Raw genomic sequence first — 72089 nt, forward strand, 5'->3', positions numbered from 1 at the left:
AGAACGCTCTGAATTGTTGACAACACATGACTTTAGATTTTTATACATATTTCGGATTACATCAAAAACTTTTCCCTGTATGTTACATCTAGCAACTTTGTTCCATAGCAATGTTCTATCGACAGAGTCAAAAGCTTTCTTATAATCTATAAACGCGCAATATAATCTTTTTCTCTGTGATAAATACAAGTCAATAATTGAATGCAACACAAATATATGATCAACAGTTGAATAAGTCTCTCTGAATCCTGCTTGTTCTTCCCCAATGGCATGATTATCATCGAGAAAATCTGTCAATCTATCATTAATTATTGAAGTAAATAATTTGCCAATGCAACTTAATAACGATATGCCACGATAATTATCAGGGTCATTAACAGAACCTTTATTTTTGTAGATAGGGCGTATCATACCAATCGTCCAATCCGTTGGAATTATTCCGCTATCTAAAACTAAATTAAATAATTTGGTTATTACATTCACTAGGGACGCATTGCTGTTTTTTAAAAATTCATTTAATATCAAATCAAAACCAGGTGCCTTATTATTCTTCAATTGCTTTATATGAGCAGTCACCTCTTCTTCAGATATTCGGTCATTATAATCATGTTCAATATGCATGGTAAGAGGGATATGTGCTGTATTACAAGTATTTGCAAAACTCGTCGGTGTTGATCTCAGCATACCATCATTAATATCATTTAAACTCTTAAAATGTTTCTGGAAAGTTCCAATGTCAATTGAACACTTCTCTGATTTCGTTTTTCTGGAGGGATTTAGTATATTCCAATACTCCTTTGGATTTTCAGACTTAACGTACGTAATTTTTCATGAGTGTCCTTAAAGAACGTGTATTGTGCTGACTCTGCGTACCAGGTACATAACCTTGTACGCGCGCTTACGTTCACTTCCGGGTTCATTTACGCCTTTCGTTAGCCAGACCGGCCTACTCTTCATCACAAGATGGCTGCGACTTGCACAACACGCGTGCGGTAACGTGCTCCATCGAAAATTATCCCCATGGAGAAGACTTCGAGTTTTACTCGAATGGCCGAATTGTCTTCGTCTAAGCTGGAAGCATTGCACATTCAACACAAATTGCCGCGGATTTTAGACTATGATTTGCCGTCTCTTCGTCAGCGCATCTCAGAAATGGACAATCATGATGCAGCTGACAAGACGAGCTCCTCTGCGGAATGTGTTGTGCAGTACGATGATTACGAAACTCTGCCCGAGAGTTCTAGGCTATCCACGCACTTGGTGGCCGGTGCGTTCGCCGGCATGGCCGAGCACTGCGTCATGTATCCAGTCGATAGTGTGAAAGTGAGTAATCTTTGTAAAGACATGTGGAGGAAATGACACAGGGAAGGAATCATTATGTTGATCCATTATCTGTTGGACACTTCCGTCTGCATTTTATTTGCATTCAGTTCTTCTTCCATTGCGAAGAATGAGCTGTATGTATGTTCTTCGATGATCGGAGTGTCGATATGTTTCGTGGTAATGTGGTGGGTATGCAAGCGCGCGTGTGCGCGTGTAGGCAAAGGTCAACTCATTCATATTGCGTGTACGTGTACCGTGTGTGATTGCCAAGCTCAGTGCTAGCCTGCGACTAAACATGACGCGAAGACCACGTTGCTTGCGATAATACAGTACATGCATGCAGCGTTCCTTCCCGAAGGCGAAGCGCTGGCGCCCTGCGCTGGAAGTGTTTACTGCGTATCTGTGAACGTACATTCGATTAATAAGGTATTTGGTTGTAAATTCATTCGTATAGAAAGGATTCTCCTTTTCATTCAGGATGCATAAAAGTTAAAGCAAAGCAATCACTCTTTTGAAATGGCACATGATGCGCACAGCTACATCATCCATGCTGGCCAGGCTAGCTGCTGCATGTCTCTTTCCACCTCCCTGGTTTTGCACTTCTACTCCTGTACTCCGATCCCAGGCAGCTTCAACAGGCATCCATCACTGAACCATGCAGGTAGTCTACTACCCACTGCCCACGCACATGACAAGCACAGTGTTGCTTGATTAGTTTCTTCATCAGCATAACATTGCATTGCATTACCACCAGTGAGTGCATTCAACAGCAACAGCAAAAACCGCCAACAATGACTGAATCAATAATGGATGCCTAAACTCTTGCAACTTGGTGCTGTTATAACTTCTTCCTGTATGGTAGCCCTACTACTGAGTACTAGTACTACATATCGACCACCTTCTTTTAAACCGACCACGTATAATTCGCGCATTGTATGGTTGACGTTGTGGGTTTGTTGGGGAAATTTATTAGGGAAAAAAGTGTCTTCAAAACTTTTTGCTTGCCTAATTCGGGCAAGCATTTGTTCTCATTGTTCAAAAACACTTGCCCGAATTTGATTTTCACTTGCCCTGGGCAATCGGGCAAGTGCTTATGTAGCACCCTGTGAGAATTGTTCTATAATCTCTTTTCAAGAATTATGTAGGTCAATGTTTTTCTACATTGGAAGTTGCATTATTGTACTATTTGTAATATTTTTGCAATTTTATTTTGCAAATAGTCGACTCAAAAACTGCCCCCCCCCCAAAAAAAAAAAAAAGAACACGAGAAACAAGCTGCAAAATATACATGTACCGTAAAGCACATTCGGGCAAGTCCAAGATAACGCGCGCGTTACGTATGGGACATTCAGAGACTTTTATGACCTGAAAAATAGTGTTAATGGCCTTTGATCACATTGAACTTTATCATGGTGATTGATATCTTGGAGAAGTATAATAATGTAAAAAATGGTGAAAAATGACCTTCACAATTATGTTCTAGAAGAGAAAATATGTGCCGTTACGTATGGGACCAGAAAAATTGTTTTTTTTTTTAACATTTTTTTCAACCTCAAAACTCTCTGAAAGTATTTCAGTCTACAACTTGAAACTCACTGTGATGAAAGTCACAACACTCAAGATTATTAGCTAGGTAAGTTTCATGTCATGAGGCAAAAAGCTCTAATTACAGGTTCTAATTAAAGACAGACATGACGTGTTATGTATGGGACAGTTACGTATGGGACACTTCCCCCATTCGTTTAGTGTGTGGAATATCATGTTTATGGGTATTTTACATAGTTATTGAAATAAAATCAGTTAAAGCTACTCAAATACTGACCCAGATTGTCAAGGAAACAATATTCCCCAATATTTATCATCATAAACATATTCAATCATATTTTAATATTTTTATGACCAACCTGATTATGCATCCCCTTTGTCCCCCATTCATTTAGTGTATAAAGAACCATGTTTTTCGTATTTTGCAAAATAATTTTGCAAAATACCCAGAAACAATTTTTTGCATAATTATTTAGGTAGAATCAGTTGAAATTACTCAAATTCTGATCCAGATTGTCAAGGGAACAATATTCCCCAAATATTTACTATCATAATCATATTCAATCATATTCTATATCGACCAACCTGAGTATGTACATTGTAGGATGTCCTGATTTTTATCAGGATTTACTACTAAAAAAATTGAATAGTATTGAAGTGTTATACTTCCACTGATGAAGGGCAGTTTGCCATTCACTTCAATAAAAAACAACTTGACACAAGAAATATTAATTTTGATAAATATGCAATACCTGCTGCATGGAACCCCAATAATTGAGTAGATACACCATATAATATCTGTCTAGCAATCAGGTCATTGATTCGAGTCACACCTCAGTATGTATACCCATGAATTTTGTCGTGGCTCCTACCGCGGGTACTGAAAACTGAATAAAGACAATTTGTTTATCACTTGCAATTTAAAAAAAAATGATACAAAAAACACTAATCTGAAGTAACATCTTCATTATCATCACATGCATGTGTTACACAATGCAGCTACAATGTAGCTAGAGCTCTGCATTGTGTGGTGAACAGTACCCAATATACTAGTAGTTGAACTGCAATTTTTTTTCAATCTGCTTGTGTATTCGGTTTCAGTACCCTTTAAGAGGTCTCTACATCGTATTTAAAGGGATTGTATAGTTCTAGTTTAGATGGGAATTCTGATTTCAACTTTTACAAGATAATTAGCACTTCTTTTATGACATATTTAAATAGCATACAATTCTAAGAGGAATTCAAAGTTAACATGACAAAAATCGGCTTTGAAGTGGCTGAGATATCCAGAAACGTGGTGTCCTAACAAAAGGTGGGTCACATTTTTATTAGGACCACTTCATTGTACTTATGTTTGTTTTTTAATATCTCAGTCATTTCAAATTGGATCTCCAACAAATAAACTTGAATAAACTGAATTCCTCTAGTCTTAGAATTGTATGCTCTTTATTATGATTCATATAATTGATTTCCAATCATCTCGTAAAATGTTGAAATCTGAATCCCCATTTCTATAAAACTATACCATCCCTTTAAAGGGAAGGTAAACCCAAAGAGCAGTGTGGATTGAGTGAAAGCAGCAACATTAGTAGAACACATCAGTGAAAGCTTGAGAAAAATTGGACAATCGATGCAAAAGTTATGAATTTTTAAAGTTTTGGTGTTGGAACCGCTGGATGAGGAGACTACCAGAGGATATGACGTATGAGTGGACAACAATACAAAGAAAATATAAAGGATATTCAACAAAAATTCACTTTTCTAGAATTATGAAAGAGCAGTGGACCAATCGCTTTCAGAAAGCAGGGGGAATAATTGCTACCCTTAACATCTGTCAATATCAAATTGATGGAATTTGTAATTTTCATGAAAAATGGATTTTTGTAGTATTTTCTTTATATTTTCTTGATATTGTAGTCCACTCATACGTCATAACCTCTAGTAGTCTCCTCATCCAGCGGTTCCAACACCAAAACTTTAAAAATTCATAACTTTTGCATCGATTGTCCAATTTTCTTCAAACTTTCACTGATGTGTTCTACTAATGTTGCTGCTTTCACTCAATCCACATTGTTCTTGGGGTTTATCTTCCCTTTAATGCTGATTTTCATTGTGTATTTTGCTATCTCCCCCTTTCTGAAAATTGTTCAGTCAAGTACATGTATTGTTTCGTGTGTCTATAAGTCAAAAGTAGATGCCAAGTTGGAATGCTTTCTTCAGGATGATTGACCATTTGTGTACTGAGAGACCTTCCCAGCTAGCTACATGCATTCACATGCAATATGTATGAGGATGTCCCATACGTAACGCATTTGTCCCATACGTAACATTATTTCATTGCCTAATAAAAAATATTTCTTTTACTATTTTTTCCTCTTTCTATGGTATTTAACTTTTCTGAACAATAAATTAGAACTTTCCAAAAGGGCATTCAAATAACCTTAGAAATTTCAGAAAAAACCTAAAAATGTGACCTTAATTTGTTACGTATGGGACATCTCATGAGCTAATTTGCATAAGCATTTGCATAATCCCTAAATTTTCATACCAAGTTAAACTATTTGAAGAACTTCTTATGTCCACATATTAATCAAATATAATTTGCTTTCCTTTGAATAAATATGAATTTTTATAAATGTCCCATACGTAACGCTGTTTCACATTTATGCAAATGAAGCCCTTGAAATTTGCATAAATTTGCATAATATAATTTTTTCCTCCGTGGAAATCAAAACTTCAACTCATCAGCTTCAAAATGATACCAAACATGTCAATATTGAGCAAAGATGAAATTTTGCCTTCTGAGAGGACCTTATCTTGGACTTGCCCATTCCCGAGCCTTTTCTTAAAGAATGACTGGCAATTACATTGTGAAAGTTTGCAGGTTATTCAGTGTCTTGTATGTCAGTCTACAGTGTAGGCCTACATGTACATGTAACTTCACATGGCGTTGCAAATACAATGTACTGTAAAACCAGAAATGTTTGCTTGCATGAAATTTTAGCAAATTTCGGGAAGAGCCAAAATTTGTGAAAGTTTTGTTTGTTTTGTAGCAAGGCTACAAATTGCAAGTTTCGTGTTGAGAATATTTCTAGATTTGCAGTTTAGCTGGACCCTGCAGAAACTTTGTTGAGGCTACCATTTTGAGTGTGACATGTCCCTTCTGCTGTTAAGTGAATCTATAAAAACATTTCGTGAATTTTTGAATTTTTGAATGTTATTGACTCTTTGGACCCCCTCTCGGGGTATGAGAGTACAAACAAAGAATATAAATAACAATATGACAAACCAGTGAATATAATACTTGAAGATTACACATAACGACACAAAAGATACAGGTGTACAGTATGTATACAATATAATATAGTGTATATGAGAATACAGACATGAGTAAAATGAAAAGATACTTTGGTAACACAGACAATCTACATGTTGTTACGACCAAAATCACTCTGAGAATGATCGCACAAAAGAAACCATCAACTAATGTTCAGGCGATTTATTAACAGTGATATTGTGGGTACAGACTCATAATCGGGTTTTACATCAGTACAATAATGATCAATAGAAACAATCATGAATTGGTAATGAAATCACTTACACGTGTTACATCCACATCCTAAATCACTAGGTCCGTATAGTCCCCTGGTGATGTCCAACTACGATGTTCGATGCACAAATGAATGATCCTTGATGCACCGATGAATGATTCCTCCAACGTAAATCCAGAGGCACTGGTTGCAATAATCCACGTTATAGATCCGGGGAAAAATCCACGATATATGTCCACGGCGAAACGTGCAGAATCCAAACGTTATGACGACCACGTCCAGTTAATGCGTTGAATGATGATTCACTTAATAATGTTCAGCTAGGAATCCAGTCCGTCACAGCTTTGCCGTTACAGTGTCCGTTGACATTAAAATATGGAGTCTATCTCCAATGTAGGCAAATTAATTCTGTGCAGGCAAAATGTCTCCCAGGCCTTATCTCCACAAACATAACAGGTTAGCAGGTAACACAGGACTGACTATAACAAGTCGCTTCAGAGCCAGAAGTGACGTAACTCTCAGAGCAGAGGTGTTGGGTACTCTGCCTACTGCAGAATTTCTCCGGCTTTTATATCCATTCACCCCTTTCTAGTACATTCTGTAATTTTCTCCAACCTGGGGCCACACACTTGAACATACTAGCAAGTCCAAGTTCCAGGAATCCTTGATGACTCACTGCCAACTATGTGCATAACATCATTGCCAAAAATAACTACCAGTCACATTGGGCTACAGGGACAGTGCCTCATTCAGCCAAATATGTTAGCACTTCCTAGAACATTCTGGAATGGGTGAAATAATTCTAGATTGAGTGAGCTATAATGTATTTTCTGTCACATGCATGTACTGTAGCTACATTGTATACCACCTAGAAAATTCTCCACTGATCTGGTCAGCCTGTATGTACATGTACTATATCTATACCAAATAGAATGTTCTCCATTAATCTGGTCCACCTGTGTACATACACATTAAAACAACCGTGTACATTTGTGACAATGTAAATAGCAGAATATTACAAATTTAACAAAGAAGGTTGCTTCACTAATCTACCGCTACGTGTCCGTGTAGGACAAAAAAAAAAAAAAAAACCCACAAAAAAAAAACATTTATTTTACTGCAACATCTTGCTACAAGTAATACTACCATGCAAAATATGAGTTGAATGAAATAGAGTCTTCCGCAAGAGGGCTTTGTCAGAGTACCGTAGCTGATTTACAAGTTGCAATTTCACCTCCTCACAAAGATATTCTGCTTCAAAGGATAAATTGCGATGTTGAATGCATCAGGGCTCCAAATCTGAGTCGTACATGGTTGTGCATTTGGGATTATTAAATTCAGTCACATTTTGTTAAAATTACATGTGTAGGCATTGAATGTTATGTGTAAAGTAGGTATTTGTTTCTTGCAACTGAAAGTGAAAGCTCATCTATCATGGACATACAATGTATGGCAAACTCAAGTCATGCTTGCCATGGCTTTACAGAAGGGCAATAGAGCAGAATGCATGTGAAACATTGTAACGACCCTTCACTAAGACTTGGGTATAGAGGTTCCTCAGATTTGGTAATTTAATGCTCTCAGAATATTTTTGTGACATTCATGTATATGATAACAATTTTTACATGATTTAAGCAGTCACAGTGAAAATAACCCAGCACAAAAAAGAAAAAAAAATGGATGCTGCAAATTAGTGATCCACCTGAAATGATAGTGTTCTGAACAAATTGAGTAAAGATACAATGTACCGGTACTGAAAGTACAGTTCTCTTGCTTGGGTTTACTCAGAGTAGGAGGTAAGCCTATAGAGATGATGAATTCGATGATTTAACTCAAATTTTGTGTTCTGTCATATAATTTCTGATAGTACAAAACAGTGGAAGGAATGTTTCCAGTTCACAGAAAGAAAACATACACACACACACACACACAAGAACTTGCTGGCAAAGCTGAAGTTCATGAACATAATAGGAATCGCATGTTAAATCTGCACATCTTGAACCTGAGTTCAAAGCTGCTGGCTGCATCATCATCTCTCTGACTTCATGCAAACTGAAACCTTTTCCTTGGCAATGATGCTTTTACCACTATTCAAAGAAAATGAATTTGATTACTTTATGAAAATGCCTGGCATTTAATAGTCCACTTAACTGTCCAATAAGCACTATATAACAAATGAAAGAACTACCAAAAAGGAAACAGAAAAGAAGGCTTTGTGAGGTGTACTTCAAATGCTTATAATGCAGCTGTCATTTGTATGACGCACCTCTTGACCCCCGGGATAGGTGTGTCAAAGTACCAATGTGCGTCATACCTTTTAGGTACCATAGCGTACCCTCCGTCACAAAAAGTGACACACCTCTATTAGACATTGACGAATTAACCATGCAAAATGGTGACGCACCTCTTTGTGAAAATGACTGACCCTTGACGCACATGTTATTCGCGGTACGTACCAGACCTGGAATGCTGCAGAGCTCTGAATGATCATGTCCCAGTGCAGTGGCTAGTTTTCGTTTGGTACGTGAGCGCTGTAGCCTGGCGCGCTTCCCGACGGCTAGTTTTCGTTTTGCATGCGAGCGCTATATATTATTAACCCTAGGGTATGGCGCGTTTCCCGATGGCTAGTTTTCATTTTGCACCCTAGCCTAGACTACATGGCTCGCTCACGGCGCGTACGTTTGCGGGTTTTTTGTTTGTTGATGTGTGTTTATTTGTTTACTTTTGTTTGTTTCTGTTGCCTGTAGGCGTGGATTAAAGATTGAAATTTGATTTCATTCGTATTTATTCATATTTATTTAAGCACGATAAAAGCCCATTTTAGATACGTGGCTGAATTACAATGGGGCCGCGTGTATGCATATTAAAAAAAGCAATTAAATAGAATATACGTATATGAATACAAAATAGTATCAAAGAATAAAATGCAAAACATGGGAAATAAAATGCATAAAGTATTAAGAATATTAAAGATACAAGGTAATTGTAAATATTTAAATATCCAAACAGTTGGCCTAGGCGCCTAGGCGTACTTTCTGAATATATTCAGAAATTTCTTTCAACATTTTAAGTATATTACAAGATTCCCAAATACTAGTTGAAAAAATTCAGAAATCAAATTTTTGAGATATGAACAACAAAAATAAAAATGCATCTTTGTAGGAAAAAACCACGTCAACTTTGAATGACTTCGAATTTCTCAAAACCGTTCCCTAGTTCATGGACATCCCATAGAAACGCGTGTTTTGATATACACGTTGCTATGGCATGTCCTCGAACTATCTAGTTTCGCGAAACTACGGCCTGGCCACAGTAATCAGTGTATCGTTTGACAGTAGTATGGCCTGCTGTGGAGTGCGGTGCATGCCATAGCAGCATCCGCCGCAGCCCCGGCCCGGCGATTGAAGGATAGCGAGCTTCACGATGCCGCGGGCGTGTATGTGATGATTTTAATCACAAATCGTGTTTGGTAGTGTGGTTTTGGAGCAAATTTGTGCTCAAACTTTCTGAAAAGACCTTTAGTCTGACATCAGATAGAAAAAGAAGACATACGAGAATGAAGTGAGTATCAGTATGTTATAATAAAACTGAATGAAAATTGTGTCATTTTCGCGTTTTCAGGAGCCAGTGAATCCGGCCGGCTCACGATCGCGAGTTTGTTTTATTCTGTTACGGAGGGATACCATGCAAGAAGCCTCGCAAAATTACATGACGGTCCTATTAACGAACCTTTTGACACACTCTGGTTAAATGACCGACTATGAAGCACATATGGGTCAGTATTGTGATAAACATTTTGCTCCCATGACGGTACCACGCGTCATCAAATTGGTATACAAATGATGCACAGGATAGAGTGCGTTAGTGGAGGCGTAGCGCACTCGAGGGTATTTACAATTGTGAAACATGCACGAGGCGAAGCCGAGTGCATGTTGCACTACATTGTAAATACCCGAGAGTGAGCTGCGTCTCCACTAACGCCACGAAATAATCCTGTGCATTATTTGTTTTATAAAATGGGTCGAAAACTAACAACATTTTTCACGTACCTTTGTGGATCAAGATGTCCGAAGATGTTCGTCCCAAACACGTCGCACTCGGAAAGTACTGTACGTATAAGAGTATACATACGTCGGGCCACACATGTTATGCACACAAGAAAGGCCAGCCGGCAGCCCGAACTAGAAGTTGTTTACAGGATTGACAGCGCGAAAGTAGCGCGCGACGCACTTGTAACAACTGATTGAGTGCGCACTGCTAGTGCAAACATTGTGACGTCGGCCGTGGATGTTAGTGAGAAATAAATACAAGCACACGTGATTCATTTCAGCGCTTCCAATTGGCTACATTCTTGAACCAATTTTATAAAGGTACTTGACGCGACCATGACGCACCTATCCCGGGGGTCAAGAGGTGCGTCATACAAATGACAGCTGCATAAATGTACAACTGTAATTTGTTGAAATGCTAATTTTGAGACTACAGTTGTAAGTTTGGTGGTTATCTTGAGAAGAGTCTTGACTGAACATGCATGTCTATAATATATTGTCATGTTGACGCATAGGGTGTGTTTATCAACTCACTTCTGGCACAGAATTAAAGTTTTCATACAACATTCAGGGAGTTTTTTGGCAGTTAAAAAACGCAAAGCTGTTTTGAATGTGGGGTTAGAAATGTGTTTCTGAAACGTCCCACCCCCCCCCCTAAAAAAAAAAAAGTGTGATCGCAAACGCATTTGAGCTCGAAACTGGTTTCTGTGGAGTTGATAAATGCAAAGTTGTTTTGAAGTACACATTTATGGCTTGGATCTGCCCATGCCAACCACTGTCAACTACATAGTGTACATATCACTGCTCCTCAGGTCAAACTGCACAATGGAGCAGCACAGTGACAAAGCCTCCCAATCAACTGACGACAGAGTTAATAAGTGCACCAACATGAGAAACGCAAACCCATATTTATGTGGGTACTGAAATGTGTTTCAAACATTGGGAGGTTGATAAATGTAGCCCTTGTTTATGTAAACTATGTAAGAATTCCCTTTAGATGGACAGTATTTGGGGAAAAACCCTTCTTGTCTTATTTATCAAACATTGAATAGAAATGTTAATAAAGTGAATTGTAAGTGTACAATAAATCTACTGATAACAGCTTAGATATCAAATTCATCATAGTGGGCAATTTCCTTGGTCCTGAGGGTCTTTTGAGTCCAGAAAATACCATAGTTATTGTCTGTATCTTGTGTTGTAACAAGTGCATTGTGGAAGAGTTGTCAAAGGAATAGGAGTTGACTTGCATTCTGTCTTTGCACTGCACGTCTAAATCTGTTTTTGAACTGAGATACAGTATGTATATTTTTTCTGAAATTTTAGTTAGTATCTGTGTAATTTTCATATTTTGAATCCAAGATAATTATGGCTTCTGTCTTTAAAATATGCCTTTGCTGTGAATCAGTAGCCTTGCTATAGCCGTTTCCTGTCTGAAAGCCATATTTTAATTTGGACTATGAAAATATGTGCTACAAAATCTGAATGATATTCCAGCCCATTCTTGAAAGGGTCAACTACATTGTTGAAAAGGTATTATTGAAGAACATAATGAGGTTACCCCTTTTTGGAATACAGGCAGCTATGCCATTGTACACTGTATCTCACGAGATGGATTGGAGAGAAGTTTTCAAACATGTGTTTTTGAAGTGACACTATCTGATGGGAAAGTGTACACAGTTGTTATAGTTGTTAAAAAAAACCCAGCACCGAGTAGTTGAACTTAAAGAAAATATTAGCTTTTGCTTAGATCGCATTAATGTTAATGAGCACTACAAGTATATATATCCAGGAGATGAGTTAGGGCACGTGTGTATTTATTTACAAGGGATACAGGTACTTCTTTGCTAGCGAGCAACTCATCTGTTTATTTACAATTTATTTTTATGATAAACATGTGTTTCTTGCAAATCTGCTCACTGCTATTTTCTCAGAAACCATTGTTTTGAAAGTAACATGTAAATGTTACCCTCTGAGTGACATGAGTGTAGATGACAAAGATGATAACTGCACATACATATGTATATATTTTAACCCGTTGAGGATGAGTCCCGAGTATACTAGGGCAGGTGTCTATGGGAAATGCGTGTTGTAGCAAAATCAGTCCGTCCTCAACGGGTAAAGTACAATGTATGAATTACTGTATACTCAGTGTGAGGTACCAGCACCCACACACGAGCACACACAAAAAAGGAAATGATATTTTACACAACCTTGTGCTCACTGAGAGCATGTCCACATGGTTTGTGTTGCGCAATCATGACTCTGCAGTTTACGTTGCTGGAATGCACTGATCCAGTACTGTACGTTTTGTTGGATCAAAGGGGCAAAGACAAATAGAGATTTTTTGTACCTTACTCGTGCCCTCTGGTGCACAGGTACAAGTACAGTGTATATATGCTGAAAGATCCTGTGTAGTTTTGTTCACATGGACATGCACACATGTACACATACACAAAGTATTTTGAGAGTTGCACATGTATTTGTAATTTTACTCAAATTTATTGGTTGTACATTGCATTCAAATTACATTTTTTTTTTATTGTTGGTTTCACAAACAATGAAAGATTAGGGATATATTGTGCTGCCTATAATCTATTTTTGTCTTGCATTTTACTGATTTCTGCTCAGTCTGTAATTGATCTTTACCACACAGCCTTTATAGGAGACTGGCTGGGACTGTAAGTGTATAAATTCCATGCACAACTTTCATCATTCGGATAGTTTACTTAAATATGCATTATAAGTTTAATGTATTTTTGCCTCATAATTATTGAGTTCATTGTTTAGAAAAAAGGAAAGCATCACTAGCACCCATGCATATGTGCAGTGGGTTTAGACCAGCTCCTGAAAAAAATGTTATTTTTTAGGTATGGATATTTTCATGAATAAGGAAATCACGGACAGTTTTGTAAATAAGAAACAAGATTTTCACTTGTCGTTTGAAGCTGGCAGATCTTCACATACTTACAAAATGCTTGCCATGAGATCGTTAAACATATTTCACTTGTCCCAGGTTGTGCTGGGGTTTAAAAACACAGAACTTGACAAGCACAGCAAGATTCAAACAGTGTGTATTTGTGGAGGTACCAGCAATTGTTAATACAATCAGTGGATGAAACACCCATAGCTGTTGGGCAGTTTTTAGAATGTAGTTTTGTATCAGATGCCACACGGTCAGAGACATACAAGGAAACCTAGCTTCTGTTGATGTTATTGCCTAATTCTAGGAAGGAATTTCAAAAATATTTCAATGAAAATGTTAGAGATAGAACTGGCTTTTTAACATATTAGTGTGTCAGTAGTATATCATTAATTTATGAATTTTTGAAGGAAGATGCATGATAATGATAATGATCAGATGTAATAATGATTATAAATACAATGTACAGTATAACTACCTTGTATGTACATTTCTGAAACATCAACAGCAATGCAGATATGTTCTCTTCTGCAAGAGCTACAATTTGTAGGAATGTACTAGATACATGACAAATGTTGAACCTAATCGATGAGATACACATAGTTTGAATCAATGTGTCTAGGAATGTTACATTTCTTATCTGTAGAGGTAGGCCTACATGTATTTCATTCTATAGATTTGGTGAGTATTACACATGCAAATGTACAGTCTCCTAATGTCTTTGAATGTGATGAAGTTTGAAATACTGACAATTTGGGATGTACATGGGTTATGAGTAATAGGGTAAAAAAGAATAGACAAATGTTATCAATATATAATATATCTTGCATTGGTAGAACATTCTTGATAAAGAATTGTCGGTATGAAGTCTCAGAGCCCGAATCTAACACTTCTACAACCCACGTTGTGCATCTCAATAACAAATTTATAAATGTTTATCGAGTGTCATTGAATGAAGACAAAATAGACTCATGAAGGCTGCAGGTATGTTTTAACAAGGAGTTGTTAATTCATCATGATACTGTGTACACCATATATTTAGCAAGTTTAATCTTTAGGGAATAGGGACTTCCTGACAATTTTACGAGTGGTTTAATTGGCGATCATGGAGTACAGTACTGAACAGAGAAATGTATGCATGAATATCGCTTATATGCCAGGATCAGAAATGTTGTTTTTGTGTGTTGTTCAATTCATGAATAGCACCTGATTGACTCGCCTAATTTGGGAAAATAAACATCCTTTTAGATATATGACATATATGCAGTATTTCATAGACAAGAATTGTTCGTTTCTTTTTTTTTTTTCTTTTGAGTGGCACACACGCCTCCTTGTGGAAGGACTGAAGCTGCATCGTAATTCATGGCAGGATTATGATTCGTCCATGTACATGTATTTTTATATGATCTTAAAAATCCAAAGCCACAATAGAAACGTCTATAAAGAACAAAATATTTACTCATAAACTGATACATACTTGTGTGAAATGTTTATGGTGCAAAGTTTTGCTTATAAAGAAAGAATTGTTGACAAAGACCCCACATATCACTTTAGATAATAAAAGAAGCAAGATCAAGGAGCAAGGTGTTGTTATAAATGGTACAGTTCAGAGGTTCTGCAAAAAATCATATTATTTTAAGATTTCTGCTGACAGTCCTTGTTTTCGTAAGTAATTTAGTGAGCAGAATTTATAGTGGGGTTGGAACATGCAATGTACCATATGCAACATATTTTGGAGAGGATATCTCCGACAGTCTTTACCATGATAATCCATTATGCATTACAAACAAATGTGCAAATTGTACGTACATCAGCTCATATTACACATCAGAAAGTTTAAGTTTTGATCTACAGCCCCTGTCATCTGAAAGCATCGTACTGTAAGCATGCACTGATTGGCATTTTATTATGGATTTTTTATGTTAATTCAGATATTTATTATAAGCCATGATACAGATGCAGGTGTTTTCAATGTTTTGAGGCGATATTTCTAACATGACAGGTGTGCAATTCAGTGCATTTGCTGAAAGGAAGACCCATTTAGCCAAATTATTTGATGTAATGTGGTAATACAACATATGATAATATGTGGAAAATATCAAGAAAATTATGCAAAATTTCATTAAAAAAAAATGAAAAGTACACTTTCCCTCGAAGGGTGACCTCATTTCCCCTGCTTTCTGCAAGAGGTAAGTCAGATGTTCTTGCATTATGCTAGATAAGTGAAAAGGTGTTGAATTTTTCTTTATATTGTCAGTATTTGTCCATACATTGTACATGACATCACAAAGTGTTGTAGTCTTCTCATTTAGTGATTGCTGCACCAAAACTTTTGAACAGATTGTCCTATTTTTCCTGATGTGTTGTACGAATATTGCTGCATTCCCTCAATTCTCATATTTGGCTTTCATTCTCTTTTATGGACCTTTCAGTGACTGCCACCAAAATTTGTGTGACCAGGCAGTGCAGTCATACTGCTTGGTTTGCATTCATTTTGGGTGCTGCTGCCTGTTTTTTTTTTTGTTTTTTTTTTTTCTTTTCAACTTCACTGGACGCTATTATTGACTGTATTGTGTACAGTGAAATATGTCGGGTCACACTATGACCTTCACAAAAATAGCAATTACAGAAGGCCCACCCTCATGTCACCATGGTAACAAGAGGCTATGAGATAGCATTTTCCATGTTTCACTTTGTCAGTGCAGTGAGGTTTTGATCTACAGCCCAGTGTGTGATATTGTATTTGCATTGTAATTATTACTGGTCCTCAATTCATATCAAAGTTATCTTCTGCTTATTATTGTATTGTTTATCAAAAGAAAAAAACACACAAAACAAACAGAGTCTCTTTCCTTTTGAATGGCCAAAAATTTAACCTTGATCAATTTTGAGTTGATTGCCTCCATGTACATGTATGTACTGGATGATGTCCAGATCAAAACTATTGTGAAAGGAAAGAAATTTTGCCACGTTTTCCCTGCAGCTTTAAAGGACAAGTTCACCTTCATATACATTTGTACATGTGGATTGAGTGAATGCAACAATACAGTGCACTCCCGTTATAACGAAATGCTCGGGACCGGCAGTTTTCTTTCGTTATAATGAAATTTCGTTATATCCGAACAAATACAATATGTAACGAAAACAAGGAAACCATGCATATATCATATTCTGTTTGTTGAATACTCATCATACACTGGGAAGCTATATGAAATGGGATGGTACCTTTTTAATTTCGTTTAAACATTACATTTAAAAGAGGGCATAAAACTGTTTGTATATTGTCACACATGTATATAGGAAATGATGGTTTAGGATTCAGTTACAGTTCGCTATTCCAAAGGTTCGCTTCTTACTAAAGTTCGTTACACCGAAGGCTCCTTATTCCGAAGTTTTGCCATTCCCGGGACTCTGAAGGTTTGTTCATCTGAAGCTTCGCTCTTCCGAAGATTCCTTATTCTGAAAGTTCATGATTTAGATAGAAATATGTTGTTCGTTTTCTGAAGGTTCGTTGATCGGAAAATGAAATGAGGTTCGGCATTCCGAAGATTTGTTATTCCAAAGAAGGTTTGTTAATCAAAAAATGAGAAAGGTTAGCTTTTTCGAAGGTTCGGTTAAGATTATTACAAGGTCTGTAATTCCTAAGATTTGTTAGTGGACTCACCTTTTTCACTTTTGGATTAACGAAACTTTTTTTTTTTAATGTTCCGATTAATGAACATTTGGAATTTCTATAATTTTCGGACTAACGAACCGTCGTAATAAGAACCATATTTCATTGTCGGATTAACGAACCATATTGATAACGAACCTTTGGAATAACGCCAAAATGTTCGTAATAACAAACCTTATTTCATTTCCAAACTAACAGACTTTTTAGGTGTATCAGAATCTGTGTGTTTTGTAATAAAGAACCTTCTGAACAATAAAATTAATAGTTATTTAATTTTAGATTATTGTATTACAATAATGCAAGTTCCCCTCGGAAATTGTGCGTGACACACGGAGCGAACACACAGTGATGTGAAGCGTTCGCCCATGCAAGAGCCGCTATAAATGCTTGTTCCACTACGTATTTTCGAAAGCGATCCGCATTTCGTTATAACGGAGCACATTTCTTTTGTTTTCCTTTGTCAGTGGCGCTCAGAAAAGACTTTCGCTATAACCGTGTTCGTTATAAGCGAATTTTGTACGTTAGACTTTAATGGCGATAATTTTGGGACCAGAAGTTTAACTTCGTTATAACGAAATTTCGTTATAACCGTGTTCGTTGTAATGGGAGTGCACTGTATTAGTAGAACACATCAGTGAAAATTTGGGGAAAATCGGACCATCCGTTCAAAAGTTATGAATTTTTAAAGTATCTGCGCAGTCACTGCTGGATGAGAAGACTACTACAGTGTATGATGTCACATTATACAACGATATAAGGAAAATAAAAAGAGAATTTCACAAAACTTTACTGTTTTTAGTAAAGTGCACATTTCTTTGACTTGTTACTGATGTATGTTAAGGGTAATATTATTCCCCATGCCTTCTGAAAGAGAGAAGACGGGTATTCTTTTGTTACGCGAGAAAAGTGAAAATATATTGATTTTTCTTTATTCTTTCTTTATATTGTTTTACACATGTGACATCACAAGCTATAGTAGTCTTCTCCTCCAGCCGTGGCTGAGCAGAAACTTCAAGAATTCATAACTTTTGGACGGATTGTCCGATTTTCCTCAAACTCTCACTGATGTGTTCTACTAATATTGCTGCATTCACTCAACCCACATGTCTATGAAGGTGAACTTGTCCTTTAACAGCATGTGTAGGTAGTGATTAAAGCACACAGCATAACAATGCCTAAATATGAATTGGTTTTTTCTATCCCGTACAAATTAGATGCCAGCACTTAACAGTGACATTAGAATGGGAATGTATTCTTAGATATTCCATAGACTTACACTTGTAAGTGTGCCACTGCATTTCCTGCCTGTCACTGGTGTGAGGGAAAATTCTAATTTGCTGTCTTATTTGAGAGGGTCAAAGGTAGTATGTGGGCAAGGTTGATTGGGAGTGGGTGTGTGCTCTCTTTGTCAAATGTTTTCTCTGAGTTTGCTAAGTTCTTGAGCACTTAGACAGAAGCTTTTGTTTGTGGTAAACATATACTGTGTGTACTGTACAAGTGTTTATATGTATATGTTGTGTGTGTTTATAGTGTGTGTAAGTGTGTGAGTATGTGTAATAGGCAACGCCACATTATGATCCAGTGACAATGATCAAGTTTACCCAAGCACTTCGGTAAGATAATTTTCTAATTTATTATACGTGTGTATTCTTGAAGTGGTCCTTGTCATCGTGTGTACTGTATGATTGAAGTGTTTCTTGTTGAATATGCATGCTGTCTAAACTCAAGCTAATCAGGGTCAAGAAACTTTTTCATTGTTCATGAGCACTGTTTTGGCAAATGTGCAGCATCTAATACATGTAGGTGAAGATAAAACAAATACTACAATGTTTACAGGTGTTTTTAGTGGTATTTGTATCCCTTTATGTGTGCATTAGTGTATATTGAGACGAATTATGAATGTATAAAAAGTTCAATAACAGGAAAATACACCTTGTATTTTTCTGTTACAGTGAGTACAGGGAGTTTGGTCCTTTCTCTGCATTTAGCAAGAACTCAAATATATAAGGAAAATGAAAACTAATTGGAATAAATAAGATCTTGGCCATATGCCTCCTTACCCCCTCCCCCCCCCCCCAAAAAAAAAAAAAGAGAGAATAAAACAAATGTACAAACACACAACAAAATGTGAAGAGAGGGTCGTGAAAATTCTTTGAACACATTCATGAATGACACCCAAATATATGGATTTAGTGAATGTACATTGTAGCAGAGTTCCAATATTAGTAGAGCAAAAGTCTTTGACTTTTGCTTTTCTTCTTTTCTCGTTCTCCTCACTCCAATTTCTTCTCTGTGGATAGGTACACTGTACAGCTATTTTATGCTGATTTTGATTTTCGTTCTTTGTTTTGCTCTTCTTCAAGTAGATGGAGCTAAAAGCAAATCAAGCAAACAATCAAGGAAACAGTATTTAAAGCTGCACCTCTACTGTTTAGTTCACTCTCTCTGTCTTGTAGTTGTAAGAGGAAACTACAGTACATTTGTATATTGTCAGTGTGTTGCAGGAGAAGCTATTGATCCATGTTTCGATAGACACAGACATGATGTTGTCCGTGGGCAATTGAAATGATGAACAATACATCACAGCAACATACTTTCTGTATTGTATGAGAAACTGTAAAATGAGGAATGTTAGTGTGCATTTTGATTCCGCAAATTTTGCGAGAGCCAAGATTTGTGAAATTAAAATGCACGCAAAGGCTCTTGTCTACACTACATGCATTGAATGTCAGAGGCACTTGGCTAAAAATTTCATGCCGTGAAAAAGGCTGTCGGCTCCTATTCGCAAAAATTTCATGCCTCTAAAATATCTTGTTTTACAGTTTGCTTACAGAATGCAAGACATTGGCACCCTGCAAAAAGGTCAGTGTTTTGAGATTCATAAAGCATGACGATAATGGCCTTATTGCAGGAATCAGCAAATGTATAATATGTACTGTAAAGCAAGATGTTTTCGCGGCATGAAATTTTCGCAAATTGGAGGTGACGCCCTTTTTTGTGGCATGAAGTTTTCATGAATTGCTATTGGCATTCAATGCATGTAGTGTAGACGAGAACTTTTTATGTGCGTTTTAATTTTGCAAATCTTGGCTCTCACAAAATTTGTGAAAGTAGAATGCAAGCCAACACTTCTGGTTTTATGGTATTCCTTTTTCTCACTGGCAGTTAGAAACTTGTATGAATAAGATTGCACAATACTGCACCAGTTGAGTTGATTTCCACTCTCAGCATGATGTGTCAATTATGTCACTTTTGATAGTAGGAGAATTACAACTATGTGGCACCTATGCAGCTTGCATTGTTGTAGGCAGGTGCAGGAGAAATCAATAAGTGTGGCTATGGCCCCATTTACACTTATGGTGAAATATTTTGTAACGTGAACACCTCACAAAATACCGCCTGTAATACCATGGTACATGGGATGGTAATTCAAACTTTGTGCAAAGTGTGCATGCAAGCTTTGAGTGTGAATCGTGTCATGAAATACTAACCACCTCACTGTGGGGTATTTTTCTTGTGACCTGACACATTTCCTGTCTTCTCCCAGTAGGAGATAAGGACACATGTATAATTATACAGTACTTACCTCCGAGAGGTGTACTTGTGGGCCAGAAATACGATGGTACACCTCTATTTTGTGAATGAGAACGATACCAGCTGAAATACTGTGATGTTTATTACTGTGGTATTGTATTTCACCAATGAGAATAGTGACAACAAATTACCCATGGTGCAATATTAAGTACCAAGGTAATTCTAAAGTGAATGCACCTACTGTGATTCACATTGTTAAAATCTTAGAAGTCTGATGAAGAAGGGAGAAAGAAATTCAGTTTCCCAATGTCTAGTTTTATTGACATTGTTAGCATAGTCTAATGAATACTGGTATATTTTCCCTGTCTGCTTAATGGCAATACATAAACCAGGAGTTGTTCTCTATCTGATATTTGAGGCACATAATGATTTCAAGTACAGCCACCACAGTTAAATTCCTACACACAGAGACCATATAAAGAGATAGAAAGAGATCAGTCTACTATGTTGTAAGTCTGAATTTAAAAAAAAAAAATGTAATGACTTGAAGGATCATTTAAGTACATTTACATCAGTTAGCAATGTGGACATAGTTTAGCAAAGCAATTTGGCAAATAGAGTTAGAGCAAAGTTTGGTGAAAATGGTGGGCTTAATGTGATCAGAAAAATGCTTGAAATGTAATTTTAAAATTTAAAAAGTGTTGTATAAAGTACATTGAAGTTACACACTTTTGTCAAGCTTTGTATGTAGATGATGATTGCCCAAAGTCTCATTAAATATAATTAGGAGTACTTCTGGATGCTATATGGTTTCGAAACAACTCTATATATACGAATGTATCACATATGCAGGATATATTTTGTAGGCTCATTTGTGAGTTTGTTCTATTTCAGTTTAATCTTGGGATAAGCAAACAAAATGTCATTATATATTTTGTTTTGTTACGACTGTAGTGGTGCTTAGTAGAAGGAAAAGAGTTTGAGAAAGCTCAAATTCAAGTGGGCATAGAAATTATAGAAGCATTTGTGAAGCTGTCATCTGCTATCAATAATGGAATTTCTCCTAGATGTGGTTTAAGCTCTAGAGTTCTCCATTTTTTTTCTGCATATTTTTGTTGTGCAGTGTTTGAAGGGTTATCCTCACTGAGATGTAATTCCCTTTGCACTCCAAAAGATTAGGTCAAATACAGAAATCCCTAGCTGAATGAGATGTGTTTGAGGATGTGATAATGGACAAAGGAATTTTGTTGAGTGTCTGTCTGTCTTTACTCTTGTATGTCAGAAAGGAGATAAAGACATACATTTTTACCCTTATGGCATTAATTTTAGATTTGAAAAATAAAAAAAGATGATTTTGCAACAGTACAGGTACTGTTGTGAGAGGTTGGTACTCAAAATTCATGGAATGGTATGCCTCAGTCAATATCTTCTAGAGATAACATGGCCAGTGTCTGTTTACTGCACTCAACTCTGTCACTGCTGCTCTTAGCGTGTGGACATCTGGGGATGACAAATTTTGTATTGGATATGAATCAATTTATCACTTCTGGTTTGGTCACATAAGATGATATACTAAAATTGGAGGAGATGCTTTGTGCCCTCAATCATGGGTCCTTGAATTTATGAAAAAAGTGTTTGCAGGCTTATATGTTGAGCTTCTACTAGTATACACTGCAAGAGCTATGATAGTTTGAGGTTTTTTATATTTCCACTTTCACATCAATTTCCTTTATTATTATATTTTTTATTAGGTGGCTGCATTCTAATGAAAAAAGGAGAATTCTTTTTTTGAGTGTAGTTGAAGAGTACTTCAGAGAATTAATAAGGAAGATATTTTATGATTTTGGTCTTTGTAGTTACTGTGCATGCGATGGCTGGTATTCATTCAAATATGCAGCAGTAACAGTTTTGTGATGAAAAGCGGTACATTCTATTTTGTCTGTTACTTACTTCTGTTTTCAGAGGTTTATATTGATGTAAAGGTGTGTCTGCTCTATCTGTTCCAAGTCTTCTCACTTTCGATGCAGTGTTGGAACCCCGTTTACAGTGCGGGGCTGGGCCGAGCCGCGGCCGAGCCCCGCAATTTTGTCCGTTTACACTGCCTGGCTCAGCCGCGCTTTTAATTCACACCTTTCAATATTTATACCCCCGCCAAACGAAGTTTGAAGGGGGTATATAGGAATCAGCGGACGGTCGGGCGGTCGGTCCGTTGCAAATCTTGCGTCGCGAACTACTTCCTCAGTTTTCAACCGATTCCCATAAAACTTGGCACAGATGTGTGCCTTGGGTTGTAGATGTGCAACTGCAAGACGTATTTTTTGACAGTACCCAAAAGTACATTGCCATGGTAACGGCATATTATGGGCAAAAATGGGTACAAATCTTGCGTCGCGAACTCCTCCCACAGTTTTTGATCAATTTTTATGAAATTAGGTACAGATGTTCATCTGAATATGTTAATGTGCAAGACACATATTTCCGCAGTGGCAAAAAGTGCGTTGCCATGGTAACGGCATGTTATTGGTAAAATATAGGGCAAAATGCTTCATGGCAAAACTGCTTCATCAGTGTTCTTCCAATTCTCATGGAATTCATATTGAATGTTTGTCTTAGGATATAGGTCAGCATGACACATTTCTTGACAGTGACAAAAAGTATGTTGCCATGGTAACAGCTCACATATTATGAGCCAAAATTGTGGAAAATTTTGTGTTGCAAACTACTTCCTCAGTTTTTGCCCAATTTCCATGAAACTTGGTACAGATGTGTGCCTTTGGTTGTAGATGTGCAAGACGCATTTTTCGACAGTACCCGAAAGTACGTTGCCATGGTAACGGCATATTAATGGCAGAAGATCAAGGAAAGATCTTGCGGATTTAACTACTTCCTCAGTTTTTTGACCAAAGCTTATGAAATGTTGTTTTGACCAAAGCTTATGAAATGTTGTTTGGCGGGGGTATAACCAGTCGCGCTACAGCGACATTTCTAGTTTGTCGTAGTGGCGCTCTGCTTGTAAACAAACACAATTTGGTATAGTCTGGTTTTCAGACCCTTTGCCAACTGGATTCCGTGGCGACAAAGTCGCCGTTCAGGTAAAGGCCTTTGCCGAAGGAAAAATCCTTTGCAGGACAAAACCATCTTAAACTATACTAGTTTTCGATGTTGAGGGGGTTAATGTCCTGAATAACGAAATAGTACGGGCAGAGGGTTTGGAAGCCAGACTAAAATTGGCCACGCATTTGGCCCAGTTTGCATTTACACCGAGAAAAGGCCGGGCTCGGCCGCGGCCGAGCGAGACCACCTCCAGAGCGTGGCCAAATGCGTGGCCAATTTTGGCCCCGCATTTGGCCTTTTGCGCGTTTACACTGAAATGAAGGCGGGCTCGGCCGCGGCCGAGCCACGGCCAAGCCTTGCACTGTAAACGGGGTCTTGGCTACAGAATTTGTCTGGGCATGGAATGTTGGTTAACCAGGAAAGGTTGTCCAGCTGTGTTGTGGAATTTGTGCAGCCAAGTCCTGGTGCGGCATGGATAGACAGGAAATTGAACCACAAGTATTTACATATTAATTTTTTAATGCAAATATTTATCAGATTACCTTTGCTTTCCCCTGTGCATTACAAAAGATAGCCTCAAATTATGATACTGTAAGACACCATATATTGGCGGCAGGAAATTTTCGCGCATTGGAGCCGACAGGCTTTTTCTTGGCATGAAATTTGCGCGAATTGCCTCTGGTGTTCAATGCATATAGTGTAGACAAGAAATTTTGTGTGCATTTTAATTTTGCCAATCTTGGCGCTCACAAAAATTGCGAAATTAAAATGCACACAAACATTCCTTGTTATACAGTCACCAGGTCTACACGAAGTGCAATGCACTGTATACGTTTGGTGCTGAGATATTCAGCAATTACAAAATGTGTCCGGGTTTTCTGTAAGATCATGAAATGACCTTAAAAAAAAACGACATGAAATTGATGCACACTGGATAGGATTTTGTGTGTGTGTGTGTGTGTGTGTGTCGTGGATCGGAGGGCAATTTGATTCGAGTAGGGATTATCTGTGCATGACTAGGAAGGACCCTGATGTCTGCCCCACCACCTTGCGAGTAATTTATGCTGGCTGGTCTGGTGGAGTTTCTTTCACAGGGTGAACTGAAATGTTGTTGCGGAATGTACCACGTGCTATACCCTCACATGCACTTGGTCATGAATGCACAGGACTAGCGCTCGTCATGTTGTGCTTCCATGTAGTACTTAACAGCCATGATGGGGGAAGCTATTCATACTTGGTGTGTGTCATTTTGTGGTCATTTGCAGCTGTCTCGTCTTTGTGCATGGATGTGACTCTATTTCAGTCCCTGGCAGTTTAGCATGTGGCCTTCTGAATGAGTCAATCATTTGTGCTGGAAGGGATATTCCCATTGACTCTACTTGTAGTGTACATGGTATACTAATGTTCAATTGTACTGTGACAGTGAAGAGAATGCAAGGAATGGGGGGGGGGGGGTGGGGGATGGGGGACTGGATGTGATGGGATGTGATAAATATAGTGGGTTGTTGGCTTGTGATATGTTATAAGGCTGAAAGTGAGGGTGATTTTGAAATGCTGCAGAGGACAATGTGAACATGTGCTTCTACAGTGAGCGTTTTCACCGCAATTTGCTGCTGACAAAGTGTCAAGAATACATACTGTTTGTGCAGGCTTGTTCCAGTGCAGTGCAAGTTCACTACAGTTGCAATACACACCTTACTTCCTGCTTTTTCCTGCTTTTAGATGTTTTTCCTTTACTAGTTTTATTCAAGACACCACAAACCTTACAAATAATCTGATTTTGATAGGAGATTTATAAACAACCCCCATCATAGGGTTACTGCAAAAGTAATTTCATATGCCTTTAAACCAAAATAGCTTTCTGTTGTGCAGGGATCAAATATTGATGGTCTCTGTGCTACTAGTTATAGCACTTTGTCTTTGTTTTTTCCATGAAGGGGTGTTTTAAGTAGTGATATCCTGCCAGTACATTTGATGCGTGATCAGTGCCTGTTGTTAGGTTGTACTGAGCTGTAGGCCTATGCAATGTAAGCAATCTCATGTGGCTTGATAATGACAATTCAATATTTCTTGGAACATACAGAACAGCTACCAGTATGCCTGCATGATTCTGCAGGAGACTCCCTTTAAACATAGGTATTGTATATCAGGGCTGCACACTAACCTATTTTTTCTACTGGTCCAACCTGTCTGTCAGACCAGTAGCTGTACCCAGTTTTTCCATGTTTTACTGGTCCATTCCTGAAAAAAGTTACCGTACTGGTCCAACAGTGATTTTTATGGTCAGGGACCGTCGGACCAGTGCCAGTGTACAATGTTGTGTATATTGTACTTTCTTTACAAGAATACAAAAGCCTCCCTGATTCAAGAATTATTTTTGTCCATTGAGATGCACATTACACGACAAGTATCTCCCTGATTGTTCATTTGAAATTCCATGATTTTGATTATATGGTGTGATTTTGATTATACAGTGGTCACTGCTTAATAGTTGGGAGGGGTTAGGCGACAAGTTTTTCTCCCGTGTATGCGGTGCTTCTCCTGCCCAAGTGGTGGCTGGTGTTAGCCCAAGTTGCAAACCACACAATATGAAGCCCAGCATTGGGCATACCAGAAACCATGCACAGTCATCAAACCTACTGATAACCACATGTGCTATGGCAAAAAATGGTGCTGCGCCACATCAATCTCATAATTTTGACAAATGCATCATCAGAACAAACCTTTTTTCATTTGATCCAAAAAATAACCCTTTTTAGAGTTCACAGTACATATTAACTCAAATGCCTATGACCCTATCCGTGCAGAAAAAGAGGCAGCTCTGTTAACTTAATATGTGTTATCTACATGCACATTACAATGACAGTGATTGCAACGAACTCAATTTTCTCATATTCATGCCTCCTTATGCTGTCTTTAACACACAAACACACACACTATGCATACTATGCACAAACGGGGAGCGTTTGGGCTGCACGTGAGGAAATTGACTCTCCAAATCGCACTGAAGGGGTGATAAATGCATGAGTAGAAGCTGACAATGCAATGTCCTACTGTGTAACGGGAAATGATGAGACTGCAATCAGCGTAATATCTGGAATTGTTTAGAAAATAATCCTTCTAGTAAAGGAATCAAACCTTGCAATTATTTTCAATGACTGTGGATTTACTTTCTATATTAGACATTAATATTCGACAATGGAAGTGCTTCAGCCAGAATTTTTCCTGATAAAGTGGTGGAAATAACCTGAAAAATTTGTTACATCAAGTTTTGTTGCACTTACGCAGGGTTCCCGCTGAAGCCATTCCCGATTAACGGGTGAGCACTGTAGAATGTTGGCAGTGCTTGACGTCTGTAGTTGTAACTGCCCTTTGGTTTATTCTTAAGGATTAGAGTGAAGACAGAAAAATTAACAAAATTAAGATTATGGAAATTGTTTAGAGCATACCATATGTGTACCTGTCCTGAAAAAAAAAAAAAAAAGGACTCCATGTTCATTCCTGCTGATATTCTGAAAAAATCTTGGCAAAATAATTTGGTCACGTAAAAAAGAGAAAGGTCTTCTGAAATGCTGTTTGTATGTTCCTAGTGTTCTTAGAAGAATCTATGGCTCTGGTTTTTGTCAGATGCTTGGCTGGCTACCCAGTTTTGTTGATGAGTTGATGTATCCAAATAGACTTGCTGGTAGGGGCATCTCCTGGGACTCATTTTTATCTGGTTTTGTGCAAAAACTCGCAAGGGTGAGCTTGTGAATTAGAGGAATTTGATCAGACATATGCTAAGGACAGAGACAATTATCTGACGCAGTGCTCTCTTCAAGTTCATCACAGTATGGAAGGCGCATATGGTATACAATGCCAAGAGAGTGTTAGAAGTAGTGCAAGACTTTACATTTCATGCCTAGCATACAGTCACTATGCTGAGTAGAATGTAGGGCCTACATGGTGTGCTAGGGCAATGCGCATTTATTAATTTCCAACAAAGTTTTGTGCTAGGGTAGATATTGGTTTTAAGATGGACAGCCTTTGCAGGTTGTGGGGAGGCCTAGGGGAGATCGGAGGGATGGAGGGATATTTTGAGGTTGGGATAGAGATTTCTATAATTTTTTATGCAATACCTTTGGTATAACTGGACAGTCAGAATCATATCCTGGGAGTCTTTTCAGGCATACTCTATTAATGCTTCAAGTGGCTCATGTGCAGAGAATTGTGGTAGCCTGTTTAGACACCTGAGAATATCTTCATGGTTTTACAATAGTGATATTTCCTTTGCGTCGTCAGGGAGAGACTAATTAAAGCACGCTGTAAACTACCGTACACAGGGAAGGAAGTGATCATATGCCACATGTTTTAGCATACATGGTCTATGGTACCACCATGCCATGAGAACAACACACAGTACGTCTGTACTCCAGCCAGCCAGGTTTTGGTTTGCAATGCAGCTGTTGTGTCCGTCTGACATTAAAAAGCTTTGTCAAGTTGATTCTGCAAAGGAAAAAATGCTGAGTTTAAAGGTCAAGTTTCTAATTTATACTGCAAATATTTTTTCCCCATCTACTCTCTAATATAGTTCATGTTAACTTGCTGAGAAGATCAAATGACAATACTATACAGAAACTGTTCATTTGTGTGTTGGTAGTACCTTGAGCAGTACCAGTATCTAGCAGTGTTGTGAGTAGACATGAACCAAGATATGTGTGTGTACATCGTATGTATGCATGTGTATTATGCAATACATAGAGTTGTCAACACACTAGTATTGTCTCGTATGTTTACCACCACTACGAGATGTTTATGCCACTTGGCTTGCATGTTTGATAGGTTAAGCTCCTGGCTCTGTGCCCAATGTTTGGTTTCTGTGAAGGCTATCACTAAGGCCAAAAAAAAAAAATTGTTGCATTGGCGTAACATGAGATTTTCAAATAGGGTCGGTCGGGCGGATTTTTTTTTTTTTCTTCTTTTTTTTTTTTTTTGCTACCTGCATTTTACGTGTAAAACTCGTGCTCAGCTCAGTAAACAGTTACAACTGCTGCACCGAATGTGCTGTGTTCATCTATTCTACAAATCATTAATGAGGCCGATATTACTGGAATTATATCCCTTCACAGAATTTAAAGATGTTGAAATCCCTATCCTGAATGTTTTCACTTCATATTTTACTATTTTGACTTAGATAAGATAGATGCAAATTGACCCATATGTACGATCTTTTCATCGCACACGGCGATCTCTATTACAGTCCCACATATACAGATTCGTGTAAGTTCTCCACACAAGAAACCTATGGCAAAACTGTGCACAATACATCGCAGTCTGAATGCTACGTATACACTGAATAAATCTTGTTAGAGTACGTGTCCGTGTTGGAAACAGATGACGTACTGATCAAGGAAGGCATATTCGAGGCGCTAGATCTCTCCCTCGTTCATCCGATATCCCCATAGGCGTTTCCACTTCCGGGTTTGTGCAATCGCGATCGCAATCAACAAGATATTTGATATCGATAGCAAAAAAAAATAATAAAAAAACATGGGGTCGGCGGAATTTTTAGGGTCGGGCGGGTTACGCCAATGCAACATTTTTTTTTTTTTGGCCTAAGAATGGATACAGGTATTATACCAGAGTACATGTGTTGAAAAGACCAGTTACCGGTAATCAATGTTGACTCTGATTTCGTCAAATGATTCAGCATACTGTAACACCAGGTCTATAAATAATGCTCCATAGACATGCATGTTAAAAATCAAAAAAAAAAAAAAAAAAAATTATGCAAAATACACAATTCCATGTCTTTTCTTACATGTAGTAGACCAGGGGACCGTTTCATGAAAGTTGTCAACCCTGACAAGTTGTCAATCTTTGACAATCAAAGTGGCAACAGTCAGTAACCAGAGCTTCTCAGCCAATCAAATCCACAGATTTTGCTGAAATTAGGCGTGTCTTCATCAGCCCGAGGTTTCAAAATAGCGCGCTATCTTGCGGTTACCAAACTAGTCCGATGTCAAGATAGCGCGCTATCTGTGTAGTGAAGACGCAAATAGCGCGCTATTTGATCGGGAAAATTTCCCCCGAAATCTTGGTCTAGTTCGTGAACTAGAGCGCTAATTCTTGAAATTGCGCGCTATTTCGGGTGCGTCTCCATCAGCCCGAAATTTTCTCGATCCCTCCACGCTTCTGGTTAGCCAGCTGGCTATTGAAAGCGCATGTACAAGCTATAGTGATTGTGTATAGTGCATACACTCACGGCGTATTCAAGGATCACATGTGTGTACTAGGCCTACTGTTGTTGACATCTTTAAAACCAGGGAGGTGATTCCGTGCATGCTAGCTGTTTTTTGTAAACTTCTTCTTCTGGTCCACTCTACCCTAGCTAAAGATTCTTGCAGATTGTGTGTATTTTGGATTTGTTTAAACATTGCAATTCGTTCATTTCATATAAGATGTGTCACTGGACAGAAGAGTAGCGTTATTAATATCCCTTTGGAGAGAATTTGCTGTACTGCTCACCCCCCTGGTTGTAGTATCGTACATACGGTGTTGTAGGAGATTTTGAGCGGGAAATCCACTTTCGAACAGCGAGCTAGGCAGAGTAATGATGCAAAGTGCGCATGCGTCAATTTTTCGGACTAATTTCCCGAAGTAGGCTGTTCGAGCTGATGAAGACGCACATTCGCTCTATCGGGCTATTTTCTAAGACCGCAAAATGTCCCGCTAGTTTGAACTTCGGGCTGATGAAGACACGCCTATTGTCAGAGACTCACAACTTGTTAGCGCTGACTAAATTGATGAAACACCCCCAAGCTTATTTCACTCCAGCCGTGAAATTTGCAAGAAGGGTTTTCCATATTCTCAAAATCCACTAAGAGGTCCTTCAAGAAAAATTAGTTTATCACTAAAAATTTTTGTGTGTGTTTTCTGAATCTATGCTGAAAGAAATGTAGTTCCCCTAAAGAGAATAAAAAAAAGAATGTCCAACATCCAAATTATTTGTATTTTGTTGAGAGATTCACCCTTATCAGCCACACCTAATAAGATTTTGAAAGGCTTGTATGGCCTATTTTTAATAAGATTTTTTTTTTCCCAGACGGACTTCAGTATCTTTGGTAAGAAAAAGTGATGGCGCTCTTCTCGTGGCCATATCAATGTCTTTTTTTTCACCCATTTTTCCCCATTTTTTTTTTTTTTTTTTAAATGTAACCCTGGATACAGCACTTTGAAAAAAATAACTAGATACTGAAGTTTTGGAACTCCTAGCAACTTGTATTGAAACATGGGGGGAAAGTCCCTCATTTAGGCTTAGGCCAAAATAAATAATATGTTGGTTTCCGGTAACATGACCTCAAGAACAGTGGGTCGGAAGGTAGGGGAAAAATTTTATTTTCCAAAAAAATGTTACCCTATATTTTATTTTGTCTGTATTTGCTTCCTGAAGCACAACTAAAATCTGTGGGATAGGAAATCCGAAAAAAGGGACATATATGTTTTAGATATGACTTGTTGATCTAGAATGTTCGTATTTATTTAAAAAAAAATTGTTATGGATAATACAAAGATTGACATAAAAGGAAGAAACATCTTACAGAGCTGCCAACCGTTCCGAAAAATTTGTATTTGTTACGAAAAATCGAAGGGAATACGAAAATACGAAAACCTCCTTACAAAGTATGAATTCACAGTGGGAAAAAATAATGGGTAAAAAAAAATGGCAAACGCACATGTATCGCATGTGCCATGTTATCTGTACTCGGCTGGGATATTGCATGTGCCATGTTATCTGTACTCGGCTGGGATATCGATGCAACGCGTACGCACAGTATGTGGAAAGCACTGAATAGAAAAGTGTGCACACACGCAAGTCGCTGCTTGTGTACTGTGTACACCGAACGGAACTTCGCGCGTGAATCCCTATCGCCTACGGACCCTGGATGTTTACATCGATCGCCGTGGTATCCCCATGTGTGGCCGGCTGGGGAGCGTGTACACTGTAGCCAGCTGCCACTACAGTCAGTAGTACCCTATTTCGTTTTGAGGCGGGGTAGAAGGTGTTCCATTGTGCAATGTCTGCTTCTTTTTCTCTTCTTCTTCATCCACTTTTCCCTTGCCTCCCAAGTACGAAATGATTTTTATAGTGTGGTGTGTTTTTTTTAGAACGTTATTGCATCATTTTTCTGCAAGGAAGAGATGAGTTTCTCTTCGTGTATTGATGTGCACTGCAGTAAAATTATGTGCAGGTGAAAAGCGTTCTAACTTTCTTTCCCGTGTATCGTGGAAACTCGATGTATTTCTAGGCCTATTAAAGGAGATCTCATATAACAGAATACTTATAACAAACTATTTTCCGGTCAAAATGAATTAATTTCCTTTGTTTTGTATCGTTTGTTGACTCGATCCCAAGGATCTCGTCGCAGTACCGAGTTTCCAAAGTGTATTTATTTTCGCGTAGCTTTCGGTGCCGCAAACTTTTGCTAGGGCCTAAGCTTACTACTAAACTTTGTTTTATTTCTGTCGTTTCTCACACCTCGTTTGGTACGATTTCTTCCATTTTGTATCGCTTTATCCGTTCCCTTTATATTTTGAAGTATTTAAAGATAATAAAAAGTTTTGGTACCTCAAAAGCTTCCCTGAATTTCCTTGTCTTGGTTTGTGTTTCAGGTTAAAGTACGTTGTCTGTGAGAATTACTCGCCCCACAGTGCTCTCATGTCTTAGTAATCATGCAATAATGGTTTCGTACCAGAGCCGACGCTGTACAGCGTCGATAAATATTGTACGAAACCACTGACTGCGACCAGCAGCGTGCAGCCCATTGTACGCATAGCTAACTGCGACCAGCAGCCCCATACGCATAGCGTAATGGGGCTTCGCATTGTAGCATTCAGGATCATGACAGAATTAGTATCGCGGGTAAATGTCAACTTAAAATCCAAAAATTTCTTCGATTTGAAGACTTACCAATTAAGTTGAAGTATTGAAAACAGGCTTCGAACATCGTTTGGTTCTGCCAATAGTCCCTTTCTGTTCGAATTGATGACTGAATGTGACTTGGTCGAGAGGACCTTGGGAGAGCTACATACACTGGATACCATGGCCAGCGCATGCGCACACAAGCATCTTATCCGTTCATGGATTTGAAATCTGTGTGCATTGGATGTGTTCGCATGCAGTGGCCGTAGTATTCAGTGTACTGTATGTAGCTCTCCTTAGGTCCTGTCGACCGAGTCACATTCAGTCATCAATTCGAACAGAAAGGGACTATAGGCAGAACCAAACGTTGCCCGAAGCCTGTTTTCAATACTTCAACTTAATTGGTAAGTCTTCAAATTGACGAATTTATGGGATTTTAAGTTGACATTTACCGTACGATACTAAATCTGTCATGATCCTGAATGCTACAATGCGAAGCCCGATTACGCTATGCGTATGGGACTGGTCGCTATGCGTATGCGGCTGTAGTCTAGCTTCTGGACTCTTTTTACTCGTAGCCGTGATTGTACGCGACAAGCCGTATGAGGGCGTGACACCCGAGGATTGCGATACGCCGAGAACTGCGATACCCGAGAAAAAAAGAGTCCAGTAAAATACTTTCGCCGGATCGAGCAGGGTCAAGAGTTCACGCTAGAGTGGTCATGAATATTCATGACTCGCAGTCAATCGGACAGTTTTACTAGTTAATGAGAATACCAGCTGATCGCACTCCCGCTGGTAGTGTGTGGTAGTGCTGCCCACCTCCACTACACTCATACAGCATTTGTTCTGAAGTTGAGCCCACTAACTTGTACTTCGATCGCCAGCTCATACTCCATTATGTAGGCCTACGTGCTTTCTTTATGCATGATGAGAGACAAGCTGCCCATTCCATGATTTCATGAAGTCATCATATAAAAGTCTTTACATAAAATCAAGGAAATTCCAAAGATTCTCATAATTATGTAGCTATATTATGTATACAAGAGAAGTAAAGTCTGTGTGTCTTATGAGAGAGAAGTCTTTTCATGAAACGTAGCCTCCATCCAAATAGGGGAGCTGTATACCACGATTTTATAGTACGATGAAAAAATCATGTTTCATTGGACATTATAGGCTTATTGCAGATTACAGACTTTATTTTAGATTGATTCCTCCGAGAATAACAGAATGACATCAGTAAAAGGGTCAATCCCACTATATCCGCTAAAATATGTGATCTTCATATACATGACTTTTGATCAATATTCCAATAGATTTAAGGGATCCCGTGTCACATATTTTTGGTAAAGCAACTCTAGCAAAGATATTAAAAACCAGACCCCCCCCCAAAAAAAAAGAAAGAAATAATAATAATACTATTATTATCATTACAAAATATCGAATGTAGGAACCAGATTCAAATAGTCGATCGTGCCAAAATAGATTTCTGTCTTTGAAAGCCTGATTGTAGATAGGAATAAAAAAATTGTCATGGTCAACAAAGGCAAGTGAAATTCATTGGATTGCGCCTGCGGGTAGAATAACGAAGAGGTTCGTGTTTTTGTTATTGTTTTTTTTTTTATATATAGATCGAGTCAAATACAGACGGATTTCACTGACGAATTCCATAAGGTATTTTAAGATTCAACGAAACATACGTGATACCCTGCTATGAAATTTCTCCTCAAGGATTATGAGAGCCTTATATAGCTCAACTGCAAGGAACTACTCCCATATCTCACTATAGAACACATTAAAGTAACTTTATTATCTCATTTCCATGGAAAAGCGCAGGTGGGAAATGTATACGTTACGAAAACTCACTCCCTGGCCAACATAACTCGCAGGATTCATCCAATTATAAACTTACACAAACGCTCTGAGGGAATTTATTCATAGTAACAACTTTCATAGTCAAACTACTTCATCTAAACGTAAAAGCAACATTATTCCTTGCGTCCTTTTTACCAAAACACTTGTGGCTTGCCTTTAAAACAGATTATGCTGATAGTGCTATATTCGTGAGGAATATGGTGCTGGTTAAAAGCTATGTCTGTTATTCCGAAGGTTCGTTTATTCGAAAATAAACTATTGCTCACTATTTTTATGCCTCCGCCACGAAGTGGTGCCGGAGGCATTATGTTTTCGGGTTGTCCGTCCGTCCGTCCGTCCGTCCGTCCTTCCGTCCGTCCGTCCGTCCGTCCGTCCGTCCGTCCTTCCGTCCGTCCGTAATGAATTTTGTGGACAAGGTAACTATCAAAACCTGTTGAGGTATCCTAATGAAACTTGGCATGTATGTGTATTAGGGGGTGAAGTTGTGCCTATCAACTTTTGGGTGCACATGCTCAAGGTCAAAGGTCAAAAGGTCAAGGTCAAATACATAAAATTTCACTATTTCCACCATATCTATTGAATGCCTGAAGATATTTTCTTGAAACTTAGTGTATACATGTATTACCCAATTAAGATTCTCTGGTGAAAGTTTGGGTCATGAGGTCAAAGGTCAAAGGTCAAAAGGTCAGGGTCAAATACAAAAAATTTAACTATTTCCACCATATCTATTGAATGCCTGAAGATATTTTCTTAAAACTTAGTGTATACATGTATTACCCAATTAAGATTCTCTGGTGAAAGTTTGGGTCATGAGCTCAAAGGTCAAAGGTCAAAGGTCAAAAGGTCAAGTAAAAATATTAAAACTTCTTTTTTTTTTCTCCATACCTTGGAAAATTGTTCAAGGTATCTTCATGGAACATAGTATATACATATACTGACTGGAAGTGATTATCTAGAGAATGTAGGGTTCATGGGGTCAAAGGTCAAGTGCAACACTTCAAAATTTTACTATTTCCCTCCTATCATGCAATGCCAGCAGGGTTATTTTTTTTTTTACACTTGGTGTATGCATACATGTGTAACCTAATAGAAATTCTCTGGAAAGTTTTTTTTCCTTCTTTTTTTGCCTCAAAGGTCAAAAGGTCAAAGATCAAGTGAAAGTGCTGAACTAACTTTTTCCTCCATATCTCGGAAGTGGCTCAAGTTATCTTGAAACTTGGTACATATTATGCATGTTCTACCTGAAAGTGATTATCTTATGAAATTTAGGGTCAAGGGCCAGATGAAAATGGTAACAATTTACTATTCAATTCAGAAATTGCACTTTTTCTCCACACCTGTACCTTGAAAATTACTCAATGCCTAAATGTATGAATGGGTCAAAGTCGAGTTAAAGTCCTTAAATCCCTAGATACATGCTCTCCTTTTCATCCAATTAAACCTAGGTCAAGGAAGGTGAACATTCAACACATTTGTGACAAACTTGTCATTTCAATATTTTGCCAATTTTGTGAAAATGTAATCACACATTGTCCACATGTACTATCTAGACCTATTGGGAAAATCATGCATTATGGCGGAGGCATACCAGTCGCCAAAGCGACTTTTCTAGTTTTTTTCTGGTAATGAAATAACGTTCATTACCCGAAACTTAAAAGAAGGGTTTGTAGTTATGTACTTGTAAATAACACACTTAACCATCACAACAATACCCGCTGTTATGTTCACACGGCATGTGCTGATACGTGGCGATAACAATATGTCAATTCTTTTAATTTTATTAACTGAATGGATTTTGAAGTAACAGGAGGGTTACACACATCTATTTTCCCTGAAAAGGTGTTAGTGCTAACCTATAGCAGTAAAGCAAAACAAAGCAAAAGGAAACAAACTTGTAATGGTATACATTAAGCCGTGTTGATCGAAGGATGATAATACAACATGACATTGTAATGATGAGAAGGAGAATGCTTCACAGACGCAGATACACAGTGACTCAAATTGTCTTATGACTTTGAAAGCGAACACTTCTTTTTAATGGGTGCTCACCAATGTGAATGCAGGACGGAATACAGGTCATTCTCATTGATACACACACAAAAAAAAAAAAAGGGGGGGGCAAAATTGAATAAGATGCGACTAGCAAATTACCTCCCGCAAAACCATACTGTTGAAAAGACATGCATTTTACTTCTCTTTTTTAATGGGAGTGGACTTTCTCTTGTCTGTATGGTTGAAGATCACCTATTGGAAAGCAACTTACCCGGAAGTAAATAGTTTAGCAAATATTTACACATCACAGATGATATAACTTTCGAACCCAGCTATTAGTAAAATTGCATTTATATGCATTGAACATCTGTATAAAAATTGATGATGCGCAGTGTGGGGCACGACATATTGCAATTTGTCTTAACGGTAACGTACCATTTTGTTTCATTGGAAATACCAGATATTTCTCCTTTAATCATGCTGTTAATGAACATCTTTAATTATCGTCCAACGATGAAGGATTAAAAATCTAGGGCAGCTAGATAAACTTTATAGGAGTCCATACCATGTTGTTATCATGTAATATGTATTGTTCTGAGGAGTGAACCCCGGAGACTGTGGTATCATAAAGTTTAAATGAATAAGTAATGAATTTATTTTGCACTCGTGGATACGATATATTCATTAGCAAGTGTCTGATTTATATGCCCTTCAGCATGGTGTTGTGGAGTTTACCTGTTATATCAAGGAGGCTCTCTCGCCTTCTCGATGATTATAGTTTACCTCCTGATTGTTACATGGCATCATCATTATAATGCAAGGTGAATATCAGAATTGTATGATATCCGCTGCCCTCCGGGATTGGTAAATGCTGATTCTGGAGTCAGAAATTTTTTATTTCTGGTTACAGTTTGTTTTTCTGAAGGTTCATTTTCAGAGTTTATTAGTACGATGGTTCGGTAATCCAAAACAAAACAATACTAAAGGATTGGTCTTCCGAATGTTCGTTTGTATAGCCCCTAAAAGAAAAATAAAGAAAAAAAAAGATTGCAATACCGAAGGTTCGTTAATTTAAAACGATATTGGTTAGTAATTCCGAATGTTTGTTAAAAGTATGCAATTTTTCCATTTGTGGATTTACGAACCTTCTTTCATTTGTTTGTTTGTTTGTTTGATGTTTGCTTGTTTTGATTTGTTTTGTTTGGTTTGGTGTTTGTTTGTGTTTTTTTTTTTGGGGGGGGAGCTATCAAACCTTCAAAATAATAAAGTTTCTCTTATTTTCAGATTAACGAACCTTCGGGAAAACAATGCCTATTCAATTTTTGGATACATAGCGTGTATAAGGTTTGCCACGTAAATTCTCCATTAAACATGTGATATCTTTATCTTCCTTTGGTAAATTAGGTCTGAAGAAAATACCAGCTTATTTTTTTTTTAATCAAAACTGATAAAATACTATTCCTTGTGAAGCTCAGCGCGGTAAACCTTTGTATGCTCGCGTAATCAAAGCGTGTTTTGTATTCTAACCTGTTATATTTCATAACACATAAAGCTTTGATGGCTATTCATCGATGAAATCACTTATCACTAGTAATTTCATCGTCAGAGCCACACTCAGAAAGATTTGTGATGTTTTTATTTGAAATTGCGTGGTATTTAGGCCCTATGCTGATAGTATTGTGGTTGTGTTGTGAATTATTGTTCTCCAGATATATATAGAAATCCAATTGTAAACCTACTTTACGTTTATACTTGGCTAAAAAAATGGGGGGATTCCAGAAGTTCAAGGCTTCATCTTATAGGATTGGCCCACAAGTACAACATACAGTCGACTGCAGTCGTAGTATACCCAGTCAATTTGCATATAATATCAATTTGATATTTAGAATCAGTGCCTCGATTTTCGAAGTGTATCATACACTTCACTCGGACACAGTGCAGCCGACTGAAATACCTCTCTCTTACAAAATCCTGTTGCACAAACAAGATCACAAAATCAAAAACATTTCTATAATTATGATACGAGCAGTCATGGCTACTTGGGCCCTATTTTTTGTACAAAGTTGGAAAAAAAAAACATTAGAGAGAAACCACAGAGATAAACGATCGTATACCGCCATTCGTTTTTAGCTCCATGGCCAAACTAAACACTTATACTGGGTAAGGTACATAATTATGCAATGCATGCATGCAGTACTCCATCCGCCCATATGGTGAGACCATGGTGAGACCAAGGACAGATCTGCAGGGTGTTGGGAGAAAGGTACTGAACTGTGTAATACCTAGAACAGTCGATGACTAGTCTAATCCAATTTCAGCCGTAAATTCAGCATTATGTGTTCGTATTAGGCCTACTATGAAGAAAAAGGTACTGTATCTTTTCTTCAGAAGAATTGAATACTCTGAAACCAATTTGTGATCTATATGGATCTACATGTCATTAATATAGATCACATACGAAATCAGATAGATGCGAATTCCATTTACTGAGACTGGCTAAACAGACTACTACCATACTCGGTGGGCGGGACCTGTCAGAGCGAATGATTTATCGCGTTCGGTCAAAATCCGATCGGAGCTGAAACTTTCTTCCCGGACCCTTTTTCGTTGGGCGCGCAGTCTCTCGATTATCGCAATCAGAAAATTTGCGCCCTCTCTTGGTCGCACCAAGGAAAAGGGGACGGAGCCCAGACTAATGCGGCTGCTGATCGGGTAAGACATGAGAGCACTTTGGGGCGAGTAAGTCTCACAGTGTTAGTTATATGAAAGGTACTTTAACCTGAAACACAAACTAAGACAAGGAAATTCAAGGACACTTTTGAGGTACCAAAACTTTTTATTATCTTTAAACGTAATTCTTTCATGTGTATCGCACTGTTATTTTCGTAACGGCGATTTTTCCGCTTTGCTGCAATACTTTTTTGAATCAAAGCGACGGAGTTTGATCCCAGCCGCTTCAATGTGCTTTGTGTTGTCTTTTCTAAATGCTTGTGTTGTTGGGAGGTGTTGATACTTTGTATTTGTTATTTATTTTTCTAGGTGTTTACCTCAAGGGACTATGCGTGTTTCTTAATGTTGATAGGAAAAGGCTAAAATGATCTGAGTGATGTCTGATGGTGATGATGATAACTATGCTGGTGTAAAAAGACGGCTTGCTGTGAATGCTGAGCGTACGTGCCGTTCGTTTTATTTCACTTTCCCTTGTACTCTTCTTTCCCCTCCCAAGAATTGCGTGCAGTACAACGTTGTAGTCTAGTTGTGTTTGTGTGTGCGCTGGTGCAATTTCTTCTGTCATTCTTCGTATGAATCATAAAATTTCTGTTGAAAGTCTTGGAGATAGATTTCTTACAAGGACGGACTACTGAAAATTTTATTTTTTCTCTATGAGGATTTCTTACACGGACAGACTACTGAAAATTTTATTTTTCTCTATGAGGATAAAATTCACAGGGTCGGCACCTTTTGGTCGGGTCGGTCGGGTTACCGGAAACCAACATATTTTTTTCCTTGGGCTTACCCAAGAATGTTAGGCACTTTCCCCCATACGCTGTATTTAGTACTGATTTGTCCAATGTGATTGTGTGTTGTCTTTTTCCAGGAAAGACAGTGAATCAGTATATTGCCTCACCATCACATGTTGTAATGATGAGAAACTACTACTTCATCTTGAAGTGTTGTGCAATATCCTCTAGCTACTGGCTCAGTGTCATGAATCATTCTTTTATTCATTGGTTTAGGAAATTTTTCTTGTTAAAAACTTGTAGCTACTTGACATTGCAATTCAGGAGTGACTGTCATGTCAAAATCACAGCTTGTCAAAAACTGAAGGCAAATCATGTGATGTTTTTATCCTGGAATAGGATATCAAGCAATAATTAGTAGGATGGTCCTTCTATGCTGTCTTCAAAGAAATGCTGGAAAGACCAGTAAAGTGAAAGTAAAGACAGTCAGCCTTAACATTTGTCCAAAGGAATTGACCAACTGTATGTGAAATATTTCCTCCTGTGGAAGTTTTGATTTTTTCAAGCTCCATAGTGCACTAAGGTTAAAACATTACACAAATTCAAGATTGAACAAAAATACCCTCACCCATGAAACACATGAAACAAGCAAAGTTCATTGAAATTGGCACAAAGTTACAAATTAATAGTGTGTAATTTCTACCTTCCAGAGGCATCCAGTCGGTGGATGCCTCTGCAGAGCTTACAATTGTAGTTGTTTTCAGTTTGAGAGGTTTTAAACATTCCATAAAACCACACAGCCTCTCTCAGTTTTATAAATTCTTACATTTAAGTAGGGTATGTTAACCCGTTGAAGACGGTTTGATTTTGCTATAATGCGCATTTCCCACCTGACGCTTGCCTAAGTGTACTCGGGACTCATCCTCAACGGGTTAATAAACAATACATGTTTGATTTGTGCTGGATTGGCGGTAAATAGATCCTTAGCGAGTAGGTATTTTGTCTATATCACATTTTTGAAAAATTGCTTTCTTCATACTGGAGATGTGTTATGCCTCTGAAACCAGAGCAAGGGGAAAAAACACAAAATTTTACTGAGCCTTTTTTTTTTTTCTCTCTGTTTCTTAGGTTTGCTGTTAGCTGGTTTATACTTTTAGTGATAGGATTAATTGTGCCACAGTTTGTAATGACATGGCAAAGCATATTACCTATTAAATAGTACGCGACTTGGGGAGTTTTATACCATTACAAGTTGTATAACCTTGATGGTCTTGTGGTCACATTCCACTTCCTTTGTGCCATACAGTTCCAGGATTAACAATCTTGTGGCTATAATGAATATGTGACATGATGTAATGAACAAGGAAGTAATATATATCTGTCAATCTATCTGTTACCTCCGTCTATCAGCCTATCCACATTTATGAGTACAAAAACAGGTAGATCATGTACATGACAGTTTGTGTGAGAGAAAGAAAGTGCTCTGCATCTGTTTCAACTGCACACTTTACTTCTTTTTTTTTTTTTAAAGTCAATAGAGAAGGATGATTGGAAAATTGCTGTGTTGGGGTTATGTCCAAGCTTTCCATGCAAAGAAGAATTGACCGTTCAGCAAAACTTTGAATGACAATGTTACCACAAAAGTCACTGATAATGAAAATTAGAGCAAAATCAGTCGTTGACTATTATACGTATTTGACCTTTCAAATTTTGCACAAGTCATTCATAACATTATGCTTACTAATGGCTTGAAATCTCTAGACTTTACTATACTTATTTAATGTGACAAGTGCAGCTTTACACATGAAACATGAATATTATTTTAGCATTCTAATTTTAGCATTCTAAATTCTCATCATATGTACAATATTTCCACTTTTATACAGGACTGCACACTAACCCATTTCTTCTACTGGGCTGACTTGTCTGTCTGACCAGTAGGTACCCAGTTTTTCCATTTTTTTTTTTTTTGCTGGCAAATTCCAGAAAGAGTTACTGGTCCGACAGTGATTTTTACTGGTCAGGAACCGTTTGATCAGTGCCAATGTGCAGCATTGTTTTATACCAAAATATGCATCTTGTCTTTAACATGTCTTTTTATGCCTCAGCCACGAAGTCTCACTGGAAGCATTTATATTTTGGGTTTGTCTCCCCCCCCCCCCCCCCCCCGTCCTTAATCAGTTTTGAGGACAGCGTAACTTCAAACTGTTTGAAGTATCTTAATGAAACATGGGATATGTATGTATGAGTGGGTAAAGTTGTGCCCATCAACTTTTTGGTACACATTCTCCAGATCAAATTCTTAGAATTTCAGTATTTCCCATATTGTCCCAATGCCATAAGGTATTTTCTTGAAACTTAGTATATAGGCATGTATTACCAGGTAGAGATTCTTTAGGGAATGTTTTGCGCCATGGGGTCAAAGGTCAAAAGTCTTGTTAAAAAGCTAAAATTCTACTATTTAATGCTGAAATTACACTTTTTTCTCAAAACCTTGGAATTCACTCAATGCTTACACTTAAAAGGGTGTGTACAGTTCTGGTCGAGGTGAGGATTTAGCTTTTAACGTTTTGTGAGATATTCAGAAACCACTCTGTGAGATGTCAAAGAGCATGCAATTTTAAGGGGTATCAAAAGTTTATTTGATGAAAATCGGTTTTGAAATGGCTGAGATATCCAAAAACAAGGTGAAACAAAGAGATCCTAATAAAAGGCGTGGCCTGTTGCCTTTTATTATTATCACTTTTTTGGATATCTCGGCCATTTGAATATCAATTTTCATCAAATAAACGTTGAATCCTTCTTGAAATTACATGCTCTTTCATATTTCATTAGAGGTTTCTCCATATCTCACTTATCAATGTTATAAACCTGAATCCCCACCTCAACCAGTACTGTACAGTCCCTTTAAACTAGTTATACAAGCACTGCTGCACGATGATTCTAAAAAAAGAAAAAGAAAAAAGATTTTGGCAATGGGGTCAAAGGTCTAGTGAAAATGTTTAATGTGACAATTTTCCCCCATATTTTGAAAATTCATAGCTCGAAGTATTGCCATGAAAATTGTATATTACCAGTTTGTGAATATACACTGTATGTAGAATTGTGGGCCATAGGGTCAAAGTACAAGGGTTAAATGTCAAGTGAATGTGCTCAAATTCCTTAATACATGTACTTGCTCTATGATAGACAATTTAGCCATCAACCCAAAATAAAACCTACATTGGTAGTTCAAGGAAAGTAAACACTTAACACACATTTCTGACAAACATGTTAGTTTATTAAGCCAATTATGTGACACTATTGTCTCACGTTGTTAAGATCCTAGACCTATTAGGAGAATCATGTGATATTGCGGAGGCATGCCAGTCTCCATAGCCACATTTCTAGCTTGTTTTGCGTTGATATTTATCTCTTTGGATAATCAAGATTTTGAGAGCTCTAGTTAGTCCCAAGAAAACCAAGTCAGTCCCTACTCAGTCACAAAGGAGCCTATCAGTCCTTAGTCAGCCAGAAGAGAGTATAGTCGCTCCCTAGTCAGACACAAGAAGGCGTAGTCGGTCCCAAGAGAACCTTGTCAGTCCCTAGTCAGTCCAAAGAAAACCATAGCAGCCCCAAAAGAGCTTGAACATTCCCTGTATGATATTATCGCAATGTACTTTACATCAATTGACTGAAACCCTTTGTAATAATCATATCCCAGAGCTGGCTCACCCTTCCATTGAGGTTGTAATAGCTCATTCTCATACATGTGTAAATTTACTGGGGCTCGCATGCCCATAATTTGTGTGTACTTCATCACATTTTAATCTACTTTTATTATGCCTCCGCCATGAAGTGTCGCCGGAGGCATTATGTTTTCAGGTTGTCCGTCCATAATCAATTTTGTGGACAGCATAACTAAAAAATGGTTAGAGGTAATGGGTATCCTAATGAAACTTGGCATGTGTATGTATGAGTGGGCAAAGTTGTGCCTATCAACTTTTGAGTGCACATGCTCAAGGTCAAAGGTCAAAAGGTCAAGGGTGAAATGCTCAAAATCTCACTTTTCCCCCATATCTATGCAATGCCTGAAGTTATTTTCTTGAAACTTTGTGTGTACTTGAACTACCAAATAAAGATTCACCAGAGAGAGTTTTGGGTCATGAGGTCAAAGGTCAAGTGAAAATGTTAACATTCTACTTTTTTCTCCATATCTCACACATACACGTATTTCAAGGTATCTTCATGGAACTTAGTACTTATGCATGTACTATCTGACAGTGATCATCTAGGGAATTTAGGGGTCATGGGTCTAAGGTCAGGGGTCAAAGGTCAAGGTCAACTCATCAAAATGTCACTATTTCCCTCTTATCTATGCAGTGCCTGCAGGATTTTTCTTGAAACTTTAATGTTTGCATGTATTACCCAATAGCGATTCTCTTGCCAAAAGGTCAAAGGTCAGGTGAAAGTGTTAAATTTCACTTCTTTCTTACACTTATAAAAGGGTCAAGAGTCAGGTACAAATCTTCAAATCCCCAAATACCTGCACTCTTAGACAGTATAGCCATTCATCCAATTAAACCTAGCTCAAGGAAAGTGAACCTTCAACACATTCATGACAAACCTGTCATTTTAATATTTTGCCAGTTATGTGAAATTGTCAGCACACATTGTCAAGACATTGTACTGTAGATCTATTAGGAGAACCATGCATTATGGTGGAGGCATACCAGTTGCCATAGTGACATTTCTAGTTCTTTCTACTTTTATTCTTTCTTTTAATTCATTTTGTTCATTTCTTGTTTTGTTCAAAATTACAGACCCGTATGCAGTCTATGAAGCCCTCACCCAATGCAATATACAAGAATGTCTTCAGTGGGCTCACGACAATTATACGCAATGAAGGAGCTAATGGAACTGTCCGGGGCATCAATGCTGTGGCACTGGGGGCGGGACCTGCCCACGCTCTTTACTTTGCCTGCTATGAGAAGGTGAAAAGTGTGCTGAGTGCACATCCAGGCAAAAATCCTCTTGTGAATGGTAGGTAGTGTCTTAAGTATTTTTTTAGTTTTTATCTTGTTCGTTTAATATTGTTTTGTTTTGCTCTTCAGTTACGCATTGGTTTCCAGAAACACACACGCATTAAGAAATATACATAGGCCCTAGTTAGCCTGCAGTCATGTAACACCAAAGGTTTGATATATCATTGATTTGTCAGCATCTTCAGTAAAGATGATGATGTGAGAAATGTAACTTTAATTTGATATGGTAGGTTGAGATGTGAGTTGATGTTTACATCCGTACAGGGAAGGGACTCGTTCAAGTGACAGGAATCTGCACCGTACTTGACACACACACATTAAAAAATACATAGGCCCTAGTTAGCCTGCAGTCATGTAACACCAAAGGTTTGATATATCATTGATTTGTCAGCATCTTCAGTAAAGATGATGTGAGAAATGTAACTTTAATTTGTTATGGTAGGTTGAGATGTGAGTTGATGTTTACATCTGTACAGGGAAGGGACTCGTTCAAGTGACAGGAATCTGCACCGTACTTGACAAATGATATTCGTCTTGAAGTAGATAGATATTAAGTAAATGAAAACCAATAAAAAAGAAATTAATGATTTGCTTGAGATGCTTGGTGAGCTGATTGAGAAGGTCGTCTGGGAGCTCAATGATTACTATTATTGGGCATACTTCTATTTGATGGTAAGGTATGCACATCATAAAAGGGGGTTTATTGAACTGAATTTATATTGAATCCTGAGAAATTGATGATGATGATAATAGTTGTAGTAGTAATAATGATAATAATAACAATAATACCAACAAAATCCATAACTGTTTTTGTTAGCATTGTTTTTATTTCATTTTATTGTAATTACTGCTACAAATACTTTATTTGTTAGTTTTTATCATGCCTCCGCCACGAAGTGGTGCTGGAGGCATTATGTTTTCGGGTTGTCCATTCGTCCTTCCGTCTGTCCGCCCTTCCATCCGTCCGTAATGAATTTTGTGGACAGCATAACTAAAAAACCTTTAGAGGTATCCTAATGAAACTTGGCATGTATGTGTATTAGGGGGTTAAGTTGTGCCTATCAACTTTTGGGTGCACATGCTCAAGGTCAAAGGGCAAAAGGTCAAGGTGAAATACGGAAAATTTCACTATTTCCACCATATCTATGCAATGCCTGAAGATATTTTCTTGAAACTTAGCGTATACATGTATTACCCAATTAAGATTCTCTGATGAAAGCTTAAGGTCATGAGGTCAAAGGTCAAAAGGTCAAGTAAAAATATTAAAACTTTTTTCTCCGTACCTTGGAAATTGTAGGTATCTTCATGGAACATAGTAAATATACATGTACTGACTGGCAGTAATTATCTAGTGAATTTAGGGTTCATGTTGTCAAAGGTCAAGGGCAACACTTCAAAATTTTACTATTTCCCTCATATTTATGCAATGCCAGCAGGATAATTATTATTGAGGGTTTTTTTTTTACACTTGGTGTATGCATGTATAAACTAATAGAGATTCTCTGGAAACTTTCTTTTTTTTTTCTTTTTTTTTTTTGCCTCAAAGGTCAAAAGGTCCAAGATCAAGGGAAAGTGCTGAACTAACTTTTTCCTTCATGTCTCGGAAGTGGCTCGAGTTATCTTGAAACTTACTACATATTTATGCATGTTCTGCCTGACAGTGATTATCCTATGAATTTTAGGGTCAAAGGCCAGATGAAAATGGTAACAATGTACTTCTCAATACAGAAATTGCACTTTTTCTCCATACCTTGAAAATTACTCAATGCATAAACTTATGAATGGGTCAAAGTCAAGTTAAAGTCCTTAAATCCCCAAATACCTGCTATCCTATTCATCCAATTAAATCTAGGTCAAGGAAGGTGAACATTCAACACATTTGTGACAAACTTGTCATTTTAATATTTTGCCAATTTTTTGAAAATGTAATCACACATTGTCCACATGTACTATAAACCTATTAGGAGAATCATGCATTATGGCGGAGGCATACCAGTCGCCTTAGAGACATTTCTAGTTTTGACCACTTTGATGTATGAAAGAGAATGATATTTCATTTATGAGGAATAAACAGTTGATAATCTGGTACTTCATAGAATGCATTCAAACAGCATTTCATTTTATATCATGAACATAAATGTGAAGAAAGTTTTTTTTTTTCTGTAAAGCTGAGCTTTCTTGAATACAACAAAAAGTTGTATTAACTGCATCCACAGAATGACCAAATTTCATATTTGAGTGCTTTGTATGGTATATCATTCAAATCCAAATTTGTCTCACATGAGGACATAGAAAACAGCAGCAGGTAAAGTTTAGACTCCTGAAATGTCTTACTTGACCATGATATATCATGAACATAAATGTGAAGAAAGTTTTTTTTTTTCTGTAAAGCTGAGCTTTCTTGAATACAACAAAAAGTTGTATTAACTGCATCCACAGAATGACCAAATTTCATATTTGAGTGCTTTGTATGGTATATCATTCAAATCCAAATTTGTCTCACATGAGGACATAGAAAACAGCAACATGTAAAGTTTAGACTCCTGAAATGTCTTACTTGACCATGATACTTTCATTATTCTTAGGCATAGTGAAGATAATGCATCAGCTCATGACTGAGGCTGGTAAAATAAGAATATATTTGTGATACCTGAAAGATCTAAACAGCACCATGTTTAATACCTGTTGGTTGACCCATACTGGGATGGATGCTGTACAGGGACAGGTAAATCCTGCTCTGGGTGGTATACTAGCATCTTTGTTCTTTGTTTTAAGATATTATTTTTCATATTATTGGAACAAATGCAGTCCAGTGGCATGTTTGTTTCTAAATGAATGAATTAACCCATGCATTTAATATACACAGCCTATGCACTGCCCATTTCAGGTAAGGTTTGGTAAGTCTTGGTTTACCTATAAATGAGGCACTGATAGCTCTTCTGGATTTCTCTCCCTTTTTGTTGAGAGGGGAGGGTAAAGAGACTTGGTTGATGATCAGAAAACACAGAAAAAGATTTGATTTCGTGACAGAGAGGTTTAATGTCTCTCTATTCATTTTGTTTGTTTATGTCTGTATATAATAGAGAAAATGTGGGTATGGAAATTACAAATTGGTTAATGAATAATTAGTGTGTCTGTGACTTGTTTTAGTGGTATTAAGATTTTTTAGCCCCTGCAAGGCATGACCAAAAATATTTCTCCCACTTCCCTATGATTTGATGCTAGAGCTACATGCTTTGAATCGGCCAATCCCCATTCACTTTGTTGTCCAGCAGTGAGTTTAAGTAGCCATTGTACAAGTAATTTTTTTTTTTGTCCATGTCCTCTTTTAGCTTTGTGTCATGATTCAGTAACATAGATAAACTGTACACATAAATTATGTGATGATCTTTAAATACTCTAAAGTTCTGTTTTAACAGAGCTTTTCAAACTAGAGTTACTGCGACAACGTCTGGGTAGCGTCCGGTAGTCCTTTTTTACCATGCCAGTTAAAACGTTCCCTGCAGAATCTTGCTTAGACGTTATCATCATAATTGTTACCAAATTCTCTTTAAGCCAGGCTAGGGAAATTTACCCTGACATCACTGCAAAACCTACCCGGAGAAGGTTTTTGGTGTGTGTCTGTTAAAAAGTAACCTCTCACTCTCTCCTGCAGTCCCTTCAAAGGTATGGAGGGGGGGGGGGGGGGGATAAGAGTATTAAAATCCCAGTCACAAGAACGTAACAAGAGCAAGAAGGTCATATGACAGTCGGGTATTTCCTCTGCAGCAGATGACTTCATCAAACTTCCATCAAGCACATTCTTCAGACAATGTCTATGCAGAGCATGGTGTTCAAAAGGAATGTATTGATTATAGAATGAGCATGTGTGCACCCCACACTTCTTCCTGAAAAGAAAAGAAAAAATAAAGAATGATCAACTCACTTTGAAGACCAACACTCTCTACATTGCAATGGAGCCTGGTGTTAGCTACTCTCCGTCAGTTGCTGTAAAATTTCTTGACGATCAAAATAAGATATAATAGTGTATTTAGTATCAAACCACGACCTATCAAGCCACCTCCATATATGCTGTGGGTCAATGTTCCTTCTCAATTACTCCGAAGTTACCAAGTATGAAATTTGTTTGTCATGGACTGCCAGTCTTATTTTCATTCTGTTCTTGGTTTTTGGGTGATCTTTTTTTTTCTGTTTTTTTGAACTGCATTTTCATTTTTGACTTATAGTGTCTGATTACTGTATTATTTTGCAGGACAGAGAAAGACATGCCACTAGCTATGTGGCAAGTGAGCAAAAGGAGCACCAGAAGAATTATTATCCTGATAAAAATGTTTGCTATTGTTTTACCACAATTTTTGCATCAAACCATTGATTAGAAACATCTTATGGCTGTTTTGAAAACTAATTTTCCTTGAAGGATAAAGTTTCAAGACCAATACAGTGTATTATGTGACTGACTGCTTATGGGGAAAGTCTTATCCCACTGGGGGGAAAAAGAGCAACTGACTGAGAGAGTTGATAGTCAATAGAAAGAAGAATTAATGCAAAACAAATGATCAGGAAGAGAAAAAGGGAAATCAAGTTAAATTTCAGAGTCTGACAATCTGACTGTCAGTAGTTCAAGTAAGTATTGTGGCACAGTGTGTAACTCAACAGATACTATTCCCGTAGTTTGTGTATTTTTATGATTTTCAGAAGCAGTATTCAAATTCCCCTACATTATAGTGTGATGAGACCCATCTTAATCTTTGTGGGTTTACCCTGAGAGGGCAAAAGACCAAAACCCAATTGTTGTGCTCTTTTTGTTTGTGACTACAATCTTTACTAATTATGTAAAGGGTTGGTATAAATTATGTAGAGGGTAGGCATTCTGTGTGTTGATGTAAAAAGAGAGTGCCTTCCATACAGTATGTACTGAAAACATGTTACTGCCTTCCTAACTTTTCCTTTTTGGCCTTGACAGCAATCGCAGGAAGCTTGGCAACAGTTATCCACGATGCTGCAATGAATCCAGTGGACGGTAGGTGCATGTTAGGAAACCTCATTTCCTGGAAATCTTAAAGAAAGAAAAAAATTTAAGGACTCTCAAGAATTTTGTTAGTAGGCTCTCTTCCAGACTAAGTGCTAATGTCTTACATGCACAAGCAGTGGAGATGCCATGATGTTTTCATCAGATTTTCTAAGTATGCTTGTGTGATAACATATAATTTAAAGTTGTGCACATTTTTTTTAAAGATGACCTTGTAACAAGGTATTCCATGTTCCTACTGAATGCAGTTCAATCCCTTATATCAGATCAACTTTTGTATGCAGTGGATGTTGCTGTGCTAGGCAGACCTGGCAAACTGTTTTGTTGATAACAGTTATTGCCTAAAGGTATGCATAACTTTTTGAAATGTGTCAGTTCAGTAACTGGCCTGTTTTGTTTGCACATGTGAATTTGGGGTATAAAACAGACCAGAGACTGTTTTCCTTGGGCCCCAGCAAGACCATTTCCCTATACCTTAGGTCTATTTGCTGTTCCGTGCCAGTAGAGTTGAAGGGTTTCTGTTATTTTAGGAAGCTTATGAGAATTATTATAATCATCTTTATTCCACCATTTATACATCCTCCTGTGGTGGCATACATTTATTATCAGTTTGAATGGGAACTAAACCTCTGTTAAGTAGTGCTGCAAACAGAAAGTTCCAAAGAGGATGACAACATATACAAAAGAGAGTATGGTGTAACTACAAACTAAAGCATTTATGGCTCTGGTTGTATCACTGGGTAGCATCCAATGGTCTGCCAATTTGTTATTTTGTCAAATGATGTTGAGAAACTTAATGGTAGGGTGCTATGTATTGTATTTAGCAAAGGAATTACTATGAAAGTGCCAATTTTGCAAATTAATTTTGGGTTAGAACCAGTTTTCCATTTGTGAAGTTTAAGCGACTGTCCTGACAAATGTTTCCTCTTACTAACTTCAAAATCTGTCTGTCAAACAGCACAACACAGCACCAGTCAAATAGCTGTATTTGAATGGTATTACACACCGCTATAGCTGTATAACAAATGCAGGTCAATCACTTATTCTAAAGGGACTGTACAGTACTGGTTGAGGTGGGGATTCATGTTTTGAACATTTCTAAGTGAGATAATGAGAAACCCTTTATGAAATATGAAAGAGCATGCAATTTTAAGAAGGATTCAACATTTATTTGATGAAAATTGGTTTTCAAATGGCTGAGATATAAAAAAAAAAGTGATAAAAATAAAAGGCGACAGGCCAAGTCTTTTATTAGGACCTCTTTGTTTCACCATGTTCTGGATTTCTCAGCCCTTTCAAAACCAATTTTCATCAAATAAACTTTTGATACCCCTTAGAATTGCATGCTCTTTGACATATCTCATAGAGTGGTTTCTGAATATCTCACAAAATGTTAAAAGCTGAATCCTCACCTCATCCAGAACTGTACACACCCTTTAACTTAGAAGCACTCTTGAGGAAATAGGAAATACTGGATCTTTTCAGTCCATGTCAAGCGCCAAAATGTATCTAAAGATTCATTCTGTGGACTAATGCCCCATAATTTTCAATTAACATTTAGCCAAGGTTAGTATTTCTTCCTGAAATTTGAGTCTGTGGCAAGGAAGACACTGCAATCAAATTATCCAGAGAGCATTCCAGAGTGCATTTGGCTCTTTACAAAAGGCAAAACACAAAATTGTACTGCTATACAAAGTATTAGCCTCATTTAAAGTGAGATTCAACAGTCTTGAAGTCAGGCTAAGTTTCAAGGAACTGGTGTCATTGCCCTTTGTGCCAAGGTTTACCGGGTACTTATGTTTTCTGCTGTCTTTGTGTTTGTGTGTGTGTGGGGAAACCCCCTGCAGGACAAAACCAAACAAAACCAAATCTTCAACATATTGCTAATCAATTTGCACATGTGTGTGATTAATGCTTTGATGAACAATACAAAAATTGGTTGGAAGAATTGTGTCTTAATATCTTGTCCCTCGTTCCTCATGTATACACACTATCCCTGTCATGTTGACCATTTTGAACGTGGGCCATAACAGTGTTTGTGATTTTGGTTGTGTCCATGTGATCAAAAATTTCACAGAAATGTATATAGTTGACCATCAGTCATACAAACTTCTGATTAATTTTTGGGGAGTATTGATGAACCAGCCATGCTTCCCAAGATTTTGGATGAGAACAAGGTGAAGAAGGAAGAGGAGGAGGAGGAGAAGAGAGGAAGAAAAAGAAGTAGCTTTAGAACTAAGAAGTAGTAGTAGTGATTGTATTAGTAAATGTAGGAATGATAGTTTTATTAGTGGTAGCAGAAGTAGTAGTTGTTGTACAGTTGTGGTTGTAGACATAAAAGTAGTACAGTTCTGCACCAATATGATATGAAACAGACAATAAGAAAGATTGATGGTAGACTTCTGCCTGTTCTATCATTGACAACACCACACTGTGTTAAGTTCATAATACATTAATAGAGAACACCCTCAGAACTGAAATCTGGGATTTGTATAACTTTGACCCCGTTTACAGTGCGGGGCTCGGCTGTGGCCGAACCCGCCTTCATTTCATTGTAAACGCGCAAAAGGCCAAATGCGGAGCCAAAACTGGCTGCGCATTTGGCCATGCTCTGGAGGTGGTCTCGGCCGCGGCCGAGCCCAGCCTTTTCTCAGTGTAAACGCAAATTGGGCCAAATGCGCGGCCAATTTTAGTCTGGCTTCCAAACCCTCTGCCCGTACTATTTCGCTATGTAGGATATTAACCCCCTCAACGTCGAAAACTAGTATAGTTTAAGATGGTTTTGTCCTGCAAAGGATTTTTCCTTCGGCAAAGGCCTTTGCCCAAACGGCGACTTTGTCGCCACGGAATCCAGTTGGCAAAGGGTCTGAAAACCAGACTATACCAAATTGCGTTTGTTTACAAGCAGAGTGCCACTACAACAAAATATTGAAAGGTTTGAATTAAAAGCGCGGCTGAGCCCGGCAGTGTAAACAGACAAAATTGCTGGGCTCGGCCGCAGCTCGGCCGCGGCTCGGCCCAGCCCCGCACTGTAAACGGAGTCAGAGACACAGAAAAGTCATAATGTATTTGACATGGGTGTCTGTTACCAGTACTTAGGGATCCCCCCCTTTGTGATTGCCCAACGATTGTCAAAGGAAATGACTCTCAAACTTCAACAGGATTCTCATTGCAGACCGGTTGATATTTGAGGAGCCATGGGGTGTGTGGTTTGCTGTTTTTCCTGGAATGAACACTCAAAGTGGGCTTAGGAATGACCTTGCCTCAAAAGAGCTGCAGACTTGCTGAATAATTTGTTTCTTTGTATTTTCTCAGTGTGCTGGTCTTTATAATTTTATGGTCAAGTTTGTTTTTTGTTTATTTTTAATCCTAGCAAGTATGTGGATTGATTGCTGCCATTTGTTCTCATACATCTTGGCTAATTCTGTCTTCTGTAGGGATGAGTTATGGGAAGGAGAAAATGTATTAGCCTAAAAAAGCAATGCTGTGGGAAGAGAGATTGGATTTACCAGTACATGTAACTATGCAGTCTGCAAATATATTTGTGAGGAATGTCGTAAAAGCAGGAAAGTAACCAACATATTGAATACTATCCAGGATGTTGGTTTAGATGATTCATCAGCATTCAACTTTATGTACTTTGTTAAAGAAAACTAAACCTACTCTATGGAAAAAGAGTAACTAAACTTACTATATGCTATTCATGGATATGCTTCTGTTCTGTGCTTTCCAGATGGTTGCAGTTGCAATGCATTACAAGTAAGTAAAAAAGAATTGATTTTGATTACTAATAAATTTCCTGTCCCTTTTTATTTCTGGCACTGTCATCAACACAATGGCTCCTGATGAATCATGTTACCTGGCCATGTCTGGAAAATTCACCACCAACTTCACTCTTGGCGACTATACTGGCAACATTGTCAACTCGACATCCATCTGGTTGGAACGCCATCTGATCTGGGGACTGCTGACCATCATCGCTGCTAAACCCTTGTCTTGTTTCTGGAATTGCTGGAACTCAGTGATCAAGCAGAGAATGCAGATGTACAACAGTCCCTACAAAACTGTGACCGACTGCGTGAGGACGATATGGCGAGCGGAGGGCGCTACGGCGTTCTACCGCAGCTATACGACGCAGTTGACTATGAATATCCCGTTCCAGACAGTGCATTTTGTTACGTATGAGCTGGGCCAGGACTTGTTAAACTCTGACCGCAAGTACAACCCAAAGAGCCACATGCTCTCAGGGGCAGCAGCAGGTGCCATTGCCGCCGCAGTGACAACGCCACTCGATGTCTGCAAGACACTGCTCAACACTCAGGAGCACAGTGTCACACGGGAGAACAGGTCGATCAATGGCATGCTTCATGCGTGTAGGACTATTTACGACCTAGGGGGAGTGCGCGGCTACTTCAAGGGGGTCCAGGCGCGAGTGGTCTTTCAGATGCCTGCCACTGCACTCTCGTGGTCAGTGTATGAGTTCTTCAAGTACTTCCTGACAGTGCAGTGGAAGCAAACATAGGATTATGGACTCTTTCATTTGGCTCTGTAGTGTTACTGACCACAGCAGTTTTCTGCTGGAGCAATGTTTCTGTACATGTTTCAACACTATGCCTGAGCTTTTATTCTTACTTTGCGGTGGCCTCCTTTTTATGAAAGGTTGAAGGAATAAACATGAAAGATTTTATTAAAGAGTGTTATTCAGTGCCTGAGAGGCAGTGGAGTATTAAGAACGTTCCTTAAGTCTGTGAGAAATTGTGCAGATTGACACCAAAAATTACAGCTCACTCCCCTCTTGCTACTGATCACTTTTTAGAATTTATAAATACATAGAATTTAAATTTTTTTTGATAACATGAGGTGTCCTGCTAGCATGTTTTTGAACGGGATACATCAAAACTGCATTGATCAAACACAACATTGTTATTGTTCACACAGTTGATTTATTTAGATTACTTTCCCATGTGGCATTATTTCTGTGATTCAAACCCTTATGACTGTCATATCCAACTTCTGTTGTAAGAGTTGAATCCCTACAAGGATGACATGTTGTAAATCCAAAATAGTTTTAGGGACTTGGAAGTGGAATTGAAAATGTGGTGAAGCCGAGAGTGATACGTTTCTCCTCTTTGTGATCGATAGGATCCATGTCTACTATCTTGTATTTTGGTGTTTTTGTGTATGCGTTACTTGCTTCCAATAATCAAATTACAATCAGTTCTACCTGGTGTCCTGCTGTTTTGTCTCATACGAGGTGTTTGAAAATAGATTCTTTCCAAGATCTATCCTTTCCAGTGATCACTAAATGTACTCTAATCATGTTTGGTTTGGAAATCAGCATGGATCATAGTTATGCTCAAGTTGCTTACTCATGCTACAGTGAAAGTGGCTAAGTATTCCTTCAATTCCTGTGACTTTTCCTGTGAATGACTTTTGTAGCCTCCAGTGGTATGAATACAGAGGGGTTTTTCAGTTTAGTGAAGTAAAGATGTCATGAATGGAATGTAGTAATGTGACTACCACCAGAGCTTTCTTTGCTAGCCATAATTATATGAGCCAGTTTTCTTCTCCTTTTGAATCTCGTGTTGGCTTTTGTTTCCAAGTACTGCTGTACACACTTAAGTATTTGTGAATGCGTTTGTGATCAGACACATTCCACAACTTCATCAATTTTATAAATTTTGGGCAGTGTTGCACAGTTTGCCAAGTTTGCAACACTCACTTTTGACATGGAGGGGAGATTCAACTGATGAATCTTGAACACTAGATCATAGTTAATAGTATGCACTCATGCTAGGACTGAACTATTCCCTGTGATTGAATGTTGTGCTGTTAGAGGAAACTTGCCCTAGATGTGGTTTCTGGCCTAGTCTGGAGCAGTGCATGAATATTTTTCTCTAACCCTACTAAGTGTTTTCTGAGGATACTGTTGCACAAACAGAAATTTCTTTTGCAGTTCGGGCAGGGGAAGATGTGTGTAGGGCAAAAACTTTTGTCACCCATCTTTCAATAGAGCACAGTGTACTACCACTTGGCAGCACAAATAATCAGAACTTCTCTGACGCTAGATTAATACTGAGTATTGGTGTTTAGTCTGGGTAGTAGGGCCCCACATTGACCCTCCTTCACCTTGTCTGATATCACTCCCCTTACCCCTTTTTTGGGGAAACCAAACAAAACACACAGGGTCTTCAGAACACTTCAGTCTTCAGGGGTGGTAGATCAACTGATGTAGATACCAGAGAACTCTATACCCATTGCTTGCAAGTTGTACTTGGAATTGTATGTCTCTGTCATAATACTATAGATGCAGTGCACACAGCACAATTTATCTCTCCCTCTATCCTCCCAGGCTTGTCCAGTTTGATGGTTACTCACTTGCTTCAGTATTGTTTTCTGTCTCTGTTATTATGTCACCTGATTTTGTCTTCTTCCTGTCATAGCAGTCCCCCCCCCCCCCAGGTGATCTGCTTATCTGACCAGCTTCCTGCTACTTTCAGAGATTAGCCCACAGTGACTTGACGCTTGATCTGAAATTGAACTTCATTTGCAGATGATGTTGGTACATGTGTCACCATCAGTACTGTTAAATGTAGCAGGTGTGGTGGTGTGATCCATTCTAGTGTTTACCTGGGTGGGATTGAAAAGGCTGTGTTCTGCATGTCTGTATTATTCCCAATAGTCCTAGTTGTTGTTTTGGGAAGTGAACCCTTTGTGGTATTCATGTCTTGTACATGGAGACACATAAGCCTTGATGACTTATTTCTTAATATTTCTCGGGAAAAGAAGATAATGGTAGTAGTGCTGTTTTATTGAATTTGTGTATGAAGTAATTGCCAAACAGGGAGCATGAAAGCATGAAATTGAATTTTGACCAGAATTAGGCCAGCTGTTGTCATGCTGCTGAGTCGTGGAAAATGGTGTTCCACAGTGAGGCTCACTCACCTAAAAAATAGAAAGGAATAAAGAGTGACTGTGTTATGAAATACTTTGGTGATTCGACTGTCCATCCAGAAGGCTAAAATGACAGATCTTACGTGTTCAGCTTGCTGTCAGTTTCATATATAGAATTATTTCTTTGTCACCATTCTACTCTCACCATCTTGCTGTTTGCTCTCCTGACTCATTCTTTCTAGAGGAAAAAGAGGAAAATATTTTGTTTTATCTCCCCCTTCAATGATAAACGAGGTATATATATATATATATATATATATATATATATATATATATATATATATATATATACCTAGTATATACCATGTGTGCATATATAAGTAGTGATTGAAACTAAAAACATTAAGAGGTATTAATAGGAACCAGACCTGAAAGGTCTTTATGATCTATTGAAAGGTTGTATCACACTATGCACGGCACAAGAATGACTTCAAGAAACCTCGTCAGGGTTGGATCTGTCATCAGATACTGATATTGTGTTTACGATGTCACAATTTTGCATGGTGATTCAAACTGCAATAATGTCTGCATTTCTTTATAAGTAAAAGAGGAGTTTAGTTCAGTCTCTAGTTGGGGATTATTGGGAGATGAACTCGGAAGTGGAAGCGGTGTTTCAGTCTTTTGCTAAGGTACTCTATTTGCTGTTGTAAACGCACAAAGAGATTTCTATTTCTTTCAGTGTATTGTACTATAGACAAAATTTGCACATTATTCAAATACTTTGATAAACATGATTTTTGATGAAAATTAAGACATGTAAATATGTAAAAGAGCAATATAACCAAAGTTTATGAGAATGAAAAGCAAAGAGATTATGTGTATTTTGGGATAAGAACTATGGCATTTTCTTGTTTAGCTTCTGTTATTTTGTATATAATTAATTCAATAGCTTAGTGCAAGCTCCAGGATGAATGTCAAATTTAGCCGTGCTTTGTCCATGTGTATGTTGATACCATTCACTCTGTTAGGTGCAGAGGCAACTGATGGTAATATTTATACAGGTACAGTAAACACTAAGCATCTCTGTCAATTGCTCAATACTAAAGTGACTATTTGGATGTATATAAAGCCTCAAAATTTTGAAGATGGAGCTCATGCGCATGTTGTGTGAAGTATTGTCAAACAATTCAGTGTAAAGTCAGCCAAACTGGATAGAAGGGGAAAACAAAAGTGTATTCGACTTTGGAATATTTAAGAGAAGGAAAGCATGTAAATTAGGTTGCAATACTGTTCAGTATGCCAGACTCGCACATTGAGTGTGGTTGCTTGAAAAGATGTGCAATTATTGCATGATTTCAACTTATCCATGCCTCTCATACCTGATTGGTTATTGCCCAGTTGCTGCCATGGTAACTGCATTGCTTTTGAGTACTTCATAACAAGGGGCCCTTGTTTACATAAGTATGTCTTTTACTGTAATATTTTCCTTGAAAACCAAAAGTTGTCAAATGGTCTTTCTTGTAGGGGAAGTTACTAAGTTATGGACAATACTCTGTTTGTCATGAGTTAATTATGATATTCTCTGTTTTGCCTCTTATGCATTCGTGGTATAGTTAAGAATGTAGAAAGGCACCGTTTTCTGTTTCAACAAGTTTTTATGAAGTCTAGGACACAAGTGCTTGTGGGTCATTGAAACAGAGATGTACATATGATCTATATAGTAGATTATCCTGTGTGAGAGGCAAATGACTCAGTGAGAAAGGTTTTAACATTCACTGTGAGTGAAAATCATCAGACACTGCTTCCATGAACTTTATAATTTCTTATTATTGTATTAATGATAATGAATTTTTAGTATCATTGTTAAACGTAGAGATGATTTAAATTCTAAGCTTATTTTATATTGAAGAAAAGTCCATTGTTTGATGTTTTGTCCTCTACTGATATGAACCTCCCACCCCTCCTACCTGCTATTTGCAGGACTGCCAACTCTCATGCAATGAGAGTGAGACTCACTCAAATCATCAAATAATAATTGTCTCACTCTGATGAAAAAATTCTCGTGTTGAACTTCAAAACAGAGTAAAAAAGAGAAATGTCTCCAAAATCCCTGAAAATCAGAGCATTCAGTATGCCCAAGCCCAAACTTGCAAGATTTTGCCACAGCCCCTCTCTCTCTCTCTCTTTGCATGTGTTAAAATCTTTACAGAAGTATGCAGCAGTGTGACAAAGCTCCATACAGTGGAAAGGGGGGGGGGGGGAAGTGGGGTAGAGACAATTCCCTTCTACACCCCCCCCCCCCACCACCACCACACAACCACCACCACCACCACCACCACCACCACTTCCACTTTGATCCTTTGGGTTTAGTTGCTCGCTCCCTCAGTGCCTCATTCCAAACTCTCACTCAAAGTTGGCAGCCCTGTATTTGATGAGAGACTGTAGTGTCTTCTATCAATTCTATATTACAGAATGGTTACAACTGCAGTCACAACAGCATCAGCTTAGACATTCAGATTTTTATGTGATGGGCAGTCACTCATTACTTGCTATTCATGGAATAATAAAGAAAATCTCAAGGAGCTTGGATTGAAATACACAAAAAAAAGTAGTCCATTTATATGAACCTATTTTTTTCCCTGTTCAGTACATCCATCAATACGGTTGCATTCCACAGTTTACTGATTCATTTTTTCTTTGAAATTCTCAGTGAAGATTTTATCCCCCTCCAGAATTATTTCAAAGTGTGATGGCATGAAATCAGTACAAGTGTTTATACATGTTTTATATTTGTATTTGCCTTAATTATATTCAGTGCAAGCAATTTAACAGGAACAAATAAACATTAGACTGGATGAATGATTTCTTGCTTGGTAGAATAATACAAAGGCAAATGGTCACCCATCATTGTAATCTGTGTAGAATGGTACAACTTTGCTCCAAGAAACAGGCAGCAAAACCAGAGGCTCTCATGTCAACATGAGTGTACTTGTTTATGGATGTGAAAATAACGGGAAACGATGAGCAGACTCCATTCAGATTTGACATGAGGGCCGTTTGTAGGCTTGATGATGATCATCATCACATGAGAAATGTGTGTAAGCTTAGGATATGGCTGCATGTAAAGTTGAAAAATATTTCTTTAATTGATGAAAAAGCAATATTTGTTTTTGTGTTTTAGTATTTGTTAACCTAGCTGTGTGTCTCATGCAGAGAAAATGCAAAGCAAACTGTAATAGGAACTTTTAAAAGCAGCTGTGCAGAGGACATTCATTGTTTGGACTTTTTACTGATGTCAATGTACCTGTCTCTTGAAGCTCTGTTAAAAATCTCTCTTTTGTTTGTGGTCCCAAAGAAACTAATGAGCATGCAACAAGTGAAAATGTGTTCTCAGGCAAGACTGGCCGTTGTAAAGAGTGTGCATAGAGCTGGTCTGGATATCATGGCTTTGAGAATGGCCACTTAACTGTTTTCAACTCCATTTTTCCCTTCCCACCATTCCAGTTTTGCTTCTGTTCTGTCACTATTATTTTTTTCATTTATTTATATATATATATTTTTTTTTTGAGGGGGGGGGGGGGGATGGCCTTGGTCACAAAGTATTGCTTGGAGTATTGACAAACAAGCAAAGCCCCAAACTTAAGTGGGAATCCCTTTGCTTTTACAGACACATTTGTGAAGTTATATGGGCACACATAATAGAGATTAAGGTTTGTAAGAATTCTGGGCTTTGTAGGTGACAAGCTTCATGACTGCTCTTCTTTTATTTGTAGAGTATGAATATTGATCCAGTGCTGTCATTGGCAGGCAGGAGCAACATATGGCTGTCCAAAAGATAGCAGGGTTGTGGAATTTTTTTTTTTTTAATCTTTTATTTTATTTTATTTATTTATTATTATTATTATTATTTTTTTTTTTTTGCTGCACTAACCATCACAACTTCTGAAATGAGCATGCTACCCACATAAGCTGCATACGAGGCCTTATTGCAGGTAAAAGAAATAAGCCATTGAGAATATACCCTTTATCTCCTGAAATAAAACAAAGGATGACAGGAAGTAGATTCTCACCATTTCTGTGTTAATGTTGCACCATTAAATGTTGCTGCACTGTGGGTAATCTGTTAGATTTTGATCAAATTTGTTGGATTTTAGGAGATTGTGAGCCGTTTTCTCAGTGATTGCTGTGTGACCCAGAATGACACAATCTGGTTGTAAAGAACACAAAATTGAAGACAAGTATCAGGAAAGCCAAAGTTATATCTAATTTTTTTCTTGATTTTTTTTTAATGGGGTTTAACTATGCTGAATGCACCTTAGATTGTGACATATATATACCTGTTTGTAATTTTCATGGATGAGTGTACTGCATATTTCCATGGGAAATGTCTACAAGTATGCTTGAAATATATTATTAAATAATTGTTTAATTTTTATACACTATACAAAGGATTGACAAAGAATGTTCTTCCCTGAATCTTCACACTTAAATATAAAGATGAATTCCATGGACTAAGAGAGAAGAAAGGTATAGTGCTGTGTACAGAATGAGTTTGCAAAGAAATGTGTCCATGGTTTATTTACAGCAAGGGATGTTTGGCACAAAGAGTTTCTTTATTACTGGTTTGTCACTCCTGTGAACATGGAATATTGCTTTATTGGAATCAAGGGCTTGTTGATTGTATTGATTGTAATGCATGCATGCGAGGTGAAATCCTACGCATCTTACACCTGCAATATTGTGAGAATACACATGTGAAGTGATCTGTACTGTAGCAAGCAAGATTGAGAATTTTGACTGCAAGGAGTAAAGCATCAGGACCAGTTTCATTTGCATCTGGTGGACTGTCCTTGTACTTTGTCATGAAGAGGGAAGTGTTGAGTGACAAGTTGGAACTTTGAGAAGAAAGCAATTTGGAACACAGCAGAAGATGAGTTTTAGCAAATATTCATGGTGTAATCCCCGAGTCTTGGTCCAGATACTGCCCTTTTCATTGTGCACAGAATGAAAGTGTGTGAAAGTACTGTATTAGCCCCATAATGCATTTAGACATACAGTGTACTTTTGATTTTGGGGTATGTGGCTGTAGGGAAATCATTCAGTTTCCTTTTCATAGAGGAGTCAAGTAGGATGTTTCATTCTTACCAGTCTACTTTATGCCCATCTTGAGTAGGCCAGTTTACTAATGTACTCAAATTCATGGAAATTACTTTCCTTGAGGATCCAGTACAAAGCCAGCCAATTTACCTGTTCCATTTAAAAACATTGAAATCTGGCTTGCATGCATAATCATTACAATACTTATTGAAGTTGACAAGTGTTATGCAAATTAACCTGTCATAAAGGAAAAGTTTTGTTACGTTAGTATGCATTTTAATTTGAGTATATTAGTAGACTGGTCTGTTGTGTCAAACTATATGTGAACCCATTATGCAACTTCGGTCTCTCCGTCACATGTGAACATTGCTCACCTACTGATATTATCTTTAGATGATTGCTTTCATATTATGTATGTATACAATTCAGTTGTGACTTATCTCAAAAGGACATAATGTATGACCTGATTGAAAAGAGAGAGTCTTCTTATACCTGAAGGATAGCATGACATAGTATCTGCTTAAAGTATGGTGTTCATGAATTTGTTGGGATGGCCATTCCAGGTCCAGGTGTATTGTCCCACTTGAGATTCACTAAGCAGTGGTAGACACTATGCCTTTTGAACTGGAGTTGATGAAAGGCATTGTTTCAATATTGAAGATTATGGCTGTGTGATTGAAATATACCAATAAAATTGAATTAACATGGTTTGACTATATGACAGATGTGGATGTTCTGTGTTATGTACAAGTGTTTTGCTTATATATTAAAAATTTTATGTGTGTATGGAAAGATAGTGTGATCACAAGTTCAAATACATTGTACGTAATCGTTGCAACATAACATTTACACACACACACACACACACACACACACATCCCTCACATGCACAAGATGTATAGAGAGCTTTTTCCACCTGGAATTCTGAAGATGAGGCAAATTTGAACAATGCATAATGTGCCACAATGGATAGGAACTGAACTTAAACAAAGAGAAAAGAGAAAAAAAGGAAAACAACGGAGGGATCATCTGTTGCTCTGAATTCTGTAACAGGAAGTTGTGACTGATATTCCTCATGTATGGTTTTGTCTGTAAGTCCATGCGATGTGTGTGTGCTGACAATGATGACCATATCTACACCTGTATAACACAAACACAGCCAAAGCCTTGACTTGGTTATCTGTTTCTCTGATGTTTTTCCTGATCTCACAATTTAGTCTTGTGAAATATGGTGCAAATTTGATGTGATACACTTTCTTATCTTTTTATTTAGTTTTTTTTTTTTTTTCACATATAGTGATGATAGTGGTAACTATACCTATGTTATGTGTTGTGTGTGTGTGTGTGTGTGTGTATGTGTGGGGATGCAGAGGTTGGGTATGGGATGGAGATGGATGGAGTGTGTATGAGTAGGTGCATGGGGTATGCAAGTTGTTGTTGTTGTTGTTGTTGTTTTTTTTTTTTTTGGGGGGGGGGTTGCGAGGGTAGGGAATAGGTAGGTTAAGGGGGATACGAGAAGGAATGTTAAAGTGGGGGTGTAAATAAGAGGCAGACTATAGTATTGGGTCTGATGAGGATTCAGCTTTTAACTTTTTGCAAGATATTAAGAAACTACTTCATGAAATGTTAAAGAGCATATACATCCAAATAGGAATTAAACGTTTATGTGAGGAATATTGGTTTTGAAATGGCTGAGACATCCAAAATCACAGTTAAACAAAGTGATCCCTAATAAAAGGTGGGTCCCATCTTCTACTAGGATCAATTTGTTTGGATATTTCAGCCATTCCTAAACCAATTTCATCAAAAAACTTTGAATTCCTTAGAATCATGTACTCCTTCATATTTCACAACAGCTTTCTTATTTGCACAAAAAAAGTTGGAAACCTGAAGTCCCATCTTCACCAAACGTATCATCATCCTGTCAATATCAACAGTTTATTTTCTGACACACAAATGTTTAGGCTCCCTGCCCTTTGTCAAGTGACTTTAATTCTGATTGAGAGAACAATATCAGGTATATTAAAACCGTGTTAGTAAGGATGCATGCTGAAATGCATAGATGCTGGGCATCCTGGCACCCAGCACACATCCTGGCGGCAGTGTTATAGTCTTACGTCACATTACAAGAAAGGAGTATGTAAAACATACATTGAAACTTGGCATTATACAATTGATGTAGTACTAATTCTTCGGGAAATGCTGTATGTACCAAGTCTGATTTGATGCCGATTGCAAAATTTGTACAAGCAGTGTACATGTATTCCCTCAAAACTTCAACATGCATATAATAACTTCCATTCTAGTGTATTGTTAATCATCACATAATCTTGAGGTGCTATTTGAGAGCAACACAATCATGAATATAAACAGATTTTTTTTTTTTTTCTCCCAAATCAAACTGAAAAGTCACAATGCACCTCGAAATGATAATGATAATTGTACTAAACAGAGGGTGTACCGGTATTCTAATATTTCGCATTCATACTCCATTGTAATGATTGGGACCCACCGCAGCGGAGTAAAAGAGGGAATGTACAATTGTGAGCGGAGTATGCATTTGTAAAAAGTGTAATTCGTGAGCCATGACATATCTGCATTCAGGCCCTGTCCCCGGAAGCTCCTTGTGTTGATGATTGTTTTCAGTTCTTTCATGTGTCTGTCGTCGAAGGCTTCTATGTATTTGTATATAATGCAACATTGTAGGTCTGTTATTGTGTAGTTCATTGTGTTGAAATGTTGTGTGACTGGATATTGTTTGGTTTCTGATTATAATGCTTTTGTGGTTGTTGAATTGGTGAAGTTTGTTCCCCGATGTAGACAGCCAGGGGACATTGTTTGCATGTTAGGCTGTTACATTCTTACTGTCGCAATCCTCAGACATCGGATGGAAGGTGTGGCCGGTCCGAGTTTGATATCTGTATCTGCTACTAGACGGTTGCATATCTGACAGCTTTTGTTCCCACATTCTTGGTTGCCAGTAGATCTGATCGGTTTGAGGACTTGCGATTGGTGATGGAACTTGTTTAAGTGTTGGCCATTCATTCCTACCCTCTTCCGTGAATTGCAGTGATGTTGGATGGTGTGTGGTTACAAAAACCTTGCATGTGTGGGAGACTCTGGGTTTGTGGTTTTCACGATTTAATAAGGATGAGCTTCTTTTTGCTATCGCTCGGTCCGTCCCTGCTTGTATGATGTCTAAAGGGTATCACGCTGCAACAAATTTTTGTCCCAGCTTCACAGAGGCATCCAAAATTTCCTTGTGATCAGAAATAATTTGTCTGTAATTGAGCATTTGACTATACAGGGTGTCTCAAATAAAACTACACACTTTTGAAATGGCTGCCGAATAAGAAATATATGATTCTGGGGGAAAAGGTTTATATGTATGGATAGCTTATGGACTCAACTTTCATATAACACTGAAAAGTCTACAAATAATTCATGCTTGAATGAGCACTACTCACTTTTGTAAAGGATATGAAAATTAGGCTGCGCAGGAATTAGCCTTTTAAATTTGCAACAGATGAGTACGTTGGAGCTTACAAAACTGAAGTTGATATGATAAATTTATGATCAATTGCGATCAGTTTGGGTTTGCTGAGTGAATTAAATGGTTTATTAAACCAAACTTTTGTGCATGAGTAAACAGCAGTTGCATTTATTTTATTGTAGCATTGCAAATTTCCCTGGTAGACTCAGTGGTGTATTCATGTGAGGAAGGATGAGGTGATGGAACATGTTGCAATTTCCATGTCACACACTCTTATTTTTTACAGAACTGTGACTTGAATGAAAACCTTCGCCCCACATTGCATTTTTCAGATTAGTAGAATAGCTCATTGATTTACTAAATAACCAGATGGGGATTATGTAAATGTTCATCATTCAAATACATTTTATTGAAAACAAAGGCCCGAATTCACGAAGGTGGTACAAATGAAACCATGGTTTAAACCATGGACAAAATCTATGGAGCGCCAAGTGTCAATATTTCGTTACGAAATCAGTCATTTCGTCAATGAAATGATTATTTTGTAACGAAATGACGTTTGGTAATTAAATGAACACTTCGTCCACGAAATGATAATTTCGTTAACGAAACGGTCATTTTGTCGACGAAATGACCAATTTCGTAACGAAATATACCGTGCGACACTTGGCACTCTACAGTTTTTGTCCATGGTTTAAACCATGGTTTCATTTGTACCACCTTCGTGAATTCGGGCCATAATGTCACAGCTACATGGCTACTTATTATTCAGGTTACCCATTGACCTGAAGAATAAATAGCTGACATGATCTTTGACATTCTTTTTTTTTTCTTTTTTGATAATCCATAATTGAATATTCAATTATACATAATCCCTGGGTATTAAGTAAATCAATGAGATGTTCAATGTGGGGTGGAGGTTTTGTGCCATCACCTCATCCCGACTCATGTAAACACACCACTGAGTCTACCAGGGAAATTTGTAATGCTACAATAAAATAAATAAAACTGCGGTTTACCCATGTATAAAAGTCTGGTTTAATAAACCATAAAATTCACTTAGCAAACCCAAATTGATTGCAATTGATCATAAATTTATCACATCAACTTCAGTTTTGTAAGCTCCAACAGACTCACCTGTCACAAATTTAAAAGGCTAATTCCTGGGCAGCCTAATTTTCATACCCTTTACAAAAGTGAGCAGTGCTCATTCAAGCATGAATTATTTGTAGACTTTTTGGTGTCATATGAAAGTTGAGTCCATAAGCTATCCATACATATAAACCTTTTCCCCCAGAATCATATATTTCTTATTCGGCAGCCATTTCAAAAGTGTATAGTTTTATTTGAGACACCCTTTACATGATTGATCTCTTAATGTGATTAGTATTCATCATCAAATGTGAAGCAATTATGTTTTAAGATGAATTGAGCAAGACAACAAATGTCTTCTATGGGCATGCCAGAGGAGGAGTCATATAAAGTCATATAAAGCCTACTTGGTGATTTCATGGAAATTTAAATTTTTAACCTTTCTACAAAACATGATCCCCACAAAGTGCAATGTATTTATTCAGTGAGTCAACTATATGAGTGAAAGTAGAAATGTGATACAAATAATTAATGGCTTAAATTCTAAATCATATCACATGCTATGAGATGTGCTCCTCTCCCTCTTTTTTTGATTTGATTTGATAATGGTTTATTAGAACAAACATGCAAAGTAGTAGCCCGAAGGCTAAATTATAATGCATCACATTTATAAAAAACATAATACATGTATATAAATTACATCAAACAACATACATTATATGAACATTTTGACAACAACAAAAACAAATTACATTAACATAACAAATACACAGCATCATATAAAACTTAAGTTTCCCTGTACATAATTAATTCAATACAATATCAAATTCAATAAATATATTATACATATCTTCTGTGAAAAATCTCATTGACCATTAACGCTTTGGTGCTCAGGTGGCTGTGTCTGCATGCACTTTTAACTGGACTTGACACCGATTTCCCAAATCTAATTACTCATATCAGTTACTGCAGGAGGCACAAGGCAAAGGATACTTTATGATACAGATATACGGGCTGACGAGTTATTTCGTATTTACAAATGCCATATAATATGAATTCGTGAGGGCGAGTATACCACACATGAGGTATCTGTACATTTGGTGGCAAGGCGCGATCTCTTCCTTGCATTGTAGGTGGTGATCACTGGTGGGTAACGGGAGTAGGAAATCAGCAGGACTGATAATGTACCAATATGTTGTGTGGGCATAATGGTGTGTATGAAAGAACATGAGAGAAAGAGCGAGTGAAAGTGACAAAGAGCAAAAGGGAGTGCGAGAGAGGTGTTGAAAGAGAGTGTGAACACCAAACTCTGATCACCTGTGTTTTTGTTATGATGTAATGTTTATGGCGTGCGCAGTCTGTAGGTCTACATATCCTGTCATAAAACCTCATTTTATAATATCTATATTTCACTATTTCTTTTATATAAATACCTGTTTCCATAATCCTTATTATCTCTTTTACAATATAATTTTATGTACAGTTCAGTCCTATAACTGCGAGACATATATATCTCAATAAAATACCAATATCTAATTCACATAAAACATCAAACAGTAAGGGCATAGATTCATAAGTTGGGCATTAACTTGAACATCTACTGGCAATCAGATATAACATAATTAGTAGAAACTAAGAAAAAAGCCACCACTGCCCGTTTATGTTGGGGTTGAATAAAAAATGGTCCTTATACCCAACAGAGCCATGAATTGACAAATTTACACTGTGTCAGTGTATTTTGTTATGAGCACACAATATATTATCAGTTACCTCACACTTGGTAGTACAGATGGAGTATGGCATGCTGTGACTTGAATCATCTGTTGGCTTGGCTATCATTGTAAGGTTATCTAACAAACAACAGGGAAAAGCAGAAATTACGCGGTGCGTAATATATGTCCCCGCCGGAAGTAGCATTTTGTAACAAAATGTGCAATATAGGTAAAAAATCAAGGTCCAAGGTCAAAGGTCAAAGAAGTCAAAGGTCAAAATTCTGTGTAGAAGTTTTGAAGCCCTCACCTAGTGCCATCACATAAAGCAAATGGAATCGAAATTGGGTTAGAAATGGCGAAGGAGTAGCATTTTGTAGCCAATGTACAATATAGGTCAAAAATCAAGGTCAAAGGTCAAAGAAGACAAAGGTCAAAATTCTGTGTAGAAGTTTTGAAGCCCTCACCTAGTGCTATCACAGAAAGCAAACGGAATCGAAATCGGGTTAGAAATGGCGAAGGAGTAGCATTTTGTAGCAAAATGCACAATATAGGTCAAAAATCAAGGTCAAAGGTCAAAGAAGTCAAAGGTCAAAATTCTGTGTAGAAGTTTTGAAGCCCTCAACTAGTGCCATCATATAAAGCAAACGGAATCGAAATCGGGTTAGAAATGGCGAAGGAGTAGCATTTTGTAGCAAAATGTACAATATAGGTCAAAAATCAAGGTCAAAGGTCAAAGAAGTCAAAGGTCAAAATTCTGTGTACAAGTTTTGAAGCCCTCACCTAGTGCCATCACATAAAGCAAACGGAATCGAAATCGGGTTAGAAATGGCGAAGCAGTAGCATTTTGTAGCAAAATGTACAATATAGGTCAAAGGTCAAGGTCAAAGGTCACAACTGAAATTCTGTGTACAAGTTTTAAAGCTCCCATGTAGTGCTATCATATAAAGCAAACAGAATCAAAATTGGCTCATAAATGACAGAGAAGTAGCAAATTTAACATTTTGATCACACACAGACGCACACACGGACGGACGCACGGACGGACGCACGGACGGACGCACGGACGGACGGACGCACGCACGGACGGACGCACGGACGCACGGACACACACACGTACGGAGCCCGTTTCATAGTCCCCTGCTCGAACTCGTTCGGCGGGGACAAAAAATGGCATTTACAAACAACATAATGATTACATCATTAAAAACAAATTATTCAGTTATACACTGTGCATATTCAACAATCTCGTGAGGTATGGGACACAGCTGTTTCGATAGCGGTCAGTTTTACACTTGGGTTCAAAACACAGTCGATTGTTTCTTAAACTCCTCCATAGATTTGCAGGCAAAAACCACTGATTTGACATATTTGATTTGAAAACCTTCCAGGCAAACTCTAGACACAAGTACTGACGTCTTTCCTCAAGTGACTGAAGTCACGCGAGTTCTAATGCTTGGGAATAGGAGAGATAATTGTACGACAGAATTATTCGGAGTAATCGTTTTTGTACTTTCTCTATTTTATTTCGTTGGGACTGGGTTAAAGTACTGTGCCAAGCAGGGCAGGCATATTCAAGCAAAGGTCAGACAAAAATTGCATAAACAGTCAATAAATCTTTCCTGGCAACATTAAAAGTCTTGAGAGTTCGCAACATAAACAAACGTTAATTGGCTCAGGAAACCATAGAGGCTACTTGAGGATCTCATTTTAAATCATTCTGGACAACAACACCAAGAATTTTAGTGTTTTTCACATTACTTAGTTTTTGGCCGCACAAAGAAACATTTGGTTCCGGAACATATGCTTTTGAAAAAGAAATATGGAGTACAGAACATTTCTTCGGATTTAATCTAACATAATTGTCATCACACCAATTTTTGAGGATTTGTAGAGAATCCAGCAAATTCCTACTAATTTCGGTCGGAGCCTTGTGGCTGTGGGCGATTGACATATCATCTACATATTTCCATCGCATAAAAGGTTAGTCGCGGAGGGCGTCATCAACAAGTGATAGAAAGATCAACGGTCCTAATAGCGTTCCTTGTGGCACACCTGCTTTCATATGTTGCCAAGATGAGAGCGTCCCTTGGTAATGTACACAGCTCATGCAATTTGTCAAAAAGTCGCATATATATCAACGGGATGATAGACGGACGGGCGTCAAGGGAGACAAGTTTTTGAACAGCAATAGTATGATTAACCCGATCAAAACCTTTTGAAAAATCCGTGCAAACTACCGTTGAAACATTGTGTGGCACTTCAGCGTTTTTGACGAGGTAATTGATAAGATCTACCATGTAGTGGACTGTTGAAAGACAGGGACGGCTGCCGTATTGTTTCGTGTCTAAATTTCCATTGATATCAGTGAGGAGGGCCTTAGATATGAAGAATTCGGACACCTTCGTGAAGTGGTCAGTTAGTGAGATGGGTCGTAAGTTCTCAATGCTACGGGATCCTGGTACTTTGGGGATGGGGGCTATAACGGCCTTTTTCCACTGCACATGGACAACATCAGCATGGTAAGACGCGTTGAGAATTTTGCACAGCGGCTCAGCAAATTCAACTGCAAACTCTCTGATTATACAAGCAGAAATCCCATCTGGCCCGCTTGCTTTCCCTACTTTTAATTTCAAAAGCTGTTTGGACACTTCCCATGGTTGAACGGTGATCGGCGGGGTGGGGGAAGGCTTGACCAACAAGTATGTCTAAGGCGAAAAACTTCTCATTTATAATAATGACATTTGCTGGGTCAAACAACTGACCCAGCAAATGTCATTATTATAAATGAGAAGTTTTTCGCCTTAGACATACTTGTCGGTCAAGGGGAAGGCAAGAACGATGGCAATGCTTTGGTGTTGATTTCAGGGATGTCTATATTCACATTTGCAAAGAAATTGTTTATTGCAGCGGCAACACCCTCAATATCAGTAGATTCGACTCCCTCAGCTTCGACACTGAAAACTGTAGCGTATCTATTTCCAGTCATGATCTTTAAATTCTGGTACCAACGGGATGGGTTCTCTTTCTTCAGTTTTCTCACTCGCTCAACATAGAATTTTTCTTTGTGGGCTTTTATTTCACATTGCACTTTATTTCGGAGAGCTTTCCACCTAACACTTTCGCCGCGAATGAAAGCTGCTCGCCTTTGATGGATCAGAGCTTTGATATATCCATGGTCTATCAGAAGAGTGTAATTTTATTGTTTTGGTGGGGAAAAAATAATAAATCCTTTCATTTTGAGTGCTATAGAACGCGTCACCAATCATGTTGTCCAATCCACTGACCAAAGAGCCGAATATCAGAGTCTCTCATTGGCCTAACTGTGCGCTTCTGAAATCGAGTTGTGCGCGATATGAGTGGGTTCTTTGGGAAGCCATAACACTGTCCGGTGGTCCGAGGAACCAATCAGTGAAGATATCTGAGGTTCATTGTAAAACATTCGGACATTGGTGATAATCATATCCCAAATGGCTCCATGTCTTGTCAGTTTATTCACCACTTGAAACATTTCGCTGCCCTCGCAGATCGGTACAGTGTTTAGATGGTTTAAATCGCCCAGTAAAACTATTCCAGCGTACACGTGTCTAGTCTTAATCAAATCAATGGATGTAGTAAGGTAATCAATCAGTTCTTCTTCATGTTGATTTGCGAGCGGGGAATATACAGCTGCAACAAATAGAGAGCCGACAGCCCGGGGCAAGCGATTCGGTCTAAGATGAATCCAGAGCACCTCATGATGATCTGGGTCTCAGAGAAATTCAGGGACAGTAGGATTGAGGTCTGGTTTAGCCTATACCGCTATTCCTCCACCTTTACGTTCTTGACGTGATTTAGTGAAAACTAGGTAACCATTCACTGCATAACTCGAC

At 37.9% G+C, this 72089-nt stretch overlaps 1 protein-coding gene across 2 annotated transcripts; it reads left to right on the forward strand.

Moving 5' to 3' along the window:
- Nucleotides 1-982: 982 nt before the first annotated feature.
- Nucleotides 983-55181, forward strand: LOC140241650 (mitoferrin-2-like). 2 transcript variants are annotated; one of them, XM_072321392.1, is made up of 4 exons: nt 983-1323; nt 44682-44901; nt 49867-49923; nt 53955-55181. In XM_072321392.1, the coding sequence occupies exons 1-4, from the start codon at nt 1021-1023 to the stop codon at nt 54452-54454; spliced, it is 1080 nt and encodes a 359-aa protein (XP_072177493.1). In that variant the 5' UTR covers nt 983-1020; the 3' UTR covers nt 54455-55181. The 2 variants fall into 2 exon arrangements, with proteins under 2 accessions (XP_072177493.1, XP_072177494.1); XM_072321393.1 differs by lacking the exon at nt 983-1323 and adding an exon at nt 1662-1749.
- Nucleotides 55182-72089: the final 16908 nt, after the last annotated feature.

The sequence above is a fragment of the Diadema setosum genome, chromosome 18 (assembly GCF_964275005.1).
Source record: "Diadema setosum chromosome 18, eeDiaSeto1, whole genome shotgun sequence".
Lineage (NCBI taxonomy): Eukaryota > Metazoa > Echinodermata > Echinoidea > Diadematoida > Diadematidae > Diadema > Diadema setosum.

Bases quoted from the DNA above. Each gene is read 5' to 3' on its own strand.
- LOC140241650 (XM_072321392.1), top strand. From the start codon at position 1,021: ATGGAGAAGACTTCGAGTTTTACTCGAATGGCCGAATTGTCTTCGTCT. The intron at 1,324-44,681 runs GTGAGTAATCTT...TCAAAATTACAG, and splicing joins ATCCAGTCGATAGTGTGAAA to ACCCGTATGCAGTCTATGAA. The intron at 49,924-53,954 runs GTAGGTGCATGT...GCTGGAACTCAG, and splicing joins TGCAATGAATCCAGTGGACG to TGATCAAGCAGAGAATGCAG.